We start from the raw sequence: 71,939 nt of genomic DNA on the forward strand, positions 1-71,939 counted from the left end.
AGGTGAAGGAGAAAGTCTCAGCATGTGACCACTGTGTTCTGTTTTATACCCTCAGACCCATGTGTTTGGGGAGCACAAATCCAGGCATGTCTGGGGACCTCGCTGAGTCTCCAGGGCCAGGCTGAGTAATTCCCCTGGTGTGGTTTCATGTAGGTGAGTCATTGAATTGTAACTCTCTTGCTGGACAATGGCTGGTGATTTCTGCTCAACAGCACCCACCCGGGTGTTGGTTACCTCCCTTATCATTGTCTCTGTAGAGTCAGTATCTCGGCTCCTCTCAAACCCACAGCATTTTTAGTGACAACTGTATAACATAATCTCATAACTTCATTATATATTTAGATGAAACAGTGACTTTCAGCAGCTCATAACCTTTCCCCAATACCTTACAAGGCATGCTTTATATGTAATATCACAGCTATATACAGGAATATGAGGGCTACAGGGAGCTCCCCCAAGGTATAGAGTGTCACACCCAGCATTGCCCCTTACGCATCTGTCAAGTGAGGATGGCGATGCTGATGAGTCCATGACTGCAAAGTGGTGATCCTACAGACCAGTAGGGTGTAATAAAAATGTTTTCAGCTCAGTTAACATGCTGTGATGTCATTAATTGATTCCTCAACAAGCCACAGGCAGCCACAGAAAAGGCAGAATAAGTAGGCAAAGGAAAGCAAGATACTCTGTTACTGTCAGAGGGAGATGAGTGGTTCTAAAGTGGTGGTGTCAGGCCCAAGCTGATCTCCTTCAAGGAGGGACAACCTTGTCCACAATCAGTCAGGCCTTGTCTGCACGAGAACATTGCTCTGCCAAGTATTGTCAAAGTAAGCGATGCCACCCCTTTAATGTGGATGCACTTCTCTCATCTCAAGTTGCTTTATTTCAGTATATATGGTATATACAGAAAGGGGATTAACTACTGGGATGTAAGGCACCTTTATAGTGGTACAACGGAATCCATACTACGGCTTTCCCCATTCAAACTATTTCATTTTAAAATCACATCCCTAACTAAATTAGTGATACCATGACAACTTTCCAGTGCAGACCAGGCCTTGTCAGGCTGAGGCTGGGAAGCTGGAAACAGGGTCTTTTGACAGGCAAAGTTTCCCTTTCTCTCCCAGAAGCAGGATTAGCTGAGGTAGCATGAGACAAGCAGGCAGGTGCTACATCTAGGTTGGCTAAGGTGCAGTATCAGAGCCTGAAAGACAACCTTGATTGTCTAGACACCCAGAGACCCACAATTTAGAGCATAAGGTAAGAAACCCAAAACGTATTGATGATGGACACCAACAAACAGAACAACAACAACGACAGAAAAAGCAAAACCTTCATCTCATCCCTTCCCTCTCTCTCACTATTCATGTCTTGTCATTGGCTGTCAAGATAATCATGGAAGAATCCAGGAGTCCTTCCCAAAACACTAGCAATGATTGAGACTTTGACTTGTCTGAGAAATGTTCAGGTTGTATATAGTCTGTAAACTGTCCGTGCACCTATCAATAGAATCCTCTTTATCCAAACATCCAGTAAAGGCATCTGAGTACATCAGGCTCAAACAGTGTGACTGGTCTAGGTAATAATGACTCCCCAAGTTGTCCTAGGAATTCCCATAGGCCTTAAACCACTACAGACTCTTTGCTAAAGCAGACTCTGTTGCTGGGTAGTTTCCACTGTCACATGACCTCCTGTTTCTAGCATGGAGCAGTTCCCGAGTCACCTGTATTCCAGGTTTGTAATATAACCACACACTATGGCCAGATTAGTTTGCAACACTGGAATCTCTTTTCAGTGCTGCACTCAATCACATTTGCATGAGGAGTTGAACAAAGCAGTTATTTTATCTAATAAGAAACATTTTTTAAAGTAGCAGAGAATGGATTCTGCTGCTAAATCTGCAGCCAAGAAACTACAGAAAACATATGGCCCTGTCAGTAGGAAACAATCTTTCTTTATCGGTGAAGTATGCTCAATTAATTTGGTCATGGAGTTCACTAGGCTTTATAGTGAATACATGTATACAAAAGGAGAACAGCAGGCCCATGACTGCACAAGTATGTAACTCTACTGGTAGTAATCAGTAACTCAGATATCTCACTAAATGCTTTAGATCTGTGAATTAATGGTGTCATAAATATAAAGGGAAGGGTAAACACCTTTAAAATCCCTCCTGGCCAGAGGAAAAACCCTTTCACCTGTAAAGGGTTAAGAAGCTAGGATAACCTTGCGGGCACCTGACCAAAATGACCAATGAGGAGACAAGATACTTTCAAAAGCTGGAGGGAGGGAGAAAGAAAGTCTCTCTTTTTCTGTCTGTGTGATGCTTTTGCTGGGGACAGAACAGGAATGGAGTCTTAGAACTTAGTAAGTAATCTATCTAGATATGCGTTAGATTCTGATTTCTTTAAATGGCTGAGAAAATAAGCTGTGCTGAATGGAATGGATATTCCTGTTTTTGTGTCTTTTTGTAACTTAAGGTTTTGCCTAGAGGGATTCTCTATGTTTTGAATCTAATTACCCTGTAAGGTATTTACCATCCAGATTTTACAGAGGTGATTGTTTTACTTTTTCTTCTATTAAAATTCTTCTTTTAAGAACCTGATTGTTTTTTCATTGTTCTTAAGATCCAAGGGTTTGGGTCTGTGGTCACGTATGCAAATTGGTGAGGATTTTTATCAAGCCTTCCCTAGGAAAGGGGATGTAGGGTTTGGGGAGGATTTTGGGGGGAAAGACGTTTCCAAGCGGGCTCTTTCCCGGTTATATATCTGTTAGATGCTTGGTGGTGACAGCAATAAAGTCCAAGGGCAAAAGGTAAAATAGTTTGTACCTTGGGGAAGTTTTAACCTAAGCTGGTAAAAATAAGCTTAGGGGCTTTTCATGCAGTTCCCCACATCTGTACCCTAGAGTTCAGAGTGGGGAGGGAACCTTGACAAATGGTAATTACAGGGAACAAAAAGGAGAACCCCAGTGTAATTATAGTGGCTATTTTATGCAGCATAAAATAAATCATAGAGGCTGTGACCGAGTGCCTGGTATGGGTCACCACTGAGAATGCCACCTCCGGGCAGACTGCAAGAAACAGGGCAGAGAGAGTCTGCAAAACAGGTGATTTATTCTATAATTAGATTCACCAAGCCAGTAACAAAAGAGCTTCTGTAGCTCCACGCTGGTTAACAAGAAGCCAAACCCAGTCCCCCTTAGGCATTCCAGCTCTTGGCTCCCATCCAGACAAACTGGCCTAATATAGAGAGAGGTTCCAGAAAACCCAGTTCAGCATATCTGAGGTTCTACCAATCCCAAAGGATCAATATATCTCTCAGATCTTACCCAAATATCAAGTTGTCTGCCAATACTTAGTCAACTAACTAAAGATTTATTAATAAGATAAAAGAATAGAGTTATAAATGGTTAAAGGATCATATACATACAGATGTTTGCAATGTCCTTAGATCAGGTTTATAGCAGTGATGGAGTATTCTGCTGGTTAGCAAAAGTCTCTCTTGTAACTTCCAAAAGAGTGGAAGGCTCTCAGTCCATAGTTCAAATTGCTCCTTTTAGTTGTAAATCCACAATCCAAAGAATTGGAGCAGGAATGAAGCAAAATGGAGATGTCTCAGGCAGAGCCATCCCATCCATAGGATGGACCAGGGCAACCGCCCCGGGCTTTGGGGGGCCCTGCACTTCAGGGGGACACGGGGTCAAGGGAAGCCTGGGGGTTAGTGGGGAGCCTGGCACCGGCAGCAGTGAGCGACCCAGCCCCACCCCACCCCACTCTACTCTGCTCTGTCCCACTGGCTCCTGGCATCACTCAGGAGAGGGAACGGAAGCTGGAAAGATGCGGGTGGGGACTTGAGGGAAGAGGTAGAGTGGGGGTAGGGCCTGGGGCAGAGTGGGGGGTGTTGTCCTGGGCTCCATACCCCCCTAGGGATGGCCCTGGTCTCAGGTGTCCTTTATATCCTCTGCCATGTACATGGAAACTTACTCAAACAAAGCCCACAGCCACTGTGCATGGAAAGTTACTGACCCAAGATGGAGTCCAGGGTCACATGAGCATAGAAAGTTACTGGGAAAAGATGGAGTCTTAGCTCACATGGCCTCATCACATGTCTTTACATGCTTTGTTGACTCACAGGGACAGCCATTGCCCATATTCTTTCTGAGCCATCCACAGAAAAGGATTACTGGGTAGAATGAGTTTCTTCAATGGTCCCTTGTGATAGTGGAGTGTCCTTAATGAGCCATCAATACATAGCTGTCTAGTCCTGATGTAAATCTGTCTAGGGTAGGGGGAAGTGATAATCACCCAGAAACAAAACATGTTTGAGATACAAATACATAACTTCAGATACAAGGATGATACATCAGATACGTCCGATGAAGTGAGCTGTAGCTCACGAAAGGTCATGCTCAAATAAATTGGTTAGTTTCTAAGGTGCCACAAGTCCTCCCTTTCTCTGCTGAATGGATTCTTTGATTTTCTTGACCCCTCTGCTCCTGTGAGTGGATTTACACCAGCTTTCCCCTGGCTAGTTTCCCTACTGTCTCTCTGGCCTGCGCTGACTCTCACAGGCTGCTCCCCCTTCAGGACTCTGGGAAACATCCCCTTCGGCTCTTCCTGATACCATCATCTGTGGTTCCACTTGCCCATGACCTTCCCACTGCAGAGTCTCCTCGTTCTCACTCCCCATCCCATCACTCCCTGGGCCAGGGAGAGAGAATCCAGGCAGGAGTCACTCCCTGGGCCAGGGAGAGAGAATCCAGGCAGGAGTCACTCCCTGGGCCAGGGAGAGAGAATCCAGGCAGGAGTCACTCCCTGGGCCAGGGAGAGAGAATCCAGGCAGGAGTCACTCCCTGGGCCAGGGAGAGAGAATCCAGGCAGGAGTCACTCCCTGGGCCAGGGAGAGAGAATCCAGGCAGGAGTCACTCCTGGGCCAGGGAGGAAAGGAACCTCAGAAAAGGGGATAGCAAAGAGGGAATGAACAAAAGTAACTCCTGGGGAGATCGAAAAATGATTAGATGAATCCTCCCCCAGCACTGCCCCAGAAGAGAAAAAGGAGGGGACCAATTCTGTCTCCACATCCAGTCCAAACACTCAGAGAAAAAGGGTGTTATTGCCAGGTATCAGTCAGGGTGGATGGAAAGCCATGATGTCAGCGATGAGGATATGACACCTGCTGGAGACAGTCCTGACCTGAGTGAGACAAGGTAGAACAAACCAAAATTACTTTTGTGGTGATATCAATCAATCAATCAATCAGGAGAAAAATTTCCTGCAAACCCTTTCTAGAGGAAATAAATGAATGAACCAATTCTTCCTCCTCATGCCATCCCTATATGGATGAAGGGAAGGGGTTACATGGTGTGACATTATCTGATTACAATATGACCATACAGAGCATTGTTGCAACCACTGTTATATATTTGCAGCAACTATTGTACAAAGGTTGTAAAGTGAGGTGTCCATAAAAGGTTATGATTTTCTGGTTATGATTATGCTATCTGTATGCATCTATCATTTTTGTATTTGAAGTTATAAGTATTGGCTCTATACCTGGATTTCAAATGTTTGCTCCTGGGGTACTGCCCACAAGGTAGATAGCCAGAACATCTTGGAGGGACTATTCAAATTAAGTGGCTCATCAAGAAACACGTGGGTGACAATGGACCATGGGAGACACCCATCTACACTGAGTGGACTGTCATGTAAACATGCTGTCTGGATTATAGGTAATGACTAGGCGAAATGCATGGACATGTGATTTGCCCATGTGACTCCAAACTCCATATTGTTGCTGTAATTTTCCACAGTAAGAACAATGGATTTCCTTCCACATGGCAAAGGCTATAAAAGGCCTGGAAACCCCTCCATTTTGCCTCTATCCTGCTCCAGCCTCTTTCCAGCATAAGCCTCTGAACTACAGACTTATGCTAATGGGAGCATTCTAACCAATGGACTGAAGTCCTTCCAATGATTTGGAAGCAACCAGAGACTTATCAAGCGAGCAGTTTATTCCATCACTGCTACAAGTCTGAAGCAAGAACTTCGCAATTATTGTATGCAATTGATTCCTTTAACCAATTTTAACTCTCATCTTTCTTTCTTTCTTTTTATGAATCCACTGTTTTTGGTGTGATATAAGAACTGGAATGCCTGAGGAAACTGCCTTTATGTCTTCTTGTTAGCCAGTGTAGTGAAACAGAAGTTTACTTTTGTTGCTGCTTTGGTACATCCTGTGGGGGATTAGGCACCATTCTTGTGGGGTATCTGCCCTATTTCTCAGCAGTTCGTCCTGAATTTGGCATTCTCAGTTGCGACCTCCCCACTGGGGCACGGTTACACATGGTCAGACAAATTTTGGGAAAACCCATGAGTCACATCAGCCATGAGACTATAAAAACTGAGTCACTTTAGCCTACTCCTCACCTCTGTGAGTGTCTCTTAGGATCTCCCTTTCCTCATATCCCTGGAGATCAGGGACCCATGGCTCCTCCCAGGAAAAGGCCTGGGTAGGGACCGTCGAATAGTGGAAGTCAACGAATGGCTATGCAGATGGTGTCGGAGAGAAGGCTTTGGATTCTTTGACCATGGGATGGTGTTCCATGAAGGAGGAGTGCTGGGCAGAGACGGGCTCCACCTTACAAAGAGAGGGAAGAGCATCTTTGCCAGCAGGCTGGCTAACCTAGTGAGGAGGGCTTTAAACTAGGTTCACCGGGGGAAGGAGACCAAAGCCCTGAGGTAAGTGGGAAAGCGGTATACCGGGAGGAAGCACAGGCAGGAATGTCTGTGAGGGGAGGGCTCCTGCCTCATACTGAGAATGAGGGGCGATCAGCAGGTTATCTCAAGTGCTTATATACAAATGCACAAAGCCTTGGAAACAAGCAGGGAGAACTGGAGGTCCTGGTGATGTCAAGGAATTATGACGTGATTGGAATAACAGAGACTTGGTGGGATAACTTGCATGACTGGAGTACTGTCATGGATGGTTATAAACTGTTCAGGAAGGACAGGCAGGGCAGAAAAGGTGGGGGAGTAGCACTGTATGTAAGGGAGCAGTATGACTGCTCAGAGCTCCGGTACGATACTGCAGAAAAACCTGAGTGTCTCTGGATTAAGTTTAGAAGTGTGAGCAACAGGAGTGATGTAGTGGTGGGAGTCTGCTATAGACCACCGGACCAGGGGGATGAGGTGGATGAGGCTTTCTTCCAGCAGCTTGCAGAAGCTACTAGATCGCATGCCCTGGTTCTCATGGGTGACTTTAATTTTCCTGATATCTGCTGGGAGAGCAATACAGCAGTGCATAGACAATCCAGGAAGTTTTTGGAAAGCGTAGGGGACAATTTCCTGGTGCAAGTGCTAGAGGAGCCAACTAGGGGGGGAACTTTTCTTGACCTGCTGCTCACAAACCAGGAAGAATTAGTAGGGGAAGCAAAAGTGGATGGGAATCTGGGAGGCAGTGACCATGAGTTGGTTGAGTTCAGGATCCTGACACAGGGAAGAAAGGTAAGCAGCAGGATATGGACCCTGGACTTCAGGAAAGCAGACTTTGACTCCCTCAGGGAATGGATGGGTAGGATCCCCTGGGGGACTAACATGAAGGGGAAAGGAGTCCAGGAGAGCTGGCTGTATTTCAAGGAATCCCTGTTGAGGTGACAGGGACAAACCAACCCGATGTGTCGAAAGAATAGTAAACATGGCAGGCGACCAGCTTGGCTTAACGGTGAAATCCTAGCAGATCTTAAGCATAAAAAAGAAGTTTACAAGAAGTGGAAGGTTGGACATATGACCAGGGAAGAGTATAAAAATATTGCTCGGGCATGTAGGAATGAAATTAGGAGGGCCAAATCACACCTGGAGCTGCAGCTAGCGAGAGATGTTAAGAGTAACAAGAAGGGTTTCTTCAGGTATGTTGGCAACAAGAAGAAAGCCAAGGAAAGTGTGGGCCCCTTAATGAATGAGGGAGGCAACCTAGTGACGGAGGATGTGGAAAAAGCTAATGTACTCAATGCTTTTTTTGCCTCTGTCTTCACGAACAAGGTGAGTTTCCAGACTGCTGTGCTGGGCATCACAACATGGGGAATAGATGGCCAGCCCCCTGTGGAGAAAGAAGTGGTTGGGGACTATTTAGAAAAACTGGACGTGCACAAGTCCATGGGGCCGGATGAGTTGCATCCGAGAGTGCTAAAGGAACTGGCGTCTGTGATTGCAGAGCCATTGGCCATTATCTTTGAAAACTCGTGGCGAACGGGGGAAGTCCCGGATGACTGGAAAAAGGCTAATGTAGTGCCAATCTTTAAAAAAGGGAAGAAGGAGGATCCTGGGAACTATAGGCCAGTAAGCCTCACTTCAGTCCCCAGAAAAATCATGGAGCAGGTCCTCAAAGAATCAATCCTGAAGCACTTACATGAGAGGAAAGTGATCAGGAACAGTCAGCATGGATTCACCAAGGGAAGGTCATGCCTGACTAATCTAATCGCCTTCTATGATGAGATTACTGGTTCTGTGGATGAAGGGAAAGCAGTGGATGTATTGTATCTTGACTTTAGCAAAGCTTTTGACACCTTCTCCCACAGTATTCTTGTCTGCAAGTTAAGGAAGTATGGGCTGGATGAATGCACTATAAGGTGGGTAGAAAGTTGGCTAGATTGTCGGGCTCAACGGGTAGTGATCAATGGCTCCATGTCTAGTTGGCAGCCGGTGTCAAGTGGAGTGCCCCAGGGGTCGGTCCTGGGGCCGGTTTTGTTCAATATCTTCATAAATGATCTGGAGGATGGTGTGGATTGCACTCTCAGCAAATTTGCAGATGATACTAAACTGGGAGGAGTGGTAGATACGCTGGAGGGCAGGGATAGGATTGGGCCAAAAGAAATCTGATGAGGTTCAATAAGGATAAGTGCAGGGTCCTGCACTTAGGATGGAAGAACCCAATGCACAGCTACAGACTAGGGACCGAATGGCTAGGCAGCACTTCTGCGGAAAAGGACCTAGGGGTGACAGTGGACGAGAAGCTGGATATGAGTCAGCAGTGTGCCCTTGTTGCCAAGAAGGCCAATGGCATTTTGGGCTGTATAAGTAGGGACACAGTGAGTAGATCAAGGGATGTGATCATTCCCCTCTATTTGACATTGGTGAGGCCTCATCTGGAGTACTGTGTCCAGTTTTGGGCCCAACACTACAAGAAGGATGTGGATAAATTGGAGAGAGTCCAGCGAAGGGCAACAAAAATGATTAGGGGTCTGGAACACATGAGTTATGAGGAGAGGCTGAGGGAACTGGGATTGTTTAGTCTGCAGAAGAGAAGAATGAGGGGGGATTTAATAGCTGCTTTCAACTACCTGAGAGGTAGTTCCAGAAAGGATGGTTCTAGACTATTCTCAGTGGTGGAAGAGGACAGAACAAGGAGTAATGGTCTCAAGTTGCAGTGGGGGAGGTTTAGGTTGGATATTAGGAAAAACTTTTTCACTAGGAGGGTGGTGAAACACTGGTATGCGTTGCGTAGGGAGGTGGTGGAATCTCCTTCCTTAGAAGTTTTTAAGGTCAGGCTTGACAAAGCCCTGGCTGGGATGATTTAATTGGGGATGGGTCCTGCTTTTGAGCAGGGGTTTGGACTAGATGACTTCCTGAGGTCCCTTCCAACCCTGATATTCTACGATTCCTTCCCTGGTTCCAGCTGGAAATCACATCGGGTTTGGAAATTGGAAATCCTGTGTTAAGGAAACAAGTGTTGATCTTGTTCATTAAGGTCAGTGATCTTACTACTTCCATATCCATGATGAGAGTAGCCCTCCCAGAGGGGGGTCATTCCTCTCTCCTCCCCACCCTATAGGGGCTATAAATCATACAAGATCCCATGGTGCACTAGTCTGGAGCCAGGCTTCATCCACTCCTCCTAGGGAATGGTCCTGACTTATTCCCCTGGGGAGCTGAGCAGAGTTGCTACACAGTCTACGTATCTGGGGACAACTCAGTTTCCATCACTGCCAATTATTTTTCTGCTCCCCTCTGCCCTGCACATACATGCACCCACATCCATCCCCAACACAGGCTTGAACAGGAAGCTATTACTTAGAGTGTGAGTGCTTTCTCATGCCCATGTGCTGTGCTCTTGTGTTTGGGACAACAGCTGCATCATCTCCATCTCATCTTCAGTCCTGCTTCTCACCACTGGAGTAACTTCTCTGCAAACTGAAGCTTTGAACAAAGGACTGATGAACACATCCAAAGGTTGGATGGGTCTCAAAGGGACTTTACAAGCCAGCAAATTCACCAGTGCTAAGAACCTGATATATGGACTCTGAAGTCATATGTATGTGTAAGGGGACTGTTGCCCCCTTACTAACATTCAGTGGGGGTGCTTTAGTTGCTAGCTCCCAGTACTAAAAAGGGGGAAGGGTTGATGGGGAATCAGGACCCTGAGACTGACAGCCTCCAGGAATAATGGGGAGAGGCCAATGCTCCAGGTCAGCCTGAATGACAGGGTGGGCAGGCTAATCAGGGAGGCAGGAGGCCAGGGAGGTGCCATCCTCCGTGTGAGCTGGATTTGCCTGGGTCAAACAGAGTGGGGCCGAGCTAAATTGAAAGCAGGGGGGCCAAGCTAAGCTGTGGAGCAGAGCTGTGCCAGATCCAGAGGGACCAGAAAAGCAGCCCAGAGAGAGCAGACCCTGTCCTGGGAGCAGAGCAGCAGCAGTGCAGAGACAGAGTGGTGCAGCTGGGGATGGAGCAGTCCGGAGCTGGGTGTGGTGAGCAGCTGGGGAGAGCGAGGGGGACCCTGGGCAGTGGGCCCAGCACAGGGAGACGCCTCAGCCAAGAGGCTCTGCAGGCCAGGCTTGGATCGTAACCCTGACAGGGCGGGGGAGACACTGGGCAGAAGGGTCCTACCACTTAGAGCCTGAGAGCGTGTGGCCACCACCAGAGTGAGTGTCCAACCCACAGCATCCCTGCAGCACAGCCAGGGCCTGAGAAGAAGGCCTGGGACTTACAAGGAACAGACTATGAAGTGCCCTGACATTCCAGAGACATTATTTGTGATGTTCCCTGCCACAGAGCGGGCTGATGTGTTTCCTTTAATCTTTCCCATTTTTCCTTATTCTTTTTAAATTTAATTGTTGAATAAATAACTTGCATTTGCTTTAACTTGTATGTAATTGTCAGTGGGTCAGAGAAGTGCCCAGTGCAGAGAGAGTACCTTGGAGTGGGGACACCCTAGCCCCTGTCCAAGGTGACCACAGCAGGGTTGGGGGGGGGTTGAGCCCCCCAGGAATCCTAGGCCCAGCCTTGTTGGGGTTACGAGGACTCTGCCAGACAGGAGAATGGAAGAGGAGTCCTCAAGGGCAGGGAGGCCACTGGGTAAAGGAAGTGGGAGTGAGGACTCAGATACTTTCGCTAGCCCACTTCACCGAGGTAGTGCAGAAGCCAGGAAAGTTTCCCACAATAGCGGGACTATTACCCCGCTTACATATGTATCTGATTGCTTTGACCATTTTAACACATTTGTCTGATGGTTTAATTATTAATATAAATTGATATTTCCATATAGCATCACAACAAGCGGCCTACCTTTCCACTTGCTTTCTTGACCAGACAACGCAAATATAAATCAATAATCTACAACATATTATGAAAGAATAGTTAAAATTTAAAAAAATATTTGATGAATCGATCCAGTCACCATCCATGTTTACTGCTATTTAAATTTACCTCATCACCCAGCCAGCTTCTTGGCATCAGACCACGAAATGAAGTGTCATACAAACTGATTTTTCTCACTTTGACCTCCAGTCCCCCTGTAACCTTGTGGGTCTGCACAAATGTTATTAGAAAAGAAATGTAACACACATTACATACATACTCTGTTTTACCATTGGGTATGCTGTCAATTTTACATTAAAACTTTTACCATGCTTCATAAATAGAAGTATGTTAACAAATTGGTTAAAAAAAAACTGTGGGAGGCAACCATTCTTTGTCTTCCCCATCCTCCATGGGCATGTCATCAGCATCACTTGGATGACTGCTTGCAACTTCTTCCACAACACACTCCTCTTCTTCTGTGTCTGTGACCTCCACATTTATCAATCTGCTGTCATGAGGCTTCTGAGATACATTGCAGGAGTGGGGGGCTGGAGGGCTGCAGCAGTCAACCCCTGGGGCCATGGGAGTAGCAAGCGCTTGGGCCACCAGAGCAGCAACCTCTGAGACCTCTGGAGCAGCTGGCCAGTGGTCAGCCCTGGCTGCCAGAGGAGTGGTCCCCGGGCCACCAAAGCAGCAGTCAGTGGTCAGTCCCAGGGTCACTGGAGCAGGTGGTTGGAGGTCAGCCTTGGGCCACCAGAGCAGCTGCTCCAGGGCTGAAGCAGCAGCTGGGGTTGGGTCAGTCCCCCTGAGGCAGGAGCAGTGGTGGTCAGCCCCTGCAGCAGGAGCAGTGGCAGGGCTGGAGAAGTTTGCCAGAGGTCAGCCTCCTGCAGCACTGCCATTGTTGTGTGTGTTCCGTCCCGTTCTTCACCCCCCCCCCCAACCTCCCCAGGAATTTTTAGTAAAAGTCAGAGATAGATCATGGGCAATAGATAAAAATTCATGGAAGCCCATGACCTGTCTCTGACTTTTACTAAAAATACTTGTGACAGAATCTTAACCTTAAATATTATGGACAAAAGACTTTGTTGATTGCTCCCCTCACACCCATGAAGAGGAGATGGACCCAAATACTAGTCCCATCAATTTGAACTCTGGGGAAGGGAATAAAAATGCCTGACCACAAGGAACGTTATCTCTACGGTGCTTGGACACTGGAGAGCAAGATGTTCTAGGCATAAGTGAGAGAGCCCTAGCTACTTAGCTTGGGCTATTCCTAAAGGACATATAGAACTTGTGTAACTCACAGCTGCTTGGGGTGGCACACTGTCCCCCTCTAATGGCACCTAGACCATTTAGAGATTGATGAGTCTGCTACAGCTGCGGCTAAGAAGCACATGGCTTTTAGCTCATGCAGTATAGGCTCATACACTAAGCTCACGGTCCCAAGTTCAATCGCACCTGCCGACAACCGGGGTCTGTCAGCCTTACATTTGCTTATCACAGAAGCTTCTATTACCTTTTAAAACTTATGATTGCAACTTGTGTGTGTGTTTGCCTGATTTAACCTTTCAAATAACTCTTATTTCATTCTCTTGGCCAATAAATATTTAGTTAATTTGTTATAGGATTGGTTACAAGCCTTGTCTTTGGTTTGAGATCTAAGGTGCAATTGACTGGTCCTTTGAGACTGGGAGTAACCTGAATATTGTTGTAATTTTTGGTGTAAGGGATGATCTCTCACAGGCTTGCCAGGGTGGCAAGATAGAAAAGGGGACTGTCTGTAGTGCAATGGTAAAGCTGTTAAGTGTTTGAGGAGTTCACACTTGATATCTAATTGTAGAACATACAACCAGGGTGGGGTTTGTGCCCGGGTTGGTGACAGTCAGTCCTCAGGTCAGTACTCACATTCCTGAGCTACTCCTGACAGCCTAATCTACAATGAAAAGAGACTAATAAAGAAATAACACCACCTTCATTCAGGAGGTTACATACAATAGCCCTGCGGTTTAACTCTGTCTAATGCTTTTCCAAATAATAAAAATACCTTTCTTTGTGTTCCAGTTTAAAATAGATAGCAAATTTTGATGGTTACCACTTCCAGACCAAAGGACAAGGAAAGAGTCTAGGTAGCACATTGTGACAGGATTGGGCCATTCATCACAACTTGCTACCCTGGACCCAAGGATGGGGAAAGGTAGTGGTAGCAAACTGTGATACGCATACCTCTATCCATCACAACTTGTGACCTCTGGACCAGGAGATGGGGAAAGATAAAGGACAGGGAAAGGTAAGAGGCAGCAAATTCTGATGGGAATGTCCCCTGCCATCACAACTTCCTGCCCTTGGATTACGGGATGGCAAAAGGCAGAAGAGGCAAGTTGTGACATAATACAAAAGAGAGAACACACAGATGTTAATACCGCTACCAGTAGCACATTGTGCAGGCAACGTTACACTGGCAGGGTGAGGAGCAGCACGTAGCCCTGGGAGCGGGGGGTCAGAACTTGAGGGGTTTTTTTTCCCATAGCCCAGTAATGAATTAATTTGACACAACAAATAACCAGCAGAACCTGGTGACACAGCACCATAGGTGTACCGGGGGCGGGGGGGGGGGGAGTGCAGGGGGGCATTGCTTTCGCAAACAGAGGCTTGGGGTGGGGTGTCACCCAGGGTCACATGCCGCTTCCCTCCCCGCATTTCTGTGAGCTGCCCTGCAGGGCTTGTTCATCTCAGCCTGCCTAGGAGGGGGGTCTCTGTCCTTCCCACGCTGCGCCTGCCCCCCCGCATGTTTTGGCTTGAGGGGAGTGGCGGGGCAGGACAGAGCAACTTTTCCCATGCACTCTGGGTTGCTGTCTCAGAAGCTGGACACTGCCTCCTAGATCCTACTGCCCACTTATTTCCTGTACCAGTGAGGGGAAGGGGGTAAGAGATAGTGGGATAGAGCAGGGGGAAGAGAAGGGAATGTAATGGGGCAGGAGACAGTGGGGAGAGGGGGAAGAGAAGGGGATGTAACAGTGCTGCCTTTGGGGGGACACTACTGAGAGTATCAATTCAGGACAAATTGCTTAGAGCAGGGCAGTCACAGCCCAAGTCTGGGAGTCCTTTATTATTAAGTCACACCAAACCAGCCAAACAGAGAGGACTTCGGTTTTACTCCACTGGCTAACCAGAAGTCATACACGCAATTCCCTCAGATACTCTAGTTCTCTTGTATCACCACCACCACCACTCCTTTTGGGGATGAATGGTTATGTAAACCAATACCCCTGTAAAAGAAAAAAGGTTTTCCCGATCCCGAAGGACCAAGCCCCAGACCTAGGTCAATACACCAGTTAGATCTTTCCCACAAATCACGCTGTTGCCAATCCTTTAGGATCTAAAATCTAAAGGTTTCTTCATAAAAAGAAAGAAATATAGATGAGAGCTAAAATTGGTTATATGGAATCAATTACATACAGTAATGGCAAAATTCTTGGTTCAGGCTTGTAGCAGTGATGGAATAAACTGCAGGTTCAAATCAAATCTCTGGAGTACATCCACAACATGGATGGGTCATTCAGTCCTTTGTTCAAAGCTTCAGTTTGTAGCAAAGTTCCTCCAATAAGAAGCCGGACTGAAGACAAAATGGAGGGGTTTCCAGGGCCTTTTATATCTTCTGCCATGTGGAAGGACACCCCTTTGTTCTTACTGTGGAAAATCACAGTAGCAAGGTGGAGTTTGGAGTCACATGGGCAAGTCACATGTCAATGCATGACTCAGTTCTTTACAGGTAGAGCAGCCATTGCTCACATGCTACCTTGAACGTTCCCAGGAATCATATGTGGATTGGAGTCTCCCAAGGTCCATTGTCAGTTAAGTGTTTCTTGATTGGGCACTTAATCTGAAGAGTCTCTTCACAATAAGTTGGCCAAATGCTTCACTGGTGCTACTTAGAATCAAACACATTGAGATACAAATATATAGCCCACATTCATAACTTCAAATACAAAAATGATACATACATACAGACAACATAATTATAACCAGCAAATTACAACCTTTTCATAGACACCTTACTGGACCTCCTTTGTACAAGATTTGGTTCAACTATAGGACCTTGGATACAACAATGATCTATACGGTCACAGTTCATGTCAATAACGTCACAGAGAACGGGGGAGAGGAAGAGTGAAGGGGAGGGAATGGGGAAGAGAAGGGGATGGGATGGGGCAGGAGACCAGAAATGTTCAGAGCTCGAGGGTTTATTTCCCTGAAGTATCAAATTCCACAACCATTGGCCAAAGGTGCTGCCCCCCATCCACCTTTCCAAACTGGTTGGTGTACCCTTTCCCTCCTGCTCCATTACAGCCTTCCTTCCTCTGTTGCTCAAGATGTCACTATGCTGGTTTAAAAAATGCAGCTTGTTGCCGGGCAGGCCTGGTTATTGTAGTAGCAGATGCAGAAAGAGGAGAAGCAACAGGAAAAGTCCTTTGGCTCACAGTATGATCAGAGCCCTAAGCTTTTGGCTCCCTTTACGTTTTCAACCACACCCTATTTTATGACATTAATGGCACAAATGAGGCTACAGAGCTATTTTGTAATGCACAGAAGATAACGTATTTTGGGCTACAGTGTAAACACCTTAGGTTCAGGCCAGTTACTGCAAAAGAATATTTCGCAGTGCTCTTTGTGCTTAAAAAAAGAATTTAAGGCACAGGGACTGCTGTTTTTGGCACATACATTATAAGACAATGCAGTCTAAGGTAAGGATAGTCACGCCTAGTGGTTGGAGCAGTGGTGGTCAGGCCTTGTGGTCAAAGCCAAGGGTCAGAGCTGGAATCAGAAGTCAAGAGCAGTGTTGGAACAAGGCAAGGGTCGGGCTGGTAGCTAGGCTGGAGACGGACTAGGGAAAGACAGGAGCAAGAGCAGGAATAGAGCAAACTGAGGTCTGTAGAATCAGTCACCACTATCAGGCAGAGGTGAGTTCCAAACCATGAAACGATGTTGACCAGGCTGAACCGCTGTTTCTCCTGTGTGCCTCATACACTTGTTCTGAGAGTTACCAGACCAGCTACCGTCCTGTGGATTGGCTGGAGCCTAGCACAGGAATGACTCGTCCCCTCATATGGTTTAGTTAGGGTCTAGTTCAGGGATGGCTCATCGCCTCACACCTGGGTTGCAAAGCCTGTGGTGTTTCCCTTCCACTTCTGCTCCAGGTGGGGGGAGGCAGCTGTAGCCCCAGCCCCAGAGCAGCCTGGATAACTTCCCATTCTGCCCACTGCCCTTGTGAACAAAACCCTTCTCTTACTTTTGGGGACTCACTACAGGCTAACATCCTCTGGGGCAGTGGTTCTGAACCATGGAGCAGTATAAACAAGACATTGTCTGTATGAAATTTTAGTTGTACTAATGTCACTAGTGCTTTTTAAATAGCCTGTTGTAAAACGAGGCAAATATCTAGATGAGTTGATGTATCCCCTGGAAGACCTCTGCATACCCGTAGGGGTACAAGGACCCCTGGATAAGAACCACCGCTGTAGGGTAAGGACTGCCTGGACAGCCTGTTACTATCCTGCCCTCTGCTCACAAGAGAGAACATGGACAAGTGAAAGGACACCATGGGTGGAATGTGAAGCATCCCCTGCCCTGACCCAACTTGCTGATCTCAGCTCTCCCCACTCCCCGCCTCCTGTGGCCCTAGCTGGGGCAGAGGGGTGGGGGCTAACCCCACCCCATTCTGCCCCTTCCCCCACTACACTCCCCGTTCTTCCACTATCTTTGTGGCCCCGTCCTCATTCTGACCCCATTCCGCCTCTTCCCTCTGAGGCCCCACCCCACTCTCTCCTTTCCACCCTCTCCCCCTGCTGTGGCCCCAAGACTGGAAAAACTTGGGGACCCCACCACAACTCCTCCAGCTCTGGAGCTGTGGCGGGGGGACATTTTTCCCAGGGGCCCAAATTGGCCAAGGCCCCTGGGCACGGCCTGCATGGGCCTGTGCCATAATCCACCACTGCCCCCCACCCCCACCCCAATGGCTTGAGGTTTGGGGAGGCTTAGCTTCCCCCAGTCTCCTTTACATGCCACCTATGAAAGACACACAGATAGGGCCAGCCTTAGGGGTGGGGAATCTGGGTGCCTGCCCAGGGTGCTGTAGTCAGGAGGCACCATGGTACAGAGGCAAGGGGCTTGGGCTCCCCATTGCTTCCTGAGGGGTGGAGCCCGGTGTGGCAGGAGCTTCCACTTCCCTGCTCCAGAGCGGAGACCCTATCTGGTCTCCAACCTATCTGGTTTCCCAGCCCACCTTCTAGTCCCACCTTTGCACTGTGCGAGATACCGGGCTCTCCCCGCACCCTGTGTGACTGTCCCAGCCAGCCGTTCCTCCTTCCATGGGCAGCCTGAATGAAAGCGATGCCACCCAATGGAAGGTGAGTGTGGCATCTCAACCAGCCAGTGGGAGCTGGAAGTTGCCAGGGTTTGGAAGGGAAGGAAGCTAAAACTGCAGGGCAAAGAGACCAGTAAGCCTGGGGGTGGGGGATCCTGACCCCATGCCCCTGTTCTCAGGGGACCCCTCCCTGTGCTCCCATCTCCCAGCCCCCCAAGGGGGCCCTCTATTTGTCCCCAGGTCCCAGGCAGCCCCTCCCTCTGCCCCCCAGGTCCCAGCCTCCCAGTTCTCAGGGTCCCCTCCCATTCTCCCCAGTTCTCAGGGTGTTCTCCGTGTCTTTGAGGTCCCCCTCCCGCATGCCACACACTGACCTCCCAGTTCTGCATGCTCCTCAGCTCTCACCACCCACCCTAGCTACCTCCAGTGTGCTGGACCATTTGCATTTTAACCTCCCCTCCCCCAATAACCCACCTTCCCTGGGACTGGGGAGGGGCACTTGAATATTAGGGTTGCTCAGTATTGGGGTGTAGGAGAGATCTGCCTTTCTGGAGCCCCCCACCCTGCCCCTCATTCCCCACACCTCTGAGACTCTTATCTGTACTCCTCTGGTTCCCTCTCCCCTTTCTGGGGCTCTCAGGTCACCATGCTCCCCTGCCACCACAACCCCCTGGTGCCCTCCTGTCACTGCACCTCCCCTTGGGCTGCTGACCCTCTGGTGCTCTGGCAGAGAAGCTGGACGCCGTGATGAGTGGGAGAGGTTGGGAGGTGCAGGGGAAGTACAACGGACACAGGAAAGAAAGGAGAGCAGCAGAATACGGACCCTGGACTTCAGAAAAGCAGACTTTGATTCCCTCAGGGAACTGATGGGCAGGATCCCCTGGGAGAATAACACGAGGGGGAAAGGAGTCCAGGAGAGCTGGCTGTATTTTAAAGAATCCTTATTGAGGTTACAGGGACAAACCATCCCGCTGTGTAGAAAGAATAGTAAATATGGCAGGCGACCAGCTTGGCTTAACAGTGAAATCCTCGCTGATCTTGAACACAAATAAGAAGCTTACAAGAAGTGGAAGATTGGACAAATCACCAGGGAAGAATATAAAAATATTGCTCAGGGATGCAGGAGTGAAATCAGGAAGGCCAAATCACACCTGGAGTTGAAGCTAGCAAGAGATGTTAAGAGTAACAAGAAGGGTTTCTTCAGGTATGTTAGCAACAAGAAGAAAGTCAAGGAAAGTGTGGGCCCCTTACTGAATGAGGGAGGCAACCTAGTGACAGAGGATGTGGAAAAAGCTAATGTACTCAATGCTTTTTTTGCCTCTGTCTTCACGAACAAGGTCAGTTCCCAGACTACTGCACTGGGCAGCACAGCATGGGGAGGAGGTGACCAGCCCTCTGTGGAGAAAGAAGTGGTTCGGGACTATTTAGAAAAACTGGACGAGCACAAGTCCATGGGGCCGGATGCGCTGCATCCAAGAGTGCTAAAGGAGTTGGTGGATGTGATTGCAGAGCCATTGGCCATTATCTCTGAAAACTCATGGCGATCGGGGGAAGTCCCGGATGACTGGAAAAAGGCTAATGTAGTGCCCATCTTTAAAAAAGGGAAGAAGGAGGATCCTGGGAACTACAGACCAGTCAGCCCCACCTCAGTCCCTGGAAAAATCATGGAGCAGGTCCTCTAGGAATCAATTCTGAAGCACTTAGAGGAGAGGAAAGTGATGAGGAACAGTCAGCTTGAATTCACCAAGGGCAAGTCATGCATGACTAATCTAATTGCCTTCTATGACGAGATAACTGTCTCTGTGGATGAGGGGAACGCGGTGGATGTGTTGTTCCTTGACTTTAGCAAAGCTTTTGACACAGTCTCCCACAGTATTCTTGCCAGTAAGTTAAAGAAATATGGGCTGGATGGATGAACTATAAGGTGGATAGAAAGTTGACTAGATTGTCAGGCTCAACGGGTAGTGATCAATGGTTCCATGTCTAGCTGGCAGCCGGTATCAAGTGGAGTGCCCCAAGGGTTGGGCCTCGGGCTGGTTTTGTTTAATATCTTCATAAATGATCTGGAGGATGGTGTGGATTGCACCCTCAGCAAGTTTGCAGATGACACTAAACTGGGAGGAGAGGTAGATACGCTGGAGGGAAGGGATCGGATACTGAGGGACCTAGACAAATTAGAGGATTGGGCCAAAAGAAATCTGATGAGGTTCAACAAGGACAAGTGCCGAGTCCTGCACTTAGGACGGAAGAATCCCATGCACTGCTAGAGACTAGGGACCGAATGGCTCGGCAGCAGTTCTGCAGAAAAGGACCTAGGGGTTACAGTGGACGAGAAGCTGGATATGAGTCAACACTGTGCGCTTGTTGCCAAGAAGGCCAACGGCATTTTGGGATGTATAGGTAGGGGCATTGCCAGCAGATAGAGAGACGTGATCGTTCCACTCTATTCGACATTGGTGAGGCCTCATCTGGAATACTGTGTCCAGTTTAGGGCCCCACACTACAAGAAGGATGTGGAAAAATTGGAAAGAGTCCAGCGGAGGGCAACAAAAATGATTAGGGGACTGGAACACATGACTTATGAGGAGAGGCTGAGGGAACTGGGATTGTTTAGTCTGCAGAAGAGAAGAATGAGGGGAGATTTGATAGCTGCTTTCAACTACCTGAAAGGGGGTTCCAAAGAGGATGGATCTAGACTGTTCTCAGTGGTAGCTGATGACAGAACAAGGAGTAATGGTCTCAAGTTGCAATGGGGGAGGTTGAGGTTGGATATTAGGAAAAACTTTTTCACTAGGAGGGTGGTGAAACACTGGAATGCGTTGCCTAGGGAGGTGGTGGAATCTCCTTCCTTAGAAGTTTTTAAGGTCAGGCTTCACAAAGCCCTGGCTGGGATGATTTAGTTGGGGATTGGTCCTGCTTTGAGGAGGGGGTTGGACTAGATGACCTCCTGAGGTCCCTTCCAACCCTGATATTCTATGATTCTATGATTCTATGAACTCTGCCCCAGAGCCCACTCACCCTGTCAGTGAGGGCAGACTGCCTACTACATTGTCATAAATATAAAGGGAAAGGTAACAACCTTTATGTATGCAGTAACATAAAATCCCTCCTGGCCAGAGTTACAGAATCACTTACTTGTAAGGGGTTAATCAGTTCAATTAACCTAGCTGGCACTTGACCAGAAGGACCAATGGAGAAAGAAGATACTTTCAAATCTGGGGGAAGGTTTTGTTTGTGTTCTCTTTGTTGGTTCCCTCTCGGGACCAAGAGAGAGACCAAGCAGGTAACCCAGCTCCTAAAAAGATCCTGAAATGATACATCTAAAATTACAGAAATTGTAAGTAATAGGAAGGAAATGTGTTAGATTATCTTTTGTTTTAGCCTGTGAATTTTCCTTGTGCTAAGTGGCAATTTTATTCCTGTTCTTTAACGGGAAAGCAGAGTCAGAGGGGAATCCTCTGTGTTTTAAATCTTTTTATTTATCCTGTAAAGTTATCTTCCATCCTGATTTTGCAGGTGTGATTCTTTTACTTTTTTTTTTTTAATAAAATTCTTCTTTTAAGAACCTGATTGATTTTCAGTGTCCTAAAAACCAGGGATTTGTTCTGTGCTCACTTTGTTAACCTATTGGTTGATATATTATTCTCAAGCTCCTGCCCCCAGAAAACAGGGTGAAGGGTCTTTGGGGGATATTTTTTTGTGGGGGGGATAGGACTTCAAGTGGCCGCTCCCTGAATGTTTGTTTAAATCACTTGGTGGTGGCAGCAATACCATCCAAGGACAAGAAAAGGAATTTGTGCCTTGGGGAAGTTTTTAACCTAAGATGGTGGAATATAAGCTTACGGGGTGCAGGTCCCCACATCTGTACCCCAGAGTTCAGAGTGGGGAGGGAACCCTGACATACATTATCTTGTCTGTCCTGCTCAACGAGCAGATGAGGGGGTCCCTGTAGCACTGGCTGGGGAGGACAAAGTGACTGCTATGGGGTTTCCTAGGATGCCCATCACTGTGGCATCCAGATGTGAGTCCCTGCAGAGCAGGGCCGGCCCTATGGGTGAATGACATGCTCGGGGGGGTGCCATGGTCAAAAGGCAAGAAGTGGGGCGGAATTAGAGTGCGAGGTCATGGAAGAGAACTTGGGCCAATGGGGCGGGAGGCAGTGGGGGCCGGGGCAATGGGCAGGGGAGGCAATGGGGAGGGAGCAGGGGCCAGGCAGCCAAAATACAAGTTTTCCAAGGGCGCTATATTCCCTAAGGCTGGCCGTGCACACAGGAAAGGATGTTGGTCACAATGCAGAGGTGAACAACTCTGCTGGAGAACATTGTGACACTATGTTCATAGGGAGCAACCCAGCCTAGTCATTTCCTGCAGCCTGTAGGGAACACAGGATACTGGGAGTCCCTTTCTCTAACCTAAATGGCAGGTCCTGCCCACCCCATTTCACCCACCAAGACAGGGAGAACAGTTTCCACCTACTCATTTTTGTAAGCCCACCAGCACAGCCATGTGGGCATGCAGCACTTTGGGCGTGTTGTGCCACAGGTCCACTGGTTTGAAATGTGCCCTGTGTTATGTTAAATCAATAGGGATTTTACCATGTATAACTCAGCTGAAAAATGTCACTTGGGTACAGCTTCTTCCCAAATAATGTCAATTATTAATAAAATCCTAACACAAACACCCTGCATTCATTTCCTTGGTTATGGGTCATTCATTTTCTACCACTACCTTCTGACATCTGAGCACATTATCTCCCTGACTACTTGGGGCACCTGTAGAACTTGGACTTGTAGAAGTCCTCTCTCTGGCTATTCATAGCATACAGAAAGTCCCTGCCCTTCCCATCTCCCTCCCAGCCATCAGTGAGAATCTCCCCCATACTCTCAAGGATGTTCTGCAAAACACAGCAAGTACCTCTCACATGAGGCAGACATTGCTCATCAGCCTCCAGCCTTCTCCAGCCTTGTCCTCCTCCTTCCCTTCAGTCTGCCAAATGCCCACTCCACTGCAAATCTGCAGTTATGTAGGGCCTAGCCCAACAGCTCCTTTCTCCTGACCTCCAAGTGTCCAGGAAAATGGTTCATAAGCAAGGCTACGATTATGTCACAGAGGTCATGGAAGCTGTAACTTCCATTGACCTCCATGACATTTTCTGCCCTGAGATTGGAGCTCCCAGCCAGCCCCGCCCTCGCAGATCCCAGACAACCTGGTGGGGGGGACCCTGCAGCTGCCAGCTGCCCAGGCGACTAATTAGATGGAATTACACAGTAATTCATTGGAATTATGAATTAATGGCTTCTCATCTGACTAGCTCAGGAACACCAAATCAAAAGATGGAATTATTGATTATGGTTATTAATGAGACTGCACTCAGGCAGTAACCACATAAAAATTTACTAAGGATTCTTCTCCACCCATCCTAAACAATGTTGTAAAATAAACCACTGTATGTGGCTTCCAATAAAGAAGAGTTTATTTAAGTAATCAGAAATGACAGAAGAAACCAACAAACAATCAAATCAATAAGGATTATGCAAATGAGATACACCAGATGAAAATGGTAAATAAAATAAGTCAAGCAATTTACCTATTCTTAAAATAACCTCTTAATTAAATATGACATTCTAAAATAGAAAGTAAGTATTAAATGGACTAGTGTTATAAAACTGAGTATAAAGTTCAAAAAGCTATGGGGATTAACCACAATGGTATGCACTTAATTATTTGGGATACTAAAAAAATCCAGAGGTTGTTTATCCTAATTAAGTTTAACTAGTAGCTAAGCATTATTGATGGAATTAAACAGTTAAACTTAAAGAAACAGTATCAGATAACCAAGTATAAATTCAGTATAATAACTGGTATACAACAAGGAGATTCAACTTGCTACTAAAACTTTTAAACTAAAAATGAATTTGGACAAAACTAGATAAATTGGATAGGATGCGAGAAGTGACAGTAGTGACAACTTTAACAAAATCTAGTAAAACTCTTACTATTTCTCTTTCTTCTATCTTATGAAGGTAGCATTGTGAAGCTAACAATTCACAATTATATAATTATTACAGTTGAAAATTCAGCATTGTTTAGACGTGTTTAGCTGGAAAATAATTATAATGAACCCTGCACAAGCTGTGGTACAAGAATCACCCAAAGTGATTATTATACAACAGTTCAGATACAAGAGGATTAACTCTGATTTGGTGGAGTTAATAGGCAAGTTTACAAGCGTGAAAGTTCGAAAAGCAGTTTAATTAATCCAACGGTAATTCAATTTAACGAGACAAGGTGGATGAAATAATATTTTTTGTTGGGAAAGATTTCAAGCTTGTCTCTCTCACCAACAGAAGTGGGCCCAGTAAAAGCTATTATCTCACCCACCTTGTCTCTCTAAGATCCAGGGACCCACATGGCTATGACAACACTACATATTCAAATTAAAGTTAATCAAGACGGTTGAGGGAGTGTTCTTAGCTCTCTCCTGCCAACAAACAGCAGCTACACTGGGTGCCTTACAGTGGCAAGGCGTTAGTGGCATAGCTGTGCCGCTGTAAGCTGCGCAGTGTAGACATAGCCTTAGTCTACTTTAAGGCTCTATTTCTTTTTCCAATTTCTAGTTGATTCATTTCCTTTTTACTATTTTTAATTGAGATATTTTTCATAGTTGGATGGAAGTTGATAGGTTTATATGACTTTGGTATTTTCCAAGTAAGAGTTCCTACCAGTCCAAAAGTCTGGTTTTATGGAATAGAGCTGAACTCCAGTGGATTAGGTATTCTAGGAAAACACGCTCCAAGACTAATGTCTATCTTTCTTCCAAGCACACAAAGTACCTGTTGAATTTTAGCAATGGGCACTGATTTCCTATTTTTTTCTGATCTTTAAAGAAGTGGCTCTGCTCACCCTCTCAGTCCCTTCTATTTTTGTGGGTGAAGTCTTCCTCTTTGTAGTTTGGCTTAGGATTTTCTTCTGGGAAACATCTTTTCCCCCAAGCTGCTTATTATTGGGATTCTGGAGTTTCTCAGTCAAAGAAAGTTGCTCTCTTAGGGAGAGTTAAACAAACACTTCTCATGTGGAATGACCCAGCTTTCTCTAAATCAGGGGCTCATAGTCTGATCACAATCTGCTGGAGGTAGGTTTTGCAGGACAGAGGTTTTTGCAGTGCTCCCTCTAATTTTTCCACACATGTGTGGAATGAATTTTATGTGCACCAATATGGAGGTGATGTGTGACACGTCACCTTCATATTGGTTCACATAACAAAATTCATGTGATGGGGTGGGGCTGAGGAATTCTTGTGGGAGGGGGCTCAGGGTTGGGGTGCAGGGCTGTGAGGGCTCTGGCTGGCGGTGCGGGCTCTGGTATGGGGCTGAGGATGAGGGGCTCAGGGCTGGGGCAGAAGATTGGATGCAGGGAGAGGGCTCCAGCTGGGGTGCAGGCTCTGGGGTGGGGCCAGGGATGAGGCTTTTGGGGTGCAAGAGGGTGCTCCAGGGCTACAGTGGGGAAAAAGGACTCCCCCCAGCACTCTCTCCCCACAGCAGAACCTGGGCTTAGGGGGAGGAGGCACCTGTCCCCACCACGGGAGCTCTAGGCTGGCGCTGCAGGATAGCTGCCCCTCCCCCGGCCCCAGCAAGTCTGAGCTGGGGGAGGGCCACCCGGGCCGCTCCTGGGTCCGGGCTGCTCTGGCTGTGCCTGGGCCCAATCTGGCCATCCCTGGATCTGGGCCACGGCAGGTCCAGGCTGCAGGGTGAGTTGGGGCGGAGGGGGAGGGGGTACCCTAAGCATTTGCGCAGCGCTAAATAGGGTTCTGCGCGGCCATGTTGCCGCACAGCTTACAGGGAATTTAGGTTTTGGGCTAGACAATCCTTTTTTATGCATTATCACTCCATGTGGTTGTAATGGGGGGACTCAGTCTACCCCAAAGGACATATTAGGCAAGTTTCCATTGTCCGTTTTCTTTTGGAGAGGCATTTCCTTTTATTGCAGGTGGTCATTCATTAACTGGACACGTCAAACTGTCATAGCAAGTTTCTGTCCATCCAGCAGGTGCATTTGGGCATCACAAGAAATTCCTTTCCATCCTTTTCTTGGAATCCTTCATTAGCATAGAATCTGCCACCTCTTAGCTGAATACTTTTATACAATGGACCAGGTTCAACCAAGGAGATTGAGGAATACCTCCACCTCTGAATATCCCGTGGCTAGGGCACTCACTTGGGAGGTGGCAGATTACTTGGGGAGGTGAAGGGATTTGAACAGCATAGAGGAGACTTGAACCTCCTGGGTGAGTACCTCAACTACTGGGCTAAAGGGTATAAAAGAGGTCCGTGTCCTCTTTTCCCATACCCCAGGTATTTTGTGTAGCATTAGGTGGCTTTGGAACACTCCAACTGGATGGGGCCCCATCGGCAGAGGAGCACTTATCCCCAGTTTATGAATCACAAGAAGAGACAGGTGCTTCCCTGGAGCCCGGACTTAGGTACCTATGTACAAGAAAAGGGCAGGACTCAAGACACCCCCGACTCCTTAGCATGTCCCATTGGCTAGCTTAGGTGGCTCCCCACCTAGCATGCTTGGTTTTGTGAATCACATTCTGAGATGTCTCTTTCTCCCCATTCATTTTATAGACAGCCCAGGTGCCTAACTTAGGCTTTGTGGATCCCAGTGTTGTTTCTGTGATTGTCTAGAAGTATGGTATCACAACACTCAGCATTGTAACACTTAAGTCCCTTGGTGGATCCACGTCTAAAAAACTATGAAGAATAAATGAGAAGTCACAGAATATCAGAGAGCTTTCTAGCACCAAATAAATTTAGGAGCTGAAGAGAGGATGTCCAGAACTTCTTGAGACGTAATAAACAAATCCCATCACAGCATGGGAATCTTATCCCAGCCTCTTTTCCTACAGGGCTCTCTTCTAGAAAGGGGATTTCAATCTCTGCTTTAACAACTATTGTTCGTCCTTATTGCATGGCCACTCCAGCCTCGCCTGGTCCTGATATTCAAAGCATTTACAGGCTGTCTCCAGTGTGGATTCTGTAATGCTTAATACCAGTTTATCTCCAATTGAAGTTTAGCCCATAGTCAGGGCAGTTATAGGGTTTTTTTCCAATGTGGGTTCTCTGATGTGATAGAATGTGTGAGGTTCAACTAAAACTTTTCCTGTACTTATTGTATTTGTAGCATTTCTCCCTGTGTGGGTTCCCTGGAGATTATAGGAGCTAAGCTGTTACCGAAACTTTTCCCACAGTCAAGACATTGATAATGGTCTCACTCTGCTATGGATTCTCTGATGTGCAGTAAGGGCTGAACGTGTACTGAAGTTTTTCCCACATTCGGGGCATTTAAAGGGTTTCTCCCCTGTGTGTATTCTCTGGTGAGTAATAACATTTGAGCTTCGACTGAAGCTTTTCCCACAGTCAGGACAATTATAGGGTCTCTCTCCTGTGTGGGTTCTGTGATGTAATAGAAGGTTTGAGATGTGACGAAAGCTTTTCCCACACTCTTTGCATCTGTACGGTCTCTCCCCTCTGTGGATTCTCCGGTGTTTAGTGAGGGCAGAGCTGTCACTAAAGCTTTTCCCACAGTTGGGGCATTTGTAGGGCTTCTCTCCTGTGTGTTTTCTCTGATGTCTAGTGAGGTCTGAGCTTCGACCAAAGCTTCTCTCACACTCAATGCATTTATAGGGTTTCTCCCCTGTGTGAATTCTCTGGTGTATAATAAGATCTGAGCTTGAACCAAAGCTTTTCCCACACTCAGGGCACTTAAAGGGCTTCTCTCCTGTGTGGACTCTCTGATGTTTATTAAAGTGGGATCTGTCACTGAAGTTCTTCCCGCACTCATTACACTTATAGGGTTTCTCTCCAGTGTGGATTCTCTGGTGTCTAACAAGTTTCAAGAGCTGAACAAAGCTTTCCCCACATGTTGGGCATTTGAAAGGTCTCTCCCCCGTGTGGGTTCTCTGATGTGATAGAAGGTTTCCACTCCGACTAAAGCTTTTCCCACACTCGTTGCATCTGTAGGGTCTCTCCCCCGTGTGGATTCTCTGATGCGATAGAAGGTGTGAGCTCAGACTAAAGCTTTTCCCACATTCAGTGCATATGTAGGGTCTCTCCCCCGTGTGGATTCTCTGGTGCAATAGAAGTTGTGAGCTATGACTAAAGCTTTTCCCACATTCATTGCATATGTAGGGTTTCTCCTTCATGTGGGTTCTCTGATGTGATAGAAGGTATGCATTCTGACTAAAGCTTTTCCCACACTCATTGCATCTGTAGGGTCTATCCCCAGTATGGATTCTCTGATGTGCTAGAAGGTTTCCACTCCGACTAAAGCTTTTCCCACACTCGTTGCATCTGTAGGGTCTCTCCCCAGTGTGGATTCTCTGGTGAATAGTGAGAGTTGAGCTCTGACTAAAGCTTCTCCCACAGTCCTTGCATTTATAGGGTCTGTTTCCTGTGTGGGTTCTCTGGTGACTAATAAAGGCTGATCTCCAGCAGAAGCTTTTCCCACAGAAACTGCATGTATGGGGTCTATCTCCACTGGGGATTCTCTGTTGAACAGTTTCTTTGATTTTCTTGACCACTCGACTCCTGTGAGTGGATTTACACTGGTTCTCCTTTGCATGGTTTCTCTGATGCCTCTCTGGCTTGCACTGACTTTCATGGGCTTCTCCCTGCTCAGCACACTGAGAAACATCCCCTTCAGATCTTCCTGACACCATCTCACCTGTTTCCACATGCTCAGGACCTTCCTGTTGATGATTCTCCTTCTTGTTCTCACTCACCATCCTCTCACCTGCTAGGATAGGGAGACAATCCAGACAGGAGTCACTTGCTGTGCTGGGGGGAAAAGAAACTTCAGAGAAGAACAGCAAAGAAGAACCCCTGATGGTTCTTGGGGTACCTAGCACTGTGAGTCATCTAGTTACCCACCTGCATCCAGCATGATGCAGACATACTTGTGCTTAGCTGGGTGTCAGCTCCCTGACACTACCAGTCTGCTAGCCGCTACAGCACTCTCCTCTGGATATGCCAGCCCTTACTTTGCCTTGCAGGTTAACAATAGGTGCACCCTAATCCCCAAGTCCCTTTGAAGCATTCCTCTGTAATGTCCAGCCCCTTATGCACTGACCATACACAAAAATATCAGATCTTCTGTCCCCAAAGGAAAAGCATACACACTCGCTGGTATGATTCAGTTCAGGACCAACATCTAGCTTAATACCACAGCACTTAGACATATCTATAGTGAAAACCACAATAAGTTCATTAACAAAGATTCAAGGTTCAAGTGGCAGTGCGTAAGGATATTGGAGACATATACAACAAAAATCATAACACTCTTTCTAGAGACTTAACAGACTAACCTCCTGTCTAAAGAAGTTTTATCTCAGCCAGTGTCTTCTGCAGCATTTCAACCAAGGTTGGTTGAGATCCTGTTTTCATGAAGGTAACTGAACCACCTGTTTACTTCCTAGGTGCAGGATAAAAGGGTGTCTTCTTTGCCTTCCATTTATATCCCCAAAATTCATTCTTTGTGCCCCAAGTCAGGATGACCACCTGCAGCTTATTTTCCTGAGTGCTGCTTCCCTGTTTTTACATATCTCCATTGACTTTGTATGTAAGTATGTACCATGGGGCTGGATTCCAGTACTTAATTTACACCTCAACAAAGAGAGGTGACTAAACTTCTCCTATCTGACAGAAAACCTGTTTGCCAACTCTGCCATGACACAGACTTTAAACCATATTTTCAGGATCTAGACACACCTCCTTCCACAGAATCTGCACATATATTTCACAACAACATTAATTTCCACTGTGACCCCAGTTTTCATTTAAGACTGCACAGGCTGTTCTTTGGTGAAACAGAATGTACATAAAAAGAAAAGGAATACTTGTGGCACCTTAGAGACTAACCAATTTATTTGAGTATAAGCTTTCATGAGCTACAGCTCATTGCATCGGATGCATTCAGTGGAAAATACAGTGGGGAGATTTATATACCTAGAGAACATGAAACAATGGGTGTTACCATACACACTGTAAGGAGAGTGATCACTTAAGGTGAGCTATTACCAGCAGGAGCGTGGGGCGGGGGGGGGGGGGGGGAACCTTTTGTAGTGATAATCAAGGTGGGCCATTTCCAGCAGTTGACAAGAACGTCTGAGGAACAGTGGGGGGAATTAATTTGCAAAACTGGATACAATTAACTTAGGCTTGAATAGAGACTGGGAGTGGATGGGCCATTACACAAAGTAAAACTATTTCCCCATGTTTATTCCCCCTCCCAACCCCCACTGTTCCTCAGATGTTCTTGTCAATTGCTGGAAATGGCCCACCTTGATTATCACTACAAAAGGTTCTCACCCCCCCTCCCCCCCGCCCTGGTCTCCTGCTGGTAATAGCTCACCTTAAGTGATCACTCTCCTTACAGTGTGTATGGTAACACCCATTGTTTCATGTTCTCTATGTATATAAATCTCCCCACTGTATTTTCCACTGAATGCATCCGATGAAGTGAGCTGTAGCCCACGAAAGCTTATGCTTTAATAAATTTGTTAGTCTCTAAGGTGCCACAAGTACTCCTTTTCTTTTTGTGAATACAGACTAACACGGCTGCTACTCTGAAACCTGTTAGAATGTACATACAAAAACCGGGATGTTCCTGTAACCCCCTTGCCAGCTAGCATCCTGGGGTTCTTGCATCACAGAAACAAACCCAAGTAACTGCTGGGGAGATCAACAAATGAGGAAATAAACTCCTCCCACCCCACCCAAAAAAACCCCCCCTTCTCCAGAGGAAAGAAAGGAGGGGACCAATTCCACCTCCACATCACATCTGAATACTCAAAGAAAAGGGGAGCTCCAGCCAGGTGTGAGTCCTGCTGGGCAGGAAGCCACAAGGATATGACACCTGCTAACCTGGGTAAAACAAGGCAGAACAAACCCAAATAGCTGCACAGGAGATTAATCAATCAAATGCCCTCCCAGTCCTTGGCCAGGAGCAAGGACCTGCTGGCTGAAGCCCAGGCACAGTGATGAGCACAGCAGGCCCCCATTTGAGCTGCCTGATGGGCCAAGCCACCAAGGGCTGAGGGGGTTAGCAGACCTGCTCCGGCGGTTCATTGTATTTGCCCAGGGCTATGGTAGCTCCTGCTTATTCTCAGCCTTACTCCTGCCTTGTTTCAGCCTTGCCCTTTCCTTGCCTCATTCCAGGTAATGTGCTTCTAGCCCTCACCTCCCATTCCTGACTTCAGCTCTAACCCTGGCTTCTGGCATCCAGCCTCAGATTCCAGTTCTGACACTTGGCTCCAGCTGCAGGTTCCTGACGCTGTCTGTGACCCATGGCTCTGACCGTTAGGACTGACTCCTGCTCCGACCACTAGACATGACCACCCATGTCCTGGGCCCCAACACCCTTTTCCAAAGAAGGGAGAGGAGGGGATCAATTCTGCCTCCCCTTCCCATCCGCAGATTGAAGAGGGGAGTGGATACCCAGTCAGAGAGACCTCCCCGGTTTGATGTCTGCCATGAGGGTATAAAAACTGAGCCATTTTATCAGACTGATCACGAGTGGTCATCTTTACAGATCTCACTTCCTCATAGCCCTGGAGAATAGGTAGAGGCAGAACTGGCTTTTCCTCTCCCTGCTCCTCACCTTGTCCTAGGAAAGTCAATCTGCCCGGGGTGCTGCAGGGAATGGGGCTGGGCTGGGAGCCGCGAACCTCGCTCCCCACTGACTGCTCCTGCTGCCCCTGTCTCCCTCCTGCCCCCTCCCCTCCCCTCGGGCTGGGAGACTCGGTCCCTGGCTCGGCCCGGGGCGGTCGCTCTCCCGGCGCTGGCTCGGCTCCTGCAGGCGCTCAGGGGGGCAGAGACTAGGGAGGGCCAGGGAGGGCAGCAGCTCCGGGACTCGCAGACCCCCGCCCCCCGGGAGCAGAGCTGGGGCGAGGAGGGGCCGTTGGTGCAGAGTCACTTTCCTGCCCGGCCCCAGCCCTTCCCCCGGGTCTCTCCCCTCACCTGCAGGCTCCGGCTCAGGGGCTGGTCTCGGCAGAGCCCGATGCTGCCCAGGGGCTGGCTCCAGCCCCCGGCGAAAATCCCCCCGGCTGAGCCCCCAGGGGCGCTAGGGAAGGGCTCTCCCCGCACACACCCTGCTGGGGAGCAGCTGATCAGCTCCTAGATCGCAATGGATGCGGCAGCAGCAAGGTCTTCTGAGTCCAACCAGGAAGTGTGAATGAGCAGACAGAGTGTTATTTGCTGCCTCCCCTCCCCTCGCAATGCTCAGAGCCCTCTGGTGGCCACAGCCCCAGCTCGTGAAGCCGCCGGCGCACCCACCCACCCACACTCACCCTCACACTTTGGGGCCAGAACAGCAGCGCAGGAAGCAACAGATTTAGCTCCTTGGTTGTTCCAGGGCAGGCTGGAGCTAGGCGAATGCTCAGTGACAGCTGCTGGAGCCGCTGCCCTGGCTTTACCCCTACTGCCCCCCAGACTCTGCTTCCTGCAAGACGAAGCTGACGAGGGAGCAAGAGGGGGAAATCGGGGGGGGAGGATGGGCAGAAATTGTTCAGGAGCCAACATGTGAAACGAGGGTAAGGGGGAGGGGCAGGCAGATGGAGAAAATCGGGGACAGGGAGCAGGAGCTGGGGTTCAGAAAGGGGAGATATTGTGCCAGACCATGTCAGAGGGGAAACCCTGACAGGGAAGGGTACAGGGGATAAAAGTTACTGCAAACGGGGTGAGCCATCAGTAGTGGTTGCCAAACAGGGTGTAGATTGCTGGCAGAGGGGCTTGTGCTGTTCGCTGGATGGTCCGTCTGAGCTCCCGCTCCCCGGGTCTGTGTAGTCTATTGCCTAGATACAGAAGCTCTTTCTCTATCTGAAATGATGTAGCGAGCTACCAAGGAAACCTGGTTCATTGAAATCTCTCTCGCTCTCTCTCTCACAAACACACATCCTGTTGTTTTGTGTTTAAAAAGAAAAGGAGGACTTGTGGCACCTTAGAGACTAACCAATTTATTTGAGCATGAGCTTTCGTGAGCAACAGCTCACTTCATCGGATGCATGCGTGGAAACTGCAGCAGACTTTATATACACACAGAGAATATGAAAAAATACCTCCTCCCACCCCATTGTCCAGCTGGTAATAACTTGTCTAAAGTGATCATCAGGTGGGCCATTTCCAGCACAAATCCAGGTTTTCTCACCCTCCACCCCCCCACACCCAGCCCACTTTGGATGGGCTATCACCAGCAGGAGAGTGAATTTGTGTGGGGGGGTGGAAGGTGAGAAAACCTGGATTTGTGCTGGAAATGGCCCAACCTGATGATCACTTTAGATAAGCTATTACCAGCTGGACAATGGGGTGGGAGGAGGTATTTTTTCATATTCTCTGTGTATATATAAAGTCTGCTGCAGTTTCCACGGCATGCATCCGATGAAGTGAGCTGTAGCTCAGGAAAGCTCATGCTCAAATAAATTGGTTAGTCTCTAAGGTGCCACAAGTCCTCCTTTTCTTTTTGCGAATACAGACTAACACGGCTGTTACTCTGAAACCTGTCTTTGTGTTTAAAATAATTCCTTGTCAGTTTACATAGTTCACAGATTTGTCTCATCTGCTGTTCTGATTTGCCTCATTTTGAAGGCCATTCTGTAATCACTGTCAATGTACCATCACACGTTTTAATTATTCATTTAAATATAATTTTTATTACTCCTATTTTTTAGTACTCTGGCATTTGCCTTGGTTAACATTGTGCTGCTGTTGTGCTACTTAGCTTATATTTTTAATAACAAATAATCATGGACAATATTAATTGATGAGTGAAGGGGCATGCCTTCATTCTAGTGGAGAAGAGACTAAGCTCTTCTGGGCTCCAGTCTGCATTGCCTGAAGGGGGAGCTTTAAAGGGGGAAAACTGTCACAAGAAGCAGTAGTAAAAAGAACAGGAGTACTTGTGGCACCTTAGAGACTAACAAATTTATTAGAGCATAAGCTTTCATGAGCTACAGCTCACTTCATCGGAAGCTTATGCTTTAATAAATTTGTTAGTCTATAAGGTGCCACAAGTACTCCTTTTCTTTTTACAGATACAGACTAACACGGCTGCTACTCTGAAACCTGTCAAGAAGCAGCAGTGAACAGGAAAAAGACAGCTGAGCTTCAGAGACTGCTGACAACAGAGACAGATCAGCCAAGAGGGAGGCACTTGCAGGCCCCACCACCCCTGAAGCTGTATGGACCACCTATGAAGCAGGGTGTCCCAAAAGGAGGGGCTGGAGGTAGACCCTAATTAAAGAAATTATACTAGCTGATAAACCAACCCCAAAGGGGCACCCCAAAAGACTGCCTAAAAGACCAAACATCTTTGCCTTTTGTTTCTTTTACTCTGATTTCCCACATCTCTCCAGAGAAAGAGAGAGAAAAGGACCTTTGTGTTCTTGGTTTGTTTCTTGTTTGGAGAACACCTTGTGTGCTATGGACAGGGGAGGGGTATCATGAACATCTCGAATTGGGGTCTGGTGGGGACTCAGGGAGCTAGGGCGGACTCACTGCAGGAAGCGCACAGTGTGGAAGGGGATGCTGAATGCTCCGAGGTCAGACCCAGGAAGGTCAAAGCTGTGTAAGCTTCTTGCCCTGGAGACAGTATGTTCAGAGAGGAGGCTTCCCCAGAGTCCTGACTGGCTTCATATGGAGTAGTTCCAGAGCATCGCCCGGGTGACTCCATGATAGTCTCTTTCCATTGTAGATCAGTCCATAGGTTATCTGTTAATGCATTGAAACTAGTGTAAAGTATTGAAAACAGTATTTGAAATATTTATGTATACCTTTTAAACACAAGCTATTAGGCAGAAAAATCTACCACTGTTCTTCATATGGACTTCCCACTATTGCCACCGTTACACACATTGAACAAGTTTTCAATTCAAAATTTCAACTTCTGTGCTTTGGCACACTCATATCAACAAGTTCCCCTCTGATCTCATTTCAGAGTCATTTTCTTTTCCTCGCTGCTTAAACTGAAGTGCCTTATCCTCACTGAGTTTTTTTCCTCAGAATAACACCTGCTCCAATAGGCTATGCTTTGACCAAAAGTAAATTGTCATTCCTCAGAATTAAAAATAAAAAGAGAAACCACCAACACAATAATAGACATAGGAAAACCTAGTAAAAAAAAAAATTAAGGCACAAGAGCAAACACAACCTTTGCAAGGGTTTCTATGGTTTTAAACCTCGGACTGCTTGCATTGTAAGCAAGAATCGTATCCCTAGATGAACAAACAATGCTTTGGCCCAAAAGCAATCATCATTCCTTAGAACTGTGGGAAAAAACAGGCAAATCTAGCTATAAAATGTAAAAGTAGCGCACCTAACTTCACTTTTAAAGGTCTCTCCCATGGTGTCTTACATCTTAAAGCAAGAAACTGAAATTCAGATCCTAATGAAGCTATAACTCCGAGACAAACAAACCAGGCTTTGCTCAAAACCTCTGGTCATTCCTTAGTTTTTTTCCTCTCTCTGTAACATATGTGCATTAACTTCACATCCTTAGTGTTACACCCCAAACACATGCCCTTTATAAGGGACAGGAATAAGAGAAATTGGGGGGGGGGAGGTTGAAAGCCTCTGTTAATTTCTTTAGTTTAAAAGACTTTAAATGGTTTTCCATGGCACACACCCAAATGGGGGGCTCTAGACATTCAGACTCAAACACCCTGGGATAACTAACAGGCATTAGCTATCTCCCCATGAAAACATAGTGGAGACAAAGCACGTTGCTTTGGTTCCCTTTTGGAAAAACTAAAGGAGTAACAGGATAATTCATGTCCAAAAAAAAAAAAATCTTATTTTGGGCAGTACAGAAAAATAAACTTGTCAGAATGAAGAATTTCATTGAAAGGTATCACAAAAAGTCTATGAAATTAAAATATGTAATTAAAAGGATACACAGTTCAGTAGAAAAATCAACATGTATTAATTCATTTAATTTGTTGAAGAGTAAATTGTGCACTTCAGTGTTCGCAGGATGGTGAATTACTTACAGAAAAAAGGATTTTTAATACATTTTCAATTACAAAGGGAGCGGGGAGTCACATGTTACTGGAAGTCCAGAATGGTAGTAACTGCTATAGGAATTAGAGTAGCAGCCGTGTTAGTCTGTATTCGCAAAAAGAAAAGGAGGACTTGTGGCACCTTAGAGACTAACCAATTTATTTGAGCATAAGCTTTCGTGAGCTACAGCTCACTTCATTGGATGCATTCAGTGGAAAATACAGTGGGGCGATTTATATACACACAGAACATGAAACAATGGGTGTTATCATACACGCTGTAAGGAGAGTGATCACTTAAGGTGAGCTAATACCAGCAGGAGAGCGGGGAGGGAGCAGGGAGAAGGGAGAAGAAAACCTTTTGTAATGATAATCAAGGTGGGCCATTTCCAGTAGTTGACAAGAAAGTCTGAGGAACAGTGGGGCGGGGGGGGGGAAGGGGGGAGAAGGGAAATAAACATGGGGAAATAGTTTTACTTTGTGTAATGACCCATCCACTCCCAGTCTCTATTCAAGCCTAAGTTAATTGTATCCAGTTTGCAAATTAATTCCAATTCAGCAGTCTCTCATTGCAGTCTGTTTTTGAAGTCTTTTGGTTGTAATATTGCGACTTTTAGGTCTGTAATCGAGTGACCAGAGAGATTGAAGTGTTCTCTGACTGGTTTATGAATGTTATAATTCTTGACGTCTGATTTGTGTCCATTTATTCTTTTACGTAGAGACTGCCCAGTTTGCCCAATGTACATGGCAGAGGGGCCTTGCTGGCACATGATGGCATATATCACATTGGTAGAAGTGCAGGTGAACGAGCCTCTGATAGTGTGGCTGATGTGATTAGGCCCTATGATGGTGTCCCCTGAATAGATATGTGGACACAGTTGGCAACGGGCTTTGTTGCAAGGTTAGGTTCCTGGGTTAGTGGTTCTGTTGTGTGGTGTGTGGTTGCTGGTGAGTATTTGCTTTAGGTTGGGGGGCTGTCTGTAAGCAAGGACTGGCCTGTCTCCCAAGATCTGTGAGAGTGATGGGTCATTCTTCAGGATAGGTCGTAGATCTTTGATGATGACTGTTCCTCAGACGTTCTTGTCAATTGCTGGAAATAGCCCACCTTGATTATCACTACAAAAGGTTTTCTCTACCTCCCCCCTCTCTCCTGCTAGTATTAGCTCATCTTAAGTGATCACTCTCCTTACAGTGTGTATGATAACACCCATTGTTTCATGTTCTCTGTGTATATAAATCTCCCCACTGTATTTTTCACTGAATGCATCCGATGAAGTGAGCTGTAGCTCAGGACAGCTTATGCTCAAATAAATTGGTTAGTCTGTAAGGTGCCACAAAAAAAAAAAGAAGTACTCCTTTTCTTTTTGCTGTAGGAATGTACAACCATTTTAAGTATATGAATTATTTGGGTGAGGTGACAGCAAAAGTATGAAGAGTGTGTTCCCTAAAGGCTCAAAAAAAAAAAAAAAAAGAAAGAAAGTTAAAAGAATCCCAAATGTAATTATTTATGTCTTTTAATTGCATTCCTCTTGGGTATATAACTCATGATTTTGAATATTTCTGGTTATTAATATATCCAGGGTTGTGTACTTATATTTAGTAAGAATTAAAGTAGAAGTTTGCCTTTGAGAAGGATTTCAGAAAAGATAGTATAGTTGTACCCTTAGGATCAGATTTTTAAAAGGTATTGAGACACATAGTGGGATTTTCAAAAGGGTCTAGGTGCTTTCAACATTTGAAAAATCTGGCCTCTGGTGAATGTTTGGGAACCAAGTTCTACACACAAGTGTGACATGTAAAAAAGCACTAGGGTGCTGGATTGAGAGGCAAAATAAAAATTGACAAAGGCAATCAAAGGAAACCGAAGAAGTTCTGACGGTGACCCAGGAAATCAGTCTTGATGTCAAATGGTCCCAAAGAATAAACTTGTGTGCTTAAATAGTGAAAAAAACAAGGAAAAATTAAGAATGAAAAGCAAATGTCCCAATACAAACAAGAAGTGCTATACTAGAAGCACTGTGCAATGTCAATTGCTGAAACAACTAGCAACTGTTAATACTTTAAATTATTTGCTGTTAAAAATATAAACTAAATAGCACAATGACATCACAGAATATCAGAGTTAGAAGGGACCTTAGGAGGTCAGCTAGTCCAACCCCCCCTCTCAAAGCAGGACCAATCCCTCAATTTTTTTTGCCGAATTTCCCTAAATGGCCCCCTCAAGGATTGAAGTCACAATCCTGGGTTTCCCACGCCAATGCTCAAACCACTGAGCGATCCCTCTGACATCCGTCTGCAAAATGTTAACGGAGGTAAATGAAGTGCTAAGAGGTGTATTAGAGATGGAAGATTTCAGAGCAGCAGTCCTGTTACTCTGTGTTTGCAAAAAGAAAAGGAGGACTTGTGGCACCTTACAGACTAAAAAATGTATTTGAGGATAAGCTTTCGTGAGCTACAGCTCACTTCATTGGATGCATGCAGTGGAAAATACAGTGGGGAGATTTATATACATAGAGAACATGAAACAATGGGTGTTACCATGCACACTGTAACCAGAGTGATCAGGTAAGGTGAGCTATTAGCAGCGGGGGTGGGGTGCGGGGGGAGCCTTTTGTAGTGATAATCAAGGTGGGCCATTTCCAGCTGTTGACAAGAACGTCTGAGGACCAGTAGGAAGAGCCACTTTACCCAGGCATTGGGATGCCCTGTGCCTTTAAGAACACAGCCCTAGGAAGCGGGTGCTGAACTGCACCATCCTGTGAGGTGTGGGGTGGAAAGCCCAGGTTCTGACCCCCTTCCCCCGCGCCTTTGCAGCCAATGCGGACATTGGGCTCAGCCCACCTAGGAGGAGCTTTTTCCCCTTCCCTGTCCCAGGGGTGTCCCCTCTGCCACTGGTTGTGCCCGTACCTCCTTAACCCTGGCTCCTGCCCCTGATTTTCCCCTTCAGCCCCGCTCCCTCCCCGGCCTGCGGCCAGTTTGCCGCCGCACAGACTGTGCCCATCCCACCCACCCCCCGAATTTGCCCCCTCTGACCGGATCCGCCAAGGGTCCTATGAGCTGCTTCGGGCCAGCAGAGCAGCAGGTTCCGAGGGGCAGCAGCTCTTTGTAACATCACCGCGCAGGGAGCAGAGCTGGGGCGAGGGGGGGCCGTTGGTGCGGAGTCACTTTCCTGCCCGGCCCCGGCCCTTCCCCCGGGTCTCTCCCCTCACCTGCAGGCTCCGGCTCAGGGGCTGGTGTCGGCAGAGCCCGGGGCTGCTTCCAGCCCCCGGAGAAAGTCCCCGCGGCTGGGCCCCGAGGGGCGCTAGGGACGGGCTCTCCCCGCACACACCCCGCTGGGGAGTCGCTGATCCGGCCTGGCAGCTGGGCTCTCCCCTCCCACCCCACATCAGGGGGGCGTTTGGCCGCCGCCCTTGCCGGAAGCAGATTCTGAGGGTAGTGAGGGCAGCAGCTGTTACAGCTCAGCAGAGCCGGGTCAGACGCTGTTTCTGGCTGCCCGCTTATGTGATCTGGGAGCCATGGCGGATCAGCTGCTGCTGCCCAGCGGGGTCCGAGAAGGGGGAGTTGCGGTCAGATTCACTTGTTTTCCATAAAAAGGGTGTTTAACAATTCCTGAACAATTCTGATGCGTTCAGGCTCTAGGCTGGAGCGTTTAAAGTCAGATCCATTCCTCTCTGCCTGTTAAAGGTCTGTTTTGATGTACATTTGTTACAAGGGTTGAATAAATCTCCATTGTGCACGCACGCTGGTTTTTGTCCTTCAGTAAGATTTGAGTCTACTAACACTTACACAGTCTTTTCTTTGGCCTGAGAATAGTCCCAGGGGCTTTGTTTAATCTCTATCACTGGGTGGCTTTAGCACTGTCTCCCCACATTCGGTCCTAGTGGAAGGTGTAGTCTAAGGACTAATAAAATAATCAAGGTTAGGATCTTTAAATACAGAAGTCTGAATTTAGGCTTTGAATCCATATTCTGGTACCTGAATAAATGGCCTGATTATCACAAGTGCTGAGTACCCAGAACTGAGTCCCAGTGTTGCAAGTTTAAAATATTTTCAAACTCAGGCTCCATACTGAGAAAGATGAATATAGATTTAAGAGCTTGAAGTAGGATTTGTTTACTACTTTACAGGTTTTATCTTGCTGCTAACACATACACATGCATGTCTTTATGAATAGGAGTGGTCCTGTTGACTTAATTTAATTTCTATTAGTGGAAATGTTTCATGTGTTCACTCCCAGTGGGAGGCTGTAATTAAGTGACCAGGCCAGGATCTTTAAATACAGGAGTCTGCATCTGAGCTTCCAAATCCACATTCAGGTACCTCCTGCTTATCAAAGTCCTGCTTTGTCAGAAATGACCCCGCCATGTTTCAGGCTCAAAAATTTTTAAATGCCAGACGCTACCTGAAGATGGATTTAAGAGTTTGCTTTATGTTGCTCTTTTTGAATATTTTGGCTCTTGCATTTCTCCACAATAGCAGAGCCTGGGGAGAATCATGATATGAAATACACTAAAGCCTCTAATGAGACCTCCCTAATTGTCCTTCTCACCCAGAGAGGCTCCAGAATAAACAGCCACATTTCTCTCCAGATCATCCCAACCTCCCAGGGCACAGGGAAGGGGAACGGCTGCAGAGCGGGTGACTTTTCAGGAGATGGCTGTGTGTTTTACTGAGCACCCGTGAGCTCTCCAAGACCTAGCTTAGCAACACCTGTACAGGAATGCCTCGCAGGAGAAATGTTATACCATGTCCTCACTGGGTAAGGATTCCTGTCACCTTGAGTACTGGAAGATGGGAGAGGGATTTAGCTTCTGCTCAGGCATCTTCACTGGTCCCCCATATTTCAGGTGAGTCAGCCCTGATAGTCCCCAGAGCCTGTGTGTTATGTACTGTCCCCTTCCCACACCACAGGAGACTTGGGGATATCATGATGGTGCTACTCTTCCCATAACTAAGGGTTTTAAGAGGGACAAACTCACTATTTTACCATCACCTTCCTCAGGCATGTTCCCTCCTCTGGGCCTCTGACTTCACCGCTGTCTTAGAGAGGGACAAGTGTCTCATGACTTGGCTCTGCCTACGTTCCCAGGGGCCAGCTTTTCAAAGGGGCTTCACCTCCATCTTGCCCATATTCTACCTCAGCCAGCTGTGTTAGCAGGATGTTCTTGATGCTCTTGCACCAGGCAGGAAAAGCTTGAAGCAGACTCACAGGCCTGGATCCAGTTGCTTGTTATTGCCTCAAGGGCAACCTTCTGAGCCTGATGTGTTGGAAGGGGGGTGGTGTTCCTGGGGCCTGCTCTGGGCCATGGTTGATCTTTGTGAAATTATGGTTCCTTAGAATCATAGAATATCAGGGTTGGAAGGGACCTCAGGAGGTCATCTAGTCCAACCCCCTGCTCAAAGCAGGACCAATCCCCAATTAAATCATCCCAGCCAGGGCTTTGTGAAGCCTGACCTTAAAAACTTCTAAGGAAGGAGATTCTACCACCTCCCTAGGTAACGCATTCCAGTGTTTCACCACCCTCCTAGTGAAAAAGTTTTTACTAATATCCAACCTCAACCTCCCCCACTGCAACTTGAGACCATTACTCCTTGTCCTGTCCTCTTCTCCACTGAGAATAGTCTAGAACCGTCCTCTCTGGAACCACCTTTCAGGTAGCTGAAAGCAGCTATCAAATCCCCCCTCATTCTTCTCTTCTGCAGACTAAACAATCCCAAACGTAAGCCTCTCCTCATAAGTCATGTGTTCCAGACCCCTAATCATTTTTGTTGCCCTTCGCTGGACTCTCTCCAATTTATCCACATCCTTCTTGTAGTGTGGGCCCCAAAACTGGACACAGTACTCCAGATGAGGCCTCACCAATGTCGAATAGAGGGGGGCGATCACGTCCCTCGATCTGCTCACTATGCCCTTACTTATACATCCCAAAATGCCATTGGCCTTCTTGGCAACAAGGGCACACTGCTGACTCATATCCAGCTTCTCGTCCACTGTCACCCCTAGGTCCTTTTCCACAGAACTGCTACCTAGCCATTCGGTCCCTAGTCTGTAGCTGTGCATTGGGTTCTTCCGTCCTAAGTGCAGGACCCTGCACTTATCCTTATTGAACCTCATCAGATTTCTTTTGACCCAATCCTCCAATTTGTCTAGGTCCCTCTGAATCCTATCCCTGCCCTCCAGCATATCTACCACTCCTCCCAGTTTAGTATCATCCGCAAATTTCCTGAGAGTGCAATCCACACCATCCTCCAGATCATTTATGAAGATATTGAACAAAACCGTCCCCTGGGGCACTCCACTTGACACCGGCTGCCAACTAGACGTGGAGCCATTGATCACTACCCGTTGAGCCCAACAATCTAGCCAACTTTCTACCCACCTTATAGTGCATTCATCCAGCCCATACTTCTTTAACTTGCTGACAAGAATACTGTGGGAGACCGTGTCAAAAGCTTTGCTAAAGTCAAGAAACAATACATCCACTGCTTTCCCTTCATCCACAGAACCAGTAATCTCATCATAGAAGGCGATTAGATTAGTCAGGCATGACCTTCCCTTGGTGAATCCATGCTGACTGTTCCTGATCACTTTCCTCTCATGTAAGTGCTTGCACTGAGAGTGGCCAGGTTCTGGGGTTGAACATAAGAATGGCCATACTGCGTCTGACCAAAGGTCCATCTAGCCCAGTATCCTGTCTTCCCGACAGTGGCCAATGCCAGGTGCCCCACAGGGAATGAACACAACAGGTAATCATCAAGTGATCCATCCCCTGTCACCCATTCCCAGCTTCTGGCAAACAGAGGCTAGGGACACCATCCCTGCCCATCCTGGCTAATATCCATTGATGGACCTATCCTCCATGAACTTATCTAGTTCTTTGTTGAATCCTGTTATAGTCTTGGCCTTCACAACATCCTCTGGCAAGGAGTTCCACAGATTGACTGTGTTAGGTGAAAAAATACTTCCTTTTGTTTGTTTTAAATCTGCTGCCTATTAATTTCATTTGGTGACCTCTAGTTCTTGTGGTATGAGAAATAACACTTCCTTATGTACTTTCTCCACACCAGTCATGATTTTATAAACCTCTGTCATCTCCCCCGTTAGTCGTCTCTTTTCCAAGCTGAAAAGTCCCAGTCCCAGGCTAGTTGTTCTTCAAGTTCTTTTTTGGCTTTCTTAATTATATTTTTATACTTCATTTGCAGAGTTTATGCTCCTTTCTATTTTCTTCACTAGGATTTAACTTCCACATTTTAAAGGATGCCTTTTTGCCTCTCACTGCTTCTTTTACTTTGATGTTTAGAGTGAGGAGAATTTGGCCTTCATTTGGACAGACAGAAAAGTATCAGCTACAGCCCTACCAACAGAAGATAACTAGATAGTCACAGAGTCATGAGAATGGGAGAGAATGGAAAAGCTGACCTGGAGTTCCTGCAGCTTCTTCCAGATAATAAAAAGTATGAGGTTTTGCGGTTGCAAATGTATCCCACTAACGAAGCATAAAGAGAAGCAGACCTCCAGAAGTTTTTACAAATATTGAAAAATAAAAAGGCTAATGAGTAGGTGGTCTTAGGCACGTGAACCCCTGCATCGTGAGAATGGCTGGTTAGTGGTTTTTGCGTAGCTATCTTTTAAGTCAAGTTATTGGTTAAGGCACAGATAAGAGAGAGCCTCATATTAACTACGTAATGAGGGTCAGAAAACAAGCTCATTGGAACTTAACTCCCGTACAGCTCAAGACCAAAGCTGCTAGAACTTTTTAACCCCTGCGTGACTAGACTGTGTAGAAGCCAGTGCCCCAGACAACACAACCCTGACTGGCCATCAGCAGAGGTCTATCTGTTTTATTGGGAGTGGTGAGCATAAGATGCTTGGTGTGTGTATTCCGTTGCTTTGTTGCTAATTGTTAATAAATACTTGTACATGTATAAGGATATTCACTGTGTGAAGGCTCTTTCACTGGGAAAAGGCCTCATAAACCCAAAGAGCCCTGAGTCCACTGGGAATGGGTGTTTGCCTGGAGCCCACGAAGGGGTAAAGTTAGGTCCCTTGTGCCCTGAGTACCCATGAGGATGGATAGGGGTGGGAGCCCTATATTATGCCCTGAGTACCTATGCGGGAGGGTATGGGTGGAGTCTTAAATTGTGTGGGTAACAGATTCGGCGGAGACATGCAGGCACCCTGAGGTCGTTTGGGCCAAATTGATCGAGTCTCACACAGTGAATAATAACAGAATACCTGTGCCCTTCTTCTAGCCAAAATTTGCCATCTAGTGGCAGAATGACTACTTCAAACATCAAGGAAGGAGACCCCGAGGGGTGGGGTCTAGTTGAAGTGTCCACCCTGCTTCATAAATGGGTAGCAAAACAAGTCTGTGCCCATATGCCTTTCAGGGAAAGGAGGCACCTGAATCTGCTTGTAAGGGGTTTGAAGTGTATTGTAAAGGCATGAAGCCAAAACCAGAGAAAGACGTAATAAAGGCAGCATTATAGAAAGCAGCCAGTAATCTTTCAAGCATGGTGTTTCTCCAGGAAAAGCAACTGGAGGATTGTAAATGGGAGTTAGTGGTGGTTAAAGATAATTTGGCATTACAGACTTTGGAGTTAAAAGCAGACCACCTTAAGAGACAGGAGCTGCGACTTAGTTGCACGGGAGTGGAGAAAAAAGTTTCAAAATGGAAAATGGAGAATGAGTAAGTTAACATCTAGAATTAATGCATTAACACATGGAGTTGCCTAGAAACAGTAACTGTGATGATGAAGCATGGTTACATTGGTGAATTTGAGATCATTGACGATCACAGAGCTGGGAAAATTGTTGTTAATCTCACAGGCAGACTGAACAAGTGTGGTGTGATCAGTCCCAGATTTGATGTTCAGTTGAAGGACCTGGAAAAGTGGCAGAACAACCTTTTGCCTTCACGTCAGTTTGGGTACATAGCGCTGACAACTTCCGCTGGCATCATGGACCATGAGGAAGCAAGGCAAAAACACACAGGAGGCAAAATCCTGGGATTCTTTTTCTAAAACTTGTAAAACAGGCATACTAATAAATTGTTCAAGTGGGGAAATAACAAACAAACAAACAAACAGTTAACTGCAGCAGAGAAGAGCAATCCTGCAATCCATTTGGCATGCAAACAAAAGCCACAGACACTAGGGGAACAAATTCAGGGTTTTGCAAGTGCAGATAACAACCCTCACTTTCCTCCCCGAGCTAGGATAAAAACTAGGGGTAAGGGTTCCCAACTGTTTTAACCCAGGGAGCTCAATTCTTTGAGCAGAGCTAACTATGTTGCTACCTTCTTCTACTTCTTCTTAGTTTGCTAAATTTGCTGCTGTTAGTTTGTACTTTAACCTGACATCACAGGGTTAATCACACTTTTGTTTTTCTGAAGTTTAGTGAAGGGTACTTTGGATACTTATGTGAAAAGTTGGTGTTTTATTTTGTTTTGATTTTGACAAAGAATGACAGAGGTCTGCTGTATTCCACAGAAATTTTAAAGCAACAACGGAGACAAATATTTTTCTGCCTTTTTTGCCATTTTGAACAATTCCAAAGTAAAGAAAGCACTGACTAAGGTACCTGTGTTGCAGGGATTGTACTTGGTGACTAAGTCTTTACCAGCAAAATGTACCATGTGAAGCAAACAGTGTAAGAATCAAGTAAATGATGCTGTAGAAACAGCAGCTCATAAACACAGCACTCAGAGTGAGAGAAGGGAGCCTTTAAGCTCACAGAACTTAGTTTCTATGGTACAACAGAAGGTCAGACTTTGCCTGCTTTTGACCAGTCTAACTAACTATGGTGTCCACTCTGGGTCAGGCTCTGCAGAAGTTCCATTGGCTCTAGTGCCCCTTCCTCTTTCCCACCCCTTACCCACCCCGTGCTAACCATGATAGGTTCTAAGTGGGAGAAAAAATTAAACATGCAAATAGTGAGGTATTGTGGCATGGTAAGCACAGGACCATGGTATGCACAGCAGGGAGTATTAGGACAAACAGAGCAATGCCCAGTATTGCAGGCAGCACAAGCATATATATATTGCTGGGTGCTTTTTCCTCACACTGACACTAGCAATAAAAAGGAGGACTTGTGGCACCTTAGAGACTAACCAATTTATTTGAGCATAAGCTTTCGTGAGCTACAGCTCACTTCATCGGATGCATTCAGTGGACTTGCATCCGATGAAGTGAGCTGTAGCTCACGAAAGCTTTTGCTCAAATAAATGTTAGTACTCCTTTTCTTTTTGCAAATACAGACTAACACAGCTGCTACTCTGAAACTAGCAATAAAGTATTTTCAAGGGTAACCTAGATATTAAATCCACTGTAGCGTCTGTGTTAGTATTGAGTCCAGAGCACTTGCAAGGTCATAAGAGAACATAGGAAGGGACCTCCTGGGTTATCAAGTCCAGTCCCCTGCTATTTCAGACAGTCCTGACATATCATCCTGTTCAAGCCCCTCTTCAAGCTAGTTAGGTTGTTTTCTGCATGGCTCTTACAGATCCTCACTCCTCTGACGGGTAGAAACCTTCTCATTTCCAGACTAAATTTGTACATGGCCAGTTTATCCCCATTTGTTTTTCTGCTAACATCTTTCATCTTAAATACCTCTTCCTCCTCCCTGTTGTTCATCCCCCTGATGTATTTGTACAGATAATTCTGGTCCCTTCTCAGCCTTTGTTTCTCTAGGCTAAACAAGCCAAGTCATTTCAGTCTACTTTTGTGAGACAGTCTTCATTTCTCTGAGCATCCTACCAGCCCTTCTCTGCCTCTGTCCCACTTTGAATTCATCTTTCTTGAACATGGGTGACCAGAATTGTACACAGTGTTTCAGAGAAGGTCTTACAGTGTCTTGTACAATGCCATTAATATGTCCCTATCTCTACTGGAAATACCTTGCCTGATGCATTCTAGCATTGTATTTGCCTTTTTTCATGGCCACATCACATAGGTAACTCATAGTTATACTGTTATCAACTAAGACACCCCAGTCTCTCTCCTCCTCTGCTGTTTACAGCTGATGAGCCTCCAGGTTATAGTAAAGGAGTACTTGTGGCACCTTAGAGACTAACAAATTTATTTGAACATAAGCTTTCGTGAGCTACTACTCTGAAACAGGTTATAATAGAAATTATTGCAGTTAGACTATAGTGACCTTTCACTTTGTACTATTAAATTTCATCTAATTTCTATTACTCCAGTCCCAAAGCGTATCCAATTCTTCTTGTGTAATAGTCCAGTCCCACATTGCTCATGACCACTCCCTGAGACAGCAGGTCTGACAGCTGCAGTGGGAAGAGCAACAGCAGACTAGGGAACTAACTGATGGAGCTGCTGCTTGGTCTGATGGCCAATAGGCAGCAGCAAATTTCAGCCCTGATGCCACCCTCTTCCCCCTCCCAGTAGAGCCTGGTCCAGTTGTTTCTCCTCCTCACTACCATTGTCTTGTGGTTGATGAGCAACTCTGGGTGGGGAATGAACCACTCCATGCAATTCATGGGTGGAAGTGTTCATGGACAGATGTGTCCATTGGGGGAGGGAGTTCACATTGTGATAACTGGGAGGAACAAGCTGCTAACTTGTAATAAATGATTTGTGCTGCTCAATCTTTTGATGTGCGAGTGCTTAGCACACACTAGAGAGGAAGGAATTTCATAACAAAACTTTTAATAAAGTCTCAGATCAACACCATAAATTATAATAAAATTGGCAATGAGGAAATGGAACACGGTGAATCAGACAGACCAATCAGTAAAGCTCACTGATATGGTTCTCACAGGTTATCCATTACCATGATGATTCCTCCCTCCCCCCTGCCCCCGCATAGTGCAGATGTGGACACCCATGCCACCTCTCACTTCCCTCATCCTCCTAGACCCCACCCCTCTTATCAAAGATGCACTTTCTGGCTGTCTATACCAGGCCCATAAACTGGGTTTATTCTACAGTGAAGAGAAACCCACAGACAGCAAGTCTTCTATTACAGTCTGGTTTATTTTAATCCATAACTACATGGGAGTGAAGATTGCAACAACTACTGAAGTCAAGGAAATCATTGATATCAGTCACAGAAAAAAAAAGCAATTGCCAATGTTCTGTGTCATAGAAATGTGCTAATCTAAACCTAATTGATTAGTTAGATTCATTATGTTACCCAAAATTGGGCCAGCTAGTAAGCTTAGGGAGGACTAATGATCCATCAGAGTTTGGCAGAAAGCAGCATGTTTATTATACTGATAGCTAAGCTCAAAAGAAGGGTGGGGTCACACTCACACTCGCAGACTCACACTCCCAGGACAGGCAAGGAACTGGAGATGTCAGGATTCTTCAAGATAAGTGTCCCACAGCGCAGCAATGGATAGTGATGAAGTCTTCCCAAGGCACGATGGAATGCAATGCGGCAAACCACTGGTCATGTGATCCAGGTGAAGGGCCTTCACGGGAGGTACAAGTTCATGAGTACACTCCTGAGCACATGGCCCCTTCCCCTTTTAAGGACCTGCTCCTCATGGCCTGTGACTAGAGATGACTTGGCCATGTCTGGTTGGTCACACTCTACCTCAGGCAGTGTCCATGCATTGGGTGTGTGACCGCTGCTTAATTAGAGTCCCAGATATCTTGTCTACCTGGGAGCTCTTCTGATCTTCCAGCTGTTCAACCAGCCCATTCATCCCACAAGCATTCCAGGAGGGGGAAAGCCACTTTGCAGGTGTCATAAATATAAAGGGAAGGGTAAACACCTTTAAAATCCCTCCTGGCCAGAGGAAAAGCCCTTTCACCTGTAAAGGGTTAAGAAGCTAGGATAACCTCACTGGCATCTGACCAAAATGACCAATGAGGAGACAAGATACTTTCAAAAGCTGGAGGGAGGGAGAAAAAAAACTCTCTCTATCTGTGTGCGTGATGCTTTTGCCAGGGACAGAACAGGAATGGAGTCTTAGAACTTAGTAAGTAATCTAGCTAGATATGTGTTAGATTCTGTTTTCTTTAAATGGCTGAGAAAATAAACTGTGCTGAATGGAATGGATAATCCTGTTTCGTGTCTTTTTGTAACTTAAGGTTTTGCCTAGAAGGATTCTCTATGTTTTGAATCTAATTACCCTGTAAGGTATTTACCATCCTGATTTTACAGAGGTGATTCTTTTACTTCTATTAAAATTCTTCTTTTAAGAACCTGATTGCTTTTTCATTGTTCTTAAGATCCAAGGGTTTGGGTCTGTGTTCACCTATGCAAATTGGTGAGGATTTTTATCAAGCCTTCCCCAGGAAAGGGAGTGTAAGGTTGGGAGGACTTTGAGGGGGGAAGACGTGTCCAAGCGGGCTCTTTCCCAGTTATATATCTGTTAGACGTTTGGTGGTAGCAGCAATGAAGTCCAAGGGAAAAAGGAAAATAATTTGTACCTTGGGGAAGTTTTAACCTAAGCTGGTAAAAGTAAGTTTAGGAGGTTTTCATGCAGGTCCCCACATCTGTACCCTAAAGTTCTGAGTGGGGAAGGAATCTTGACAGCAGGTACTCAAAGAGGGAGAGGAGAGAAAAAGGGGAGGGTGGGGAGTGTAACAGACCTTTTGAGCCTACAGGTTATACAGAGCATAGTCATACAGAGCATACAGATCACTGCTGCTCCTACAACACATTATATGCACATGTTTTTAAATATTGTGATAGAGCAGCAAAATTAGTTTTCTGAGATGAATGCAAAGGAATTCAGGATATTTAAATCTGAAAATGATTTGGAAAAGTAAACTTGTCAGAATGCCGAATTTGACAGACTTGTAATAGCCTAAATAAACCGGCAGTGTTGCCGACTTATGTGATTTTTGTCATGACTATGGCAATATTGGGAGATTTTTTGAAACACAAGCTGCTGGCATTGAGATGAGTTGAGACTCACAGGTTTCATTAAATCTAGCCTTTGTGGTTTTGGAAAAAGCCTTGAAAATATGAAGCTAGTGCATCCCAAAGGCCCAGAAACAAATAGGCAAAGATAAAGGAGGAAGGGAAGGAAGATCCAGGGAACTACTGGCCAGTCAGCCTCACCTCAGACCCTGGAAAAACCATGGAGTAGGTCCTCAACGAATCAATTTTGAAGAACTTAAAGGATAGGAAAGTGACCAGGAACAGTCAGCATGAATTCACCAAGGGCAAGCCATGCATGACTAACCTAATTGCCTTCTACGATGAATGCTCCTCTTGCCAGCAAGTTAAAGAAGTATGGGCTGGATGAATGGACTATAAGGTGGATAGAAAGCTGGCTAGATTGTCGGGCTCAACGGGTAGTGATCAATGGCTCCATGTCTAGTTGGCAGCTGGTATCAACAGACAGCTGTAGCGGCACAGGAGCCAGCAAACAGAGCTGTAAACAGGGGAGTTTCAGTGGGAGTTTGTCTTGTGGTGCTCATTTGGGGTTTGTTTTTGCTGTGGGTGGTGGTGTTTTGGTGTGGTTTGTGTTTCCCAGATTAACAGGATTTAGGTGGGAAGGCAATGACAGATACAGAGGCAGCAGTGGGAGTGACCCATGTTGTGGAAGACACACTGAGGATGACTGGATGTGGAAGCTGCAGCACGTACATGATCCTGGAGGGGGCACCTGGAAAGAGTTTTGTCTGCATGGAATGCCATCTGATAGAGCTGATGGAGGAAAAGATCAGAGATTTGGAGATGCCGGTGGAAAGTCTGGTTGAGTTTAGGAAGGGGTTTGAGCAGACTATGGAGCAAAGACATGAGGTATCTGAAGGGAAAAGCTCAGACTTGCAGATGGAAGCAGGACTGAGGAATTCTGAGGGGAGACTGCTGGGTGAAGAAAGTGGTTGGTGGAAGCATGTGACTAAAAGAACCAGGCAGAGGAAAAGATAGGCTAGTGAAGGAGAAACAGAGCTCAAGAAAAGGTTTGTAGAGTTGGAAAATGAAGAAGGGGCTCACCAGGTAGTCACTGAAGGTGAAAGGGCAAGGAAGAAGAGAAGAGCGGCTAATCCTATAGGAAAAGGGAAGAGTCAATGGAGACTACACCAAATATGAGCCCCAGGAGGATACAGGATGGGTTGAAGAGGATTACAAGGGAGAAAAGGAATGGAAAGAACTTGCAGCCAGAGGGAACAGGGGATAGACTGGAGAATAGCATAGTCTCCAGGAAAAGGCAGGTCTATGTGATCGGGGACTCTTTACTGAGAAGAATAGACAGGCCTGTAACCAGAGCTGATTCACAGAATAGAAGGGTGTGCTGTCTTCCAGGTGCTAAGATACGGGATGTAGACCTGAGGTTGAAAAGGATCCTAAAGGCTGCGGGAAAGAATCCCTTCATTATCCTTCATGTGGGAACAAATGATACCAGTAGATTCTCGCTGGAAAGTATTAAGGGAGACATGCTAGGCTGGGGAAGACGCTTAAGGAAATTGAGGCTCAGGTGATCTTTAGTGGGATTCTGCCTGTTCCTAGAGAAGGGCAACAAAGGTGTGACAAGATTATGACTATCAACAGATGGCTTAGGCAGTGGTGCTATAAGGAGGGCTTTGGGATGTATGGCCATTGGGAGGCATTCATGGACAGATCTCTCGGGATGGACTTCATCTGAGTAGGGAAGGAAATAGACTTCTAGGATGGAGGCTGGCACAACTGATTAAGAGAGCTTTAAACTAGGAATTTGGAGGAGATGGTTGGGAGATGTCCAGGTAATCTCCACATCGGATTTTAGCATTGAGAGGGAAGAAAACAAAGTAAGAAAGGATACAGCCATGGGTAGGAGAATGGACATAAGGAGGAAGGGCAGTGTGGATACCAGTTTAATAGGTCATACTGGCTGTAGAATGTCCGTGCCTAATCAGGTACAGAATGTGAGCGAGGCCAAACAGCAAAAATGAAGATGTTTGTACACCAATGCGAGGAGCCTAGGTAACAAAATGGAGGAACTAGAGTTACTGGTGCAGGAAGTGAAACCAGATATTCTAGGGATAACAGAGACCTGGTGGAATAGTCGTCATGACTGGGCTACAGGTATTGAAGGGTATGTGCTGTTTAGGAAAGACAGAAATCAAGGTAAAGGTGGGGGAGTAGCACTGTATATCAAGGATGAGGTAGAATGTAAAGAAATAAGAAGCGATGGAATGGATAAGACAGAGTCCGTCTGGGCAAAAATCACATTGGGGAAGAAAACTACTAGAGCCTCCCCTGGGATAGCGCTCGGGGTGTGCTATAGACCGCCGGGATCTAATTTGGATATGGCTAGAGCCCTCTTTAATGTTTTTAATGAAGTAAATACTAAAGGAAACTGCGTGATCATGGGAGACTTTAAGTTCCCAGATATAGACTGGAGGATGAGCCCCTTCTGTCTGCTCCACAGACAAAGAAGAGCCGGACACACTTTCTCCTTGACCAGACACACAGCTTGGGATCTCATTCCCCTTGTCCCAGCACACAAGGCTGGTCACAGACAACTGCTTGGAGATCAGGGTAGCTCCCTCCATAGGCAAGTCAATACCCCTGACAGACACAGGCACGTTTCCTTCCCTGTCCCAATTCTCCACCCAGCTAACAGGTAAGGTCCAGGGACACTCATCTTCCACTCTCCTCGCCTTCCCACCCTGCTGACTAGACAAAGACATCAGCTCACAAGGCTGCCTACGCTCATCCAAACTTTCCTAACCAAGCACCTTGCCACTCCCAACCCTGCCCTGCCCTGCCTGTGTCTCCCCCCATTCAGCTGGGGTCTCAGCTCCCACTGTGCTCAGCACTGCCCTTGCTGTCCCCGTGGGGTAGGCAGCAAGCTTGCTGCTTTCCTCACTGCATCAGAGCCAGCGTGAGCCCCCTCTCTACCGACTGGTTCCCTGGATTCAAATTCAAACCCTTGGCAGTTACAGGAGCAAGGCCTGGATCCTGTCCCAAAGAGACACAGTCACCCCACAACAGGGTCTTGCAGCTGGTATCCTGGAGCACCCCAACGGCCAGCCAGCCCGACCCCTCCTGTGTCTGCACAGGGATCTGGGCCACAGACAGGGCGAGGGGCTTCGTCCCTGGGACCCTCACCCAGCTCACACAGCCCCTCAGCATCTGAGGCTACACCATCCAGGGCCTGACAACAGTTGTCTCTGTCCCAGGATCTCGCCACCCCAAGAATGTCTCCCCATTGACCATCACCTTCCGCTCCCACTGGAGGTCCGAGGGGCCTGGCCCCAGGAAACTCCACACAGACATATAGGTTGGGGTCAGGAGTGGGAGCCTGTCCACCACCCCACTCATCTGGCTGACGGAGCCTATGGCCTTGGGGCCCAGCAAGGGAGCTAGACACTGGGGCTTTTCCGCAGGGTCCCCCTGGTTCAAATCTCCAGCCTGCTCAAAGGCAGTGAGGTGGGCATCCACATTCCCCCCTCCTTAACCAGGGGCATCAATTTAGTCTCGAGGTTCCCTGCGGAACTGGCACCCTGGGGTCTATCCCCACCCACCCCTGGGGGGTCCCCTGTGCCTCTCCGCTCCACCACCGCCAGTTCGTGCTGCTGCTGCTTCTGCAGCTCTTTCTTGGACTCTCGCTGTCTCTCACAGTCCTCTTGCTCTCTCAGACTCAGCTCCAATCCCGTCCGTCTCCGATCCCCGGATGGGGAACCCGATTGTGAAGACCCTCGTCTGGTCGGGGACTGGAGTCTTGGGGATGCCCGGCTACCACTCCAGCTGCTCCCAGATCCTGCTATAGCCCCATTTGGGGTCAGGAATCTGTTCCTTAGAGCGGTCATCCTCCTCCAGCTGCACGATTAACTGTGCTTTGGTGAACTTTCCAATGCTCAACCCTCTCTTTCTGCACAGGGTTACAATGTCCTTCTTAAGGAGACGGTGACAGGCCATCACTCCGCTCTTCCCAAGTTGTTGTGAACTCACAGGCCTGTGTGCTCTCAGCTCCCCATGGTTTCCAGGGAGAACCCTAGTGTGCCAGCCCTTCTCGAGGTCACCATCTCTTTGCCAGGGTCGAGCTGCAGACTCCTCCGCCCCTGGGACCGCTCGCTGCAATCCCCAGGGGAACCCTGTTACTACAAAAGTCCTTCTCTCTCCCAGGGCCAAGCCGCAGGCTCCTCCGCCCCGAGACTGCTCATCTCAGTCCCCAGGAGGACCCCATTACTGCACAGTCCTTCTCGCTGGTCACACACTCCCAGGGGTTAACCGCCCCCCGAAACCGCTCCTCTCTGAGCCTTCAGCACGCCTGGTCCTCATCAATCCCCCTTCGGTTTACTGCTCCCCTGTCACTTACTGCAGGAAGTGCCATCCATGGGGTGCAGTACATCCCATCGCTGCCACCAGTTGTCACGGAGTCCCTGGGCAATGCTCTGGAACTGCTCCCCATCAAGCCAGTCAGGACTCTGGGGCAGTCTCCTTTCTGTGAGAAGCCTGTCTTCAGGACAAAAAGCTCACACAGCTTCCACCTTCCTGGGTCTGACCTTGGAGCATTCAGCATCCTCTGCCCCTCCGTGCACTTCCCACAGCGAGCAGGCGGGGCTCCGGGGGAAGCCAGAGGGTCCTGCACCCCAACTTCACAGTCAGACATGACTCTCAGCCAGCCAGTAAAACAGAGGTTTATTAGACGACAGGAACATGGTCTAAAACAGAGCTTGTAGGTGCAGAGAACTGGACCCCTCAGCTGGGTCCATTTTGGGGGCAGTGAGCCAGACAACCACGCCTGCACTTCACTCCATGTCTCCAGCCAGTCCCATACTGAAACTCCCTCCAGCCCCTCCTCCTCTGGGCTTTCCCCTTTCCCGGGCCAGGAGGTCACCCGATTCCTTTGTTCTCCAACCCTTTAGCTCTCACCTTGGAGGGGGGAAGGGCCCAGGCCATTAGTGGCCAGGAAACAGGGTGTTGGCCATTCTCTGTGTCTACATCCCTGCACATACCTGCCCTCTAGGGCTCTGCAATGACCATACACCCTTATCCCACCACCTAGATACTTAAGAACTGCATAGGGGAAACTGAGGCACCCCCACACTATTCAGAGGAAACATTAAGAACAGTCCCACTTCGTCACAACACTAAAGTGGTAGGAGTGGTAGATACGCTGGAGGGTAAGGCTAGGATACAGAGGGACCTAGACAAATTAGAGGATTGGGCCAAAAGAAATCTGATGGGGTTCAACAAGGACAAGTGCTGAGTCCTGCACTTAGGACGGAAGAATCCCATGCACTGCTACATACTAGGGACCGAGTGGCTAGGCAGCAGAAAAGGACCCAGGGGTTACAGTGGACGAGAAGCTGGATATGAGTCAATAGTGTGCCCTTGTTACCAAGAAGGCTAACAGCAGTTTGGGTTGTATAAGTGGGAACATTGCCAGCAGATCGAGGTGATCATTCCCCTCTATTCAGCATTGATGAGGCCTCATCTGGAGTACTGTGTCCCCACTGTAGAAGAAGGATGTGGAAAAATTGGAAACAGCCCAGTGGAGGGCAACAAAAATGATTAGGGGGCTAGAGCACATGACTTATGAGGAGAGGCTGAGAAAACTGGGCTTGTTTAGTCTTCAGAAGAGAAGAATGAGGGGGGATTTGATAGCTGCTTTCAACTACCTGAAAGGGGGTTCCAAAGAGGATGGATCTAGACCAGTGGTTCTCAAACTTTTGTACTGATTACTCCTTTCACATAGCAAGCCCCTGAGTGCGACCCCCCCTTATAAATTAAAAACACTTTAAAATATATTTAATACCATTATAAATGCTGGAGGCAAAGCGGGGTTTGGGGTGGAGGGTGACAGCTTGCCACTCCCCATGTAATAATCTCGTGACCCCCGCGGGGTCCCGACCCCCACTTTGAGAATCCCTGGTCTAGACTGTTCTCTGTGGTAGCAAGTGACAGAACAAGGAGTAATGGTTTCAAGTTGCAGTGGGGGAGGTTTAGGTTGGATATTAGGAAAAACTTTTTCACTAGGAGGGTGGTGAAGCACTGGAATGCGTTACCTAGGGAGGTGGTGGAATCTCCTTCCTTAGAGGTTTTTAAGGTCATGCTTGACAAAGCCTTTAGATGTGTATTGGTCCTGCTTTGAGCAGGGGTTTGGACTAGATGACCTCCTGAGGTCCCTTCCAATGCTGATATTCTATGAAAGAATTGAAAATGCATTTATGTTTAAAAATTCTTCATTTGTTGGTGCATGAATCATTACTTTGGAATTACTGAAATTATTGAATTATCAACATTTAATAATAATTAGAGTTGAAATTTTCCTTCCAGGTGGATTTCATCATCCGATGAAGTAAGCTGTAGCTCAGGAAAGCTTATGCTCAAATAAATTGGTTCGTCTCTAAGGTGCCACAAGTACTCCTTTTCTTCTTGCGGATACAGACTAACACGGCTGCTACAACATTGTTTATGATGATTTATAGAAACCAAGGTAGTAAAATGACACTCATCTGGACAGTGTTAATCAAGTGAAATGATGTAGTGCTAAGAACAATATGTAACCCTTCTGCCAGGCCAAGTTGATAGCAGCAAGGGCCGGGTTCAGTACACAGGGGTTCCCTCTCATCAAAGCAAATGCAAAACTGGCTCGAGCCCCCACCCAGTGACCTGGGAAAATCTTACACACCCCCTGGGCGCCTCAAAGAGGCAATACTTCCCCTCTCGCAAGCACAGAGTCTCGGTGTAGTAGAGAATCTTTAATAACATGAGGTAAACAACATCAGCATTAAATTGGGGAAACACCACAACTAGTGTTCATTAACCAAACCCTGAGCAAAGACCCGCCCCAGAAAATTGGGCCACATCCTTTCCCTTGGGTTCTTGAGTCCCAGAACCCAAACGTCTCTTGAGTCCAGCAATCCACAAATCACCCAAAGTCCAAAAAAGTCCAGCCCCAGAGTTCAAAAGTTCATCTGCAGAGTGTTACTCCCCAGTCTGGCTAAAATGTGCCTGTGTGTGGGGGAAAGAGGTAAGGGGCACCTTACGTGTCCTGAAGCTGACTGCCCCACAGGGCTCTGCTCTGCTCCACCACGACCGGCTCCGCTCTACACAGCTCGCCGTCTCACGAACAGCTCTGCTCAGCTCACCATCTCATGAACACACCGCTGTCTCACGACCGGCTCCGCTCAGCTCACCATCTCATGAACACACCGCTGTCTCACGACCGGCTCCGCTCAGCTCGCCATCTCATGAACAGTCCCCCAGCCTATCCACGAACAGCACCACTGCACTCTAGATCTTCCGGCTCCCGACTACTTGACACAGTGCTCAGTGATTTCAGCTCTCAGTGATTTCAGCTCATAGTAGTGGGAGCCTTAGTGCTGGTGCACCATAAGGCCAAAGTGAATGCAGCACAGTACCTGTAGCAAGACTCTTAATAGACCCAAAATTAGCTCTGACATTCCACAGTGGAGAGAGACAGAGGTGGAATGGGTGCTTCAAGCCCTCACAAAGGGACCCACACCACCAGGTACTAATACCTGTCTCAAGTCTCTCTCAATTCACAGAGTTTTGGAACCCAAGTCCCTTGCCTAGCGAGTGCTACTCAGTTGATAGTGAGTCCCTCCATCATAACAAAAGGCCAAGTACAGTTCCAAGCACAGTTCCCATAATCAGGGTAATAACAATTTATTCTTCCCGCCCCAATAACAGAGACACTGGGGTTCCCACAACAGCCAAAGTGACCATTTGGGCAGTTATGGCCTCATTCTAGGCGGGGTGGGTGTGCCTATGCAAATGAGATCAGCCCCTGAAGTTCTTTTCCACAACTTGCCACACCTCACCACCAGATGTCAGGGTGGAGCCCATCCTGACTCTGCTTACATCCTCCCCCCAGCCGAGAATTTGGCGTCCCGACAAATCATACTCTCTTTATACCACCTCATTGGTTTCCTCGAAAGGGCCTCAGAAAGCCCACTTTGGCTTCCACAAGCCTGTGTGCTAAATGTATTGGCTCCTCACTAGTCACCCCAGGTGCATCATAAGTTAACCGTTTTACTGGTCTTATCGCCCTGACTCGTCTATTGAGAATCTCTTTTGCTGAGGTAGGGGGAACATCCTCTTGATTGACGGATGGAGAGGCTTCCTTTGAGAGTCCCTTGGCTACTGGCGTAGGCCCCTGCACTCCTAGTTCTAAAGCAGGAGGGTCCAAGGTGCCCAGGACATCCTCTACCTGTGTGTCTCCACTGGCCAATAACCTGTGTCTGTCATCACCCGGGGGGTCTCATCAGCGGCACAGGGGTGTCAGAAATGGGCCTAAATAATTCCGCCATGGGGTTTAGGGCAGAAGAGGGAGAACTCTCATTTGGTTCAGCTGGTCGAGACTGAAATCTTGTCTCCATCCCAGGATACACCAGGGTTGTGTCTTCCTCCTCAGACTCACTCTCAGATGTGCAGAATAGGGGTAAGTTAGCTGCAGGGGGCTCACTGTCTGTGTTGGATGGCGGCTTTGGTCTAGCACCTCTGTTCTGCCCGGCTGCCCTGTCGTGGCCCATCTCATAAGGGGTGCTTACCAATTCCCCCACAGGGAGCAAAAGGTTTCTATGCACCGTCTTTATTTGCCCTGGACTGTCTTCAGGTTTGATCTTGTAGACCGGCAGATCTCCCAGCTTTTCCATCACCAGGTAAGGCATTGCCTTCCATCTGTCAGCTATCTTGTGTTTGCCAGCAATACCGAAATTTCGCAGCAGGACTCTGTCCCCCGGCTGGAGCTCCTGCGATCGCACTCTAGCGTCATATCGATGTTTGTTGCGGTCTGCGTTCTTCCGAGCCGCAGCGGTAGCTAAGCGATAAGCATCCCGCAGCTTTTCTCTTAGTCGGGATACATATTGCTGATGAGTTTCATAGCTATCTCCATCCTCTGATACACCAAAGCACAAGTCTATGGGTAATCTTGGTTCTTGCCCAAACATCAAGAGATATGGGGTGACTCCTGTGGCATCGTTCTTTGTGGCATTGTAGGCATGCACCAGAAATGCGACATGCTGGCTCCAGGTTGCCTTCTGCTCTGGTCGCAAAGTTCCCAACATATCTAATAGGGTTCGGTTGAACCTCTCTGGCTGAGGATCACCTTGGGGGTGATAAGGCGTTGTCCTAGACTTTTTAATTCCTGCTATCTTCAGCACCTCCTTCAGAAGGTGACTCTCAAAATCCCGCCCCTGATCAGAGTGTATCCGAGCCAGGAATCCACAGACTGAGAAATATTTGTCCCACAATACTCGAGCGACGGTGGTGGCCCTCTGATCACGTGTGGGATATGCCTGTGCATACCGTGTAAAATGGTCAGTCACTACTAGAATGTTCCCAACATTCCTCTTGTCTACCTCTACAGACAAGAAATCAATGCATACCAATTCCAAAGGTTTGTTGCTGGTGATGTTCTTGAGATATGCAGCCCTTGTGGGCAGAGTTTTCCTTTGAACACATCGAGCGCAAGTCTCACATTTCCTGCGAACATCTTCAGCCATCCGGGGCCAATAGAACCTACTACGAATAAGTTCCAGGGTCCTCTCCATCCCTAAATGCCCAAAGTCATCATGCAGGGCCCTCATGGCCAGGGCTCTGTACTTTTTTGGCAGTACTAGTTGTGCTCGTTGCTTTTGTAAAGAGTCGGTGGTCATTCGGTGTAGCACTCCCTGACTCAGTTTTAGTTTGGTCCATTCTCTCAATAGTAGTTTACCCTCTGGTTAGGTGGGACAACCGCAGCTGGGCTTCGCCCCTCCCTTTTGGCAAGTAGTGTATCACGAATGTCAATATCTTGCCGCTGGGCTTCTTGCCAGTCAGCCGCATTGAGCATGGGCAAAGGAGATTGGTCCAATGCAATATAGTTCACTGAAGCAGAAGGCATGCATTCGGGGGCAGGCCCAAAGCTTCTGCAACACATCCCTGAAGGCTCTCACAGGCCTCTGGCTCTCGGCAACTCACACTGCAAATAGCTCTCACTCCATCTGTAGGTATCACAGCAACTTCTGGAGCCTGCGGACTCCTGGACAATGCATCTGCATCTACATTGCTTCTCCCTGATCGGTACTGAATGCTGAACTCATAGCTAGCCAAGGCGGCCACCCATCTCTGCCCTGTAGCTTCCAGCTTAGCACTTGTTAACACATAAGTCACTGGATTGTTGTCTGTCCACACCTGGAACTGAGCACCATACAAGTAGTCTCGAAATTTCTCAGTGATGGCCCATTTCAAGGCCAATTCCAGCTTGTGGGTGGGATAACGAGTTTCACTATCAGACAATCCTCGGCTGGCAAAGGCTACAGGTTTATGTTTGCCTTCCACTTCCTGGTACAGGACTGCTCCCAGACCCTCCAAACTGGCATCAGTATGCAGGATAAATGGTTTGCTTGGGTCAGCAAAAACTAGGACTGGAGCATGAGTTAGGCAAGTAATGATTTCTTGAAAAGCCCTTTCACATCTCTCATCCCACCGTGGCCCAAATGGTGCAAAGGGGCCATAGTGTCTCTGCACAGGAGGCTTTGGGGACCTCCCCTTATTCTTGGTCTTAGATTTGTTCTTGCTGGACTGATGTCCCCTGGTAAGATCATTCAGAGGCTTTACAATCGTAGCATAGTTTTTCACAAACCTGCGGTAGTAGCCACTAAATCCAAGAAAGGTCTTGAGTTCTCTGTAGTTACTTGGACGTGGCCATGTAGTGAGTGCTTCTATTTTATCAGGATCAGTACTCACACCCTCTTGGGACACGATGTGACCCACATACTTCACTGAGGTTCTGCAGAACTGGCATTTGTCAATTGAAAGCTTCAGACCATAATCCTCCAACCTATCAAGCACTTTAAGAAGTCTTTCTTCATGCTCCTCTAAGGTTCTTCCAAACACAATCAGGTCATCCAAATAAACTAACACTTGCAGTAAATTCATGTCTCCCACAACTCTCTCCATGAGACGTTGAAAGATGGCAGGTGCTCCAGAAATCCCTTGGGGCATGCATTCGAACTGATAGAACCCTAATGGGCAGATGAAGGCTGTCTTCTCCTTATCTTCTTCTCCCAGAGGGATCTGGTAGTACCCACTTCGAAGATCCAACACAGAGAACCACTGGCTTCCCAGCAAACAGTCTAAGGCATCTTGCACTCGAGGCATAGTGTACTGGTCGACCACAGTACGGCTGTTTAGGGTGCGGTAGTCAATACACATCTGGATTTTCCCATTCTTTTTACGGACTACCACAATGGGCGAGGCGTATTGGCTGCGGGACTCTGTAATGATGCCATTCGCAGCCAGCTCCTGAAGATGATATCGCACATCTTCCATCTCAGAGAGAGCTATCTTCCTAGATCTCTCCCTGAAAGGTCGAGAGTCATGTAGTCTGATATTGTGTTCTACTCCTTTTGCACATCCCACATCCCACTCATGCAGTGAGAACACCTTGGATCTTTCACAAAGTTTCTTCCTCAGGCGATCTTTCCACTCCTCGGACACTGGTGAATCTCCAAAGTCAAACTTTGCTGGGTCTATCGTCAGAACTTGAGTTTCACACTGGGGGGTTACAATTGACTCGGGCTCAAAGAGGTCTGCTATCTTTTGTCCTTGCTTCACAAAAATATCACGACTCGTTTCATTAGCAATCAGTATAGTCACCTCTTCCTGGGCTTCAGCAGGTAGGGTTATGACTCCACTAAGAACCAGCACTCCTTCAGGGAGCCCTCCCTCGGTCGGCTGCTCTACCACTGCTAATGTTCTCTTACTGCCTTTCAGGCAGGTACCCAAGACAATCCACCGGGTTACTCTCGACTGATAAAAGAGGTCCGAGAGGAGGAAGAGAGGCAGGCAGCTGGTGAGGTTTGGGAGGTTCAGCCACCCCAGGCAACTGCCACAACATCCATACAAACACCCAAGGCGCTGATGGTGAATCCTCAAGAGGAACTTACCCAACGAGTGCAGGTCCTGACACAGAAAGTGGCTGAACTAGAGAATACTATCGATTCAGCAAAGACTTCAGGGTACAAGGAACCCCGTTACCACGGTCCAGAAGACTACATTTAGAACCTCTGCCCCACCCCGGCAACATAGGAAAGGGCAATCCTTCTTCTGCTACCGGTGTGGCCAGGATGGGCACATTGCTGCCAGGTGTCAGAATGCAGAGAATCCCCCGCTAGTATACCAAAAGCTGAGGACCACCTGGGGAAAGTCGGGAAACGGCCCCAGGGCCTGGGAAGGGAGCCGCCTAGGCCTGCAGGGTTTGGAGGCTCCCCTGCGAAGAACCATGCCACCCGAATCCCACCAGGATTGATAGGACCTCGAGCTGAGGTCACTGTAAAGGTTGAAGGGACAGAATGTAGAACAGTGCTTGACACGGGATCCCAAGTGACTATCATATTCCAGTCTTTCTACCAGCAGATGCTTATGCATCTGCCTATACAGCCCTTGACAGGGCTTGGCCTGTGTGGTCTCAGCATGGATGAATACCCTTATCAGGGGTATGTCATTGTACACCTGGAATTCCCAGAAGAGATCGCTGGGGTAAGACAGGAGGTGGACACTGCAGCTTTAATATGCCCTGACCCTAAAGGTGTCTCTGATGTGTCCGTGCTAATAGGGACCAACTCCAGCCTCTTTAAGGTACTTGCATATTACTGCAGACAGCGAGCAGGGGACCAATACCTGAATACCTTGGTGATAACTTATAAAAACAAATAATTAAAAACAGTGAAAAATCAGTTACTGTGGGAAAAGGGGTCCGTCCAGCTCAGGCAATAGCAAGAGCAGATAGGTCAAATTTGCGAAGGTTGCATGGATCTGAATCTTACCTCTATGTCAGCTGACAGAATTAATTTAAACATACACAGACACAAAACACAATTTGTGTGTGTGTGTAAAAAATATTGACTGAATCCTCAATACAGTCTCCTTTGGGCAGCTTAGTACATCATCTCAGACAGAGACTAGCTGCCTTATCTGGGCAGGGGGCTGCACTGCGCATCAAACCATATGGAGATACAGGGTGCTGCTGAGAGCGTGTCCCACTTCCTGAGCCCCAGCTCCAGCACCCTGCCTTTGGTTTTATATATCTGGCCCTCTCCTTCCTCTGCCCTCGCTACACAGTGGCCACATCCCACCCCTCCAATTTGCCCCTTTCTCCCACCTTTATGTCTGTTTTGCAGGAAGCAGAGTCTGCCGGTAGCAAAGGCAGAGTGAGGGGAGGGCAGCAGCTGCTACTGCTGCTCAGCAGATGAGGGTTGAACTTCCTGGGTCAGACGCTGCAGCTGCTGCAGCCTCCCTCACCTCCTCCATTGTGAGCCGGGGCGGAGCCGCTGCTGCCGCTGCCCAGCGGGGTGTGTGCGGGGAGAGCCCTTCCCCAGCGCCCCTCCGGGCCCAGCCGCGGGGACTTTCTGCGGGGGCTGGAACCAGTCCCTGGGCAGCCCCGGGCTCTGCCGATACCAGCCCCTGAGCCGGAGCCTGCAGGTGAGGGGAGAGACCCGGGGGAAGGGCCGGGGCCAGGCAGGAAAGTGACTCTGCACCAACGGCCCCCCCTCGCCCCAGCTCTGCTCCCGGGGGGGCGGGGGTCTGCGAGTCCCAGAGCTGCTGCCCTCCCTGACCCCCCCACCCCCCTCCCCGGCTCTGCCCCCCTGAGCGCCGGCAGAGCGACCGCGCAGGGCCAGGGACCGAGTCTCCCAGCCCGAGGGGAGGGGAGATGGGGCAGAGACTGGCAGGGGCAACGGGATTTTTTTCCTGGACAAGCTGAGGCGCAGGGAGAGGAAAAGCCAGTTCCTGCCTCTGCCTAGTCTCCGCGCTTCTGGGGGGATGCTCTGCCCTGGGGACAGTGTCAGGGGGAATCTTTCAAAGTGGATCCTTGAATCTGTACAGCTGGAGCACAGAGTGACACTGACAGTTACTGTTGGCTACACAATTTCAGACTCAAGGAGCCTCTTCAGTTGTTTATAACATCCTCACAGTTACTAGATGCATCTGGCCTCTCATGTAGTCTGGCAATTGCTATGTTTATCTTTACAGTTTCTGTCCTCTGTGAATTTATTTTGGAAAGTTTGATGAGAAGCCAATTAGCCTGTTAATGAAAAGGGAATGGGAACAAAAGCAAGTTACAATTTTACCATTACAAAAAGGATTGTTTCCTTTTAACCAGTTCTAGCGCTTTAAGAATTTCGACTAGACATTTTACATTGACAAAGAAGGAATTCCTATGTCAGACACAGTTCTCTCTCTAGTCTGGCAAAATCTCTTTTGCCAGAGACTTTTTAGAGAATGTAGGCAACAGCCACAAATGTGATTCATGGGAGGGAGAAAAATCCTTACATTGAGAAACATCAAGAGCTCAATATGTTTAGTTTATCATGAAAAATAAATATATTGGAAGACTGGGAGGTGACTTGATTACATTGTATGAGTACCTTCGGGGACAGAAAATAGTGGTAATAAAGGGCTAGCATAAGCTGGTATCTGGACGCTGAAGCCAGATAAATCCGATTAGAAATTAGGCATAAATTTTAATAGTGGAAGTGATTAATCTCTGGAACAAATTACCAAAGAAGTGGTAGATTCTCTGTTTCTTGATGTCTTCAAATCAACACTGGATAACTTTTAGAAAATATGTTTTGGCCAAACATAGGCCTTTGAGGAGATGCAGGGTTAGCTGGGTAACAGTTAATGGTCTCTGACATACAGAAAGTCAGACTAGATGATCCAGTGGTCCTATCAGGCCTTAAACTCTATAAATTTTAGGATCTCATTCCACAAACACTCACGTGTTTAATATCAAACTTCTGAGTGGTCTCCTGGATTTCACTTAATCTCTGTGACTGAGAGGATTTAAAAATATCTCTGTGGGTTTAGTTCTGGTAGGAGGAGATGGGTCTGTACTATAAATAAAGTGATGAAGGATGGGATCTTTAAATACAGGAGCACAATTTAGACACCTAAATCCAAATGTAGGCCGCTAATTTAGCATTCCCCTAGAATGGTAGAGAAAGTCTGGGGGAAATCAGGGTTTGAAATGGACTAAATCCCTTCTGAAACTTCCGAGTCACACTTCTTGCCCTGACAGGTTGCAGAATAACATCCACATTTCGCTCCAGGTCATCCAGTCCATGGAGAGACAGGGAAGGGAAATGGCTGCAGTGGAGCTGGTGACCTTCGAGGAGGTGGCTGTGTATTTCTCCAAGGAGGAATGGGCTCTGCTGGACCCAGGTCAGAGAGCCCTCTACAGGGATGTGATGCAGGAGAATTATGAGACTGTGACCTCACTAGGTAAGGATTCCTGTCCTCTCTGGTATTAGAAGCTGGGGGCGGGAGGGCTGAAAAATAGCTGCGTTGTCTTCTGTGCAGGGTTCTTCAATGATTTCCCCCCCCCCCGCCCCGCCCATGCTTCAAGGGGTCAGTCTATATACTCCCCAGCTCCTGTGTGTGAGAGACTGTCCCCTCCACATGCCCTCACACAGGACAGCAGAGTCAGGGATATAACAATGGTGCTACCCTTCCATAACCAAGGTTTTCAAGCGAGACAAACTCACTCTCTCTTCACCGTTTCTGGGGTTACTTCCGTCCTCTTGGGCCTCTGAGCACTTTGTGACCTCAGAGCTGGACAAGTGTCTCAGCTTTGCCTAAGTGGCCAGATTTTCAAATGAGCTTTATCTGCATCTTGCCTACGTTCTGCCTCAGCCAGTTGTTTTAGCAGGAGGTACCAAGGTGTTCTTCCCTCTTCTACTAGTCCGGAAGGGCATGTACCAGTGTTATGGGGCTGTGGCCAGTTTCTGCTAATGCTTCTTTCTTGTGCCAGTGTGCTGAATTCTTGCAAGGAGGCTGTTGTTCCTGGTGTCTGTCCCTCACTGGGGTTGATTTCTGTGAAATTATGATTTCTCTCAGTGAGAGTCATTGAGCTCTGCACTGAGTGAGGGCTTATGAAGTAATTTAAAATCTGGGAGTACTATTTGTGGAACATCACTAGAGTAGAAAAAAGTGAGGAGGGGTCTTGTGTTTCAGGCGCTGCACTTGGAATCAGAAGACCTAGGTTCAGTTTCATGCACTACTACACACTTGAAGCTCTTGTAAGTCTCTGAGGCTGTGACTTTCAAAGATACCCAAGGGAGTTAGACATCCAGCCCCTGCTAACTGGGTTGTCAGGCCACTTTGAAATTCAATTTTAACCTCTCTGGTCCCACAAGAATGAGCTGAGGTCTGGAAAATCTGCCTTTGAGTAAAAGCTTTGCTTCACTACCGTGCTAAATCAGCACCACTGCGATTGATGCTCTCCCATTGACATAATTACTTCTCGTCAATGAGAGGCGGAACTTATGTCAGCAGGAGAGCACAGACACTGCATTAGGTCGATTGTAAGTTACATTGCTCAGCGGGGGGGGTTCACACCCCTAAGCAATGTAATTTACATCAACTTAAGCCATCGTATAGACAAGACTTGAGAGACTTATGGAGCTCAGTCTATTAAGTTCATCCAGAAGAAGGTTGAGAGGTGTTTTGAAGACATAAGTGCCTACATGAAGAGAAAATTTCTGAGAAGGTTCCTTAATCTAGCAGCCAAAGTCAGAATGTGATTCAATGAGTAGAAGCTGAAGATGGGTGAATTCAGGCCAGTCATAGTCAATGGAGTACATTACCCAAGGGTGTGGTGGAGTCTTCATCATTTGGATGTCTCTTTCTAATAAATATAGTCTAACTCAACCACAAGATATGGGATTGATGGAGCAATCTTTGGGTGAGGTTCTCTGGCCTGTGTTTGATACAGGACGTCAGACTAGATGTTCATAATATTCCTGTCTAGCCTATACATCTAAAAACATATGTTTGCAGATTTGTACATTAGTTGGAAAGCCAGTCAGTCCTGTGGCTGGTCTCAAGGCCCAATTCAGCAAACCATCACTAGTCACAAAGCACCTACGCAGGTGCTTAATTTCATGAAAGTCAATGGAACTCAAGTGCTAAATTTAAGAGATTTGCTTGACTGGGCACCTGGGAGATTATGGGGATGCGGTAGTTGAATTTGTTGGGATGCATCTTGCATCTAGGGAAAATATGACTTGAGATCAGCAGAACAAGGACAATGGACTTCAAAAAGCAGACTTAGAGAATTAGTAGGTATGGTTCCATGGGAAGAAAATCTAAGCAAAAAAGGACTGAAAGAGAGCTGACACTTTCTCAAAGAGACAATATTCAAGGCACAGCAGCAAACTATCCTGATGTGAAGAAAGGTAGGAAAAATAGTCAAGAGGCCAATATGGCTGCATCAGGAGATTTTTCAATAACCTGAAAATTGAAAAGGAATCCCACCAAAGTGGGTACCTGGAGAGGTTGTGGAGGATGGAAATGAGAGGGTAGTAGGAGCATGTAGGGACACGACTGGAAAGGCTAGGGCACCAAATGTGTTGCACATAGCAAAGAATGTAAAAGGCAATAAGAGGTTCTTTAAATACATTAGGAACTAGAGAAAGATGAAGGAAAGTGTTCTCTACTTGGCAGGGAAGGAGAGCTAATAAAAGGCAACATATTTTGCTTTAGTCTTAACTAAAAAAGTTAATTGTGACCAAATGTTAACCACATCTACTATTAAGAAGGAAGGCACACAAGCCAGAATAGGAAAAGAACAGGTTAAAAAAATACTCTGTTAGATTTATTCAAGTTGTCAGGGCCCGACAAAATTCACCCCTGGTACTTAACCAACTAGATGAAGCAATCTTGAAAGCAGGATCAGTTTTCTTTCAGAACTTATTGAGGAGAGTGAGGTCCTAGAGGACTGGAGCAGGGCAAACTATCTTTAAAAGGGGAACAAAGAGGACCTTGGGAATTATAGATGAGTCAACCTAACTTTGATACCTGGAAAGATTCTGAACCAAATTATTAAACAGTCAATTTGTAAGCACCAAGAGGATAATGAGATAATAAATAATAGCCAACATGTATTTGTCAAGAAAAAAACATGTCAAACTAACCTAATGTCCTTCTTTGACAGGGTTACTGGCCAAGTGGCTTGGAGGAAGCACTAGACATGATTTATCTTAATTTTAGTAAAGCTTTTGAAATCGTTCTATATGACCTTTCTCATAAGCGAACTAGGGAACTGTGATACAGTACTACTGCTGAGAAGGAACTCTGAGTTATAGTGGATCACAAATTGAATATGAGTCAAAAATGTGATGTAGTTGTGAAAAAGGCTAATATGCTGAGGTGTATCAACAGGAGTGTCATATGTAAGACCCAGGAGGTAACTGTCCTGATCAACTCCGCACTGGGGAAGTCTCAGCCGGAGGACTGTTTCCAGTCCTGGGTGCCACATTTTAAGAAAGAAGTGGACAAATTAAAGGGAGTCCAGAGGAGAGCAACAAAAATGACAAAAGTTTCTGATTTTGTCATGGATATTTTTAGTAAAAGTTACAGGCAATAAAGAAGAATTCATGGAAACCGGAGACCTGTCCATGATTTTACTAAAAATATCCATGACAAAATGGGGAGGGAGAAGGCTCCAGCACCCATCGCTGCTGGGGCTCTGGAGTTCCCCACCGCCCATGGTGGTTGGGCAGCTCTGGGGGACCCACCATTCCTGACACTTGGAGCTCCAGGGTCCCCCCACCACTCATTGCTCAGAGCTGCGGGGGGCCCCCACTGCCCACGGTGGTCATGAACTGTGGGGTTCCCTCACCGCCCATGGCGGCTCGGATCTCCCCCCACCCTCAGTGGCCACCTGGATCTGAGCCACCAAGGGCAGTTGGGGGACTCCGCAGCTCCGAGCCACCGTGGGCTGAAGTCATGGAGGTCTCTGGAAGTCATAGATTCCGTGACTTCCACGACCTCCATGACAAAATCATAGCCTTAGACATAATGAGACATAATCCCCAGCCCAATAAGATCACAAGGTATCTTCCACGTCTGGCTTGTGTTAGGGAGTGACTTGTGTGTGTTGGAAGAGGGTGGTATATTTGGCAGTGATGGAGACTTGATTGTACCCCATATGTCTAGAGAGCAAAATGATTCTGCTCATCTCCCTAGAGAAATATGTTATGGCAATTCCCTAGGCAGAATGGATGAACCCTTGGTCTAGACCAGCGTGTCAAGGGATCTGACTGATTTATAGCTCAATTCTTGTAGTGTGGGGGTGGGGAGAGGAAGGACCCTTTCTGGGTTGCTTATTCAGCTCCTGGATCTGGAAGTAGTAACAGCACTCACTTAATGAACAAGATCAGCACTTATTTCCTTCCCCCACCGATGCAGGATTTCCAGTTTCCAAACCCAGTGTGACCTCCTGGCTGGAACGAGAGGAGAAACTGTGGGTCCCCAGTCTCCAGGAATGGGGGATTCTGAGAGATGCCTACACAGGTGAGGAATCAGAAACCAATTATTGAATCCTCATGGCAGATGTCACTTAGGCATTTTCATCAAGGCTGTCTGACCCTTCAGCCCCTGCCTTCATCTATATTTGAAGGATAGGTCCCCTCCTCTCTCTCTCCTCTGGGGCAGGTTTTGGAGGTGGGTAGGGTTCAGCTGCTGATATTTCAATCTCCTCAGCAGTTACTTTGGTTTGTTCTGCCCTTTGCTGTTCCTCTTTCTGAGGTTCCCTTTCCCCCTGGCACAGGGAATGACTTGTGTCTGGATTCTCTTTGTTTCAGCAGGTGATAGGATGGTGAATGAGAACAAGGAGGAGAATCAGGAACATCCTGAGCAATTGGAACCACACAGGACATCAGGAAGATCTGAAGGGGAGGCTTCCCAGATTCCTGAGCATGGAGATGCTGCCCCTCTGGCCTGCACTGACTTTTGCATGCAAGAAAACCAGCCGGGGCAGAGACAGTGTAAATCCTCTGACCAGAAAATATGGATCAAGAAAAACAAAGACACTGTTCAACAGAGAATCCCCATTGGTAAGACACCCTACACATGCGGTGACTGTAGGAAAAGTTTCCGGTGCAGATCACAACTTACTAGACACCAGAGAACCCATACAGGAGAGAGACCCTACACATGCCTGGACTGTGGGAAAAGATTCAAACAGAGCTCAGCCCTAATTACACATCGTACAGTCCACGAACGAAAGAAGACCTATAACTGCCCTGACTGTGGGAAAGGCTTCAGTCGGAGCTCAACCCTTATTCAGCATCAAAGAATCCACACAGGAGAGAAACCTTATGAATGCAGTGAGTGTGGGAAAAGCTTCCGTGTGAGCTCAAATCTTCTATCACATCAGAGAACCCACACAGGGGAGAAACCCTATGAATGCCCTACTTGCGGGAAAAGCTTCATTCAGAGCTCAAACCTTCTATCACATCAGAGAACCCATACAGGAGAGAGACCCTACCAATGCAATGAGTGTGGGAAAAGCTTCAGTCAAAGTTCATCCCTTATTAAGCATCAGAGAATTCACACAGGAGAGAAACCCTATAGCTGCCCTGACTGTGGGAAAAGCTTCAGTTACAGTGTAGAACTCAATGATCATCAGAGAACCCACACAGGGGAGAGACCCTATAAATGCAATGAGTGTGGGAAAACCTTTAGTTGCCTCTCACATCTTCGATCACATCATACAACCCACACAGGAGAGAAACCATATAACTGCCCTGAATGTGGGAAAAGCTTCACTCGCAGGTCAACCCTTACTACTCACCAGAGGATCCACACAGGGGAGAAACCCTTTAAGTGCTCCGAATGTGGGAAAAGCTTCCGTGCAAGCTCAGCCCTTTCTGAACATCAAAGAATCCACAGTGGAGAGAGACCCTACAAGTGTCTTCACTGTGGGAAAAGTTTCTATAACAACTCAGCCCTTTCTAATCACCAGAGATCCCACACAGGTGAGAGACCTTACACATGCAATGAGTGTGGGAAAAGCTTTAGAAGCAGCTCACACCTTCTGTCACATAAGAGACTCCACAGTGGTGAGAAACCCTATAAGTGCACTGACTGTGGGAAAGACTTCCGGCACAGCTCAAACCTCAGTACACATAAGAGAATCCACATAGGACACACACCCTAGAAATGTCCTGGCTAGGATTGGGCCAAGTGAAGGACCTTTTCTGATTCCCATGAATTTTAAAGAGTCAGGCCAGGCTGTAGTGGCTATGTAACTAGGACATGAAATGTTTATTAAAGCAGAAAATGAAATCATCTTCCTGGGACAGAGCCATGCAGAGCAAGAGGCTTAGATAAGATTTGCACATTGTAACTGCATTTGATTTATGACTTCTCAAGAAACTGTGAACATCCTCCTTCATCTCCCAGTTTTACTTTTGATGTTCTCACAGGGGTATCAATTATTTTTATCAAGGTCCAGATTTCTTGGTCAAAGTATAGTCAAGGTTCAGGCTTCAGAGCAAATAATAATAATAAAAAACAACAATAACAAAAAGATTTTTGGGGCCCATTCAAAAGTGTCTGGTGGCCTGGATTTGGCATATGGTTGACCTATTGACTCCCCCTGACCTAGAACCAGCTTCATTTTATAGAATGTGACTTCTAATTTATACTTGATAGTGTTTTAGACCTCGATGCTCCAAGGGACTGAGGTGCTGTGACACTTGAGGATTGCAATACCTAACTTTTAGGTACCTAGAAAATCACAGATACCACACTGGGATCCACAAAGCCTGAGTTAGCAGGCTAGGCTCCATAGAAAATGAATGGGGTGATATAGGCATTTTAGATTGTGATTCACAAAGGCCAGCAGGTGGGGAGCCACCAAAGCTAGCCAATGGGACATGCCAATGAAAGTGGTGTGGTCTAAGCCCCATCCCTCTCACAGAGATAGGCGCCTCCCTGGTCTTGCAATTCATGATGGGGCATGTTCTGAGGCCATGTAACTCAGCACAAAACAACGGGGGATTGAGGAGGAGAAAGACAACATTCTTTGTAACCTTTAGCACAGATGTGGAAGACCCTTAGTTCAAGTCCCCCCTCCACCTGATGAGGTAAAAGAATTTGAACATGGATCTGCCCACTCTCAGAGTAGTACCCTAGCCACAGAGCAAGTCTGGCTGTGGGACTCACTCGGTCTATCCCAGTAAAACAGTTCCACTGTATATAAATACTTAGTCATTGGGCCAGAGAAAGAAAGTGAGACTAACTCAAT

At 47.2% G+C, this 71,939-nt stretch overlaps 2 protein-coding genes across 2 annotated transcripts in view; one reads left to right on the forward strand and one right to left on the reverse strand.

Moving 5' to 3' along the window:
* Positions 1-22,781: 22,781 nt before the first annotated feature.
* Positions 22,782-39,265, reverse strand: LOC140898220 (uncharacterized). The gene is given in 3 exon segments (XM_078848811.1): positions 22,782-27,192; positions 27,194-28,724; positions 39,186-39,265. Coding segments are annotated over 2 exon segments (1,617 nt in total). The 5' UTR covers positions 28,714-28,724; positions 39,186-39,265; the 3' UTR covers positions 22,782-27,095.
* A 23,903-nt stretch (positions 39,266-63,168) lies between these two features.
* Positions 63,169-71,939, forward strand: part of LOC140898217 (uncharacterized) — a 9,887-nt gene continuing 1,116 nt past the window's right edge. The window contains exons 1-4 of the mRNA XM_073311739.2: positions 63,169-63,325; positions 64,954-65,125; positions 69,095-69,199; positions 69,490-71,939. The exon at positions 69,490-71,939 is cut by the window's right edge and continues 1,116 nt beyond it. Of these exons, the coding sequence (XP_073167840.1) occupies positions 64,966-65,125; positions 69,095-69,199; positions 69,490-70,847 (1,623 nt within the window). The 5' untranslated portion in view covers positions 63,169-63,325; positions 64,954-64,965 and the 3' untranslated portion in view covers positions 70,848-71,939. The remainder of the gene's footprint in view (positions 63,326-64,953; positions 65,126-69,094; positions 69,200-69,489) is intronic.

The sequence above is a fragment of the Lepidochelys kempii genome, chromosome 14 (genome assembly GCF_965140285.1).
Source record: "Lepidochelys kempii isolate rLepKem1 chromosome 14, rLepKem1.hap1, whole genome shotgun sequence".
In the NCBI taxonomy this organism is placed as follows: Eukaryota; Metazoa; Chordata; order Testudines; family Cheloniidae; genus Lepidochelys; species Lepidochelys kempii.